This window comes from Bidens hawaiensis, unplaced genomic scaffold (genome assembly GCF_021521415.1).
Source record: "Bidens hawaiensis isolate Kalapana, Puna unplaced genomic scaffold, B.hawaiensis_p1.1 tig00004774_1, whole genome shotgun sequence".
Taxonomy (NCBI): domain Eukaryota; kingdom Viridiplantae; phylum Streptophyta; class Magnoliopsida; order Asterales; family Asteraceae; genus Bidens; species Bidens hawaiensis.
In genome coordinates, this window is record NW_027491298.1 from 693,789 (window position 1) to 765,877 (window position 72,089).

The 72,089-nt window shown below is 35.9% G+C and overlaps 1 pseudogene across 1 annotated transcript; it reads left to right on the forward strand.

Moving 5' to 3' along the window:
- The first annotated feature begins 23,043 nt into the window (after window positions 1–23,043).
- On the forward strand, window positions 23,044–24,239 carry LOC143628032 (uncharacterized; annotated as a pseudogene). Its single transcript, XR_013152690.1, has 3 exons — window positions 23,044–23,247; window positions 23,460–23,686; window positions 23,817–24,239. The product of XR_013152690.1 is annotated as an uncharacterized LOC143628032 (transcript).
- Window positions 24,240–72,089: the final 47,850 nt, after the last annotated feature.

Sequence of the window (72,089 nt, forward strand, 5' to 3'; positions counted from 1 at the left end):
GTAAGAATGAGATCGTCCACGTAAACAAGAAGATACATGATGGAATCGACATGAAGAAAAATAAAGAGGGAAGGGTCGGCTCGACTACATTTGAAACCGTATGATAAAAGGAAGGTGATGAGCCGGTGAAACCAAGCTCAAGGAGCTTGTTTAAGGCCGTAGAGGGCCTTGTTGAGCTTCCATACATGATTGGGAAGTTTCAGGTCCACAAACCCGGGAGGTTGCTCCATATAAATGGTTTCAGAGATGTGGCCGTTGAGAAATGCATTGTCTACATCGAGTTGCTTAAGAGACCAACCGTTGATGACCGCCAATGAGAGAACAATGCGAACAGTAGATGCTTTCACTACCGGACTGAAGGTATCATTGAAATCAAGTCCAGGTATTTGAGTGAAACCTTGAGCGACAAGTCTCGCTTTGTGTCGACCAATTGATCCATCAGGACGATATTTAATTCGAAATACCCATTTTGAACCAACAATATTTGTAGTTGAAGGTCTTGGCACAAGGGTCACGTTCAATTTTTGTGAAGAGCATTATATTATGTTTGCATTGCATGAATCCAATGAGGATTTTTTGAAGCACTTTTATAACCCTTTGGAATTGTGGTGGTGAGTAGTGCAGCATGAAGGCAGGATTTCATGGCACTAGCTAGGTAGGAGGTGTGTTTGGGGTTGGGTTTGAAAGTGCCAACTTTAGAGCGAGTAACCATAGGGTGAGGTGGTGCGGGTGGTGACGAGGCCGATTCCGATATAGGGGATGAGAAAGATGCGGTAGATGACGTAGGAAAGGTGATGGGTGAAGATGGAGGAGTGTTAGGAGATGGAATCAAAGGTGATGGTAGGGAGTTGGCGGTTGGGGAAGGAGATAGGTGTGATTGAGTAGGAGTATGGTGATCACATATGGAACACGATGGAGCAGAAGTTGGTGTTGATGTGGGGTTTGTTGTGTTGGGTGTTGGAGACGATAGTGGAGAAAAGGATGTAGGTTCATTAAATGTGGAAAGAAATAAGTTGGCAATGTTGGTGTGCGAGGAGCTGCTGACATAAGGAAAAAAAATTTTCATCAAATCGAGCATGTCGGGTCACATACGTACGGGAGGATGCGAGGTCAAAGCATTTGTATCCTTTGTATTGAGAGGCATAGCCTAAGAAGATACAAGGAATGCTTCGTGGTGCAAGTTTGTGCGGAGCATAATCACGTAGGTATGGATAGACACAACATCCGAAAACACGAAAGTTGGTGTAAGTGGGTGGTATGGAAAATAGTATCTCAAAAGGTGACTTTTCATTTAAAACTTTTGTGGGCAAGCGATTGATGATGTATGTAGCAGTACTAAACGCATCGACCCAATGGGTGATAGGGGACACGTGCATGAAAGAGCATGGCTAAACCAGTTTCTACAATGTGACGGTGCTTTCTTTTGGCACGACCGTTTTGAGGGGTGGTATATGGGCATGAAAATCGGTGAAAGGTGCCATTTTCATCAAAGATTTTCTGCACAATTTTATTAGTGAATTCCGTACCACCATCACTTTGGAAAACCTTTACTTTGTGAGAGAGTTGGGTTTGAACTAAACGCAAAAAGGTTTGAAGAACCGTATAAAATTCAGTTGTGTTTTTAAGGGGATATAACCATGAAAATCTAGAATAATCATCCACAAACACGACATAATATTTGTAACCATCTTTGCTAATTATTGGTGAGGGTCCCCATAGATCACAATGAATAAGATCTAGGGGATGGGAAGCACATTTTTCGTTTTCTTCAAATGGTAATTTGTGAGCTTTAGCAAGTTGACATGGAGAACATAAATTAGGCTTTGGTAAAATTGATGTAAAAGATAAACAACCAAGTCTTTTTAAAATAGAAATAGTATCAAACGCAACATGACCCAAACGATTGTGCCACAATTCAAATGAGGCTTTACTTGACAAAATGGAAGCAACAAAAGCAAAAGACTTGTCTCGAAGCACATTGTAACAACCGTTAATTTTCGGTTCAAAGATTTGAAGCTTGTAAAGTATGTATAATTCTCGGGATTTAACCGACACTTCTCGGAAACCTTCTCATCATCCCAGTACGTTAAACCATTTAACTTTTCTTTCAATTTGCCATGTCTTTCAACTTGGAGGGGCTAGGATAAAACTTTTTATATTATAACACAAAACCCTAACCCCCTCCCCATTCTTTCAGCCGATCGGACCAGAGAAGCCCCCCCCCCCCTGCGATTTTCTTTTGTGCAGCCAAGGTTAAGGTCCAAAACTTCAATCGAAGGTTAGTTCTATGTTTCCCCAAGTCTTTTACACCTTAATTGATCATTATATCACGCGTATTGATCGTTAAATTCGTGTTGTAGGCTTACCGGGTGGCTGTCAATTCTAACCTTTCCGGGACTGTTTTGATTAAGGTTTTTGCACCAAAATCTTCCTAGGTATGTCTAGTATAATATACTTTAAAACCATGTTCATTGGTGTTCTTTTGATTCGTCAACTAGTTGTAGTTTGAATGTTAGTGTTCGGTTGACTAGAATTGTAAATTGTTGCGTTTAACGCGAGGGTTGAAGTGATTAACTACCAATTCAGCTTGGGTGAACTCGATTTGATGTACGGGCTGTTGAAAAATCATTTTTATAAGTTATTGGGCTGAGTCAGTTACTCAAACGGGTCGGTACGACGCGCATTTGCGTTTATTGTATAGTTGATGCGTTGTACTTGCAAGTTACCGACCCATTTGACTCGTCTAGCGTCGTGTGGAGTTGTTGGCTGTGAATTTATCATATTGGTCCACACGGGACTGAGTTGAATGTTAATCCCCTAAACAACTCTTAAACACGCATGCTAGTGTCACCTAGTGCTTCCGGGGGCAATTTGGGAATTCTTTATTCCCGGGAGTATCTAAGGGTCGTGTTGTTGGATCTAAGGCCTCGGGGGCTGTTATGATTGAGTTTGATGAGGTCGAGGCTTTAGGTAACTCGAACCATGTTAGAACGTCTCGTAGGATAAACGAGTCCTTTCAATGTCATTAGTAATGTTTGTATGTAAACCGACAGGCGTTTGAGTTTTAGGGATACTTAGGGTTCTCTAGCTCGTGGTGAATTCGTGCCTTGTGTCAGGTGAGTTCATGATGCCCCTTTTCACTCTTTCTAGTTTTGGGCTAGCATACACACCTAAGCGATTTTGCTTGATGAACCGTTAAAATTTTTTTTATGGGCTTACTTGTATTGGGTAGGCCTTGGGATGATATTATTGTATGATGTAAGTATGTTTGTACATCTTTTATTTTATGGCCAATAATTGGCGATGTTTAGTAGTCGTTATCGACTACGGATGTTTACGTATGCCTACTTCGTGTTTGCATACGTTGGATGAGATGTTACGTGTTTGGGTTGTACGTGTGCTCGACCCAGATGTTATTATTTGGATGATATATATATATAGGGATGTAATTATAAGGATGCTTATATATATAGGTATATATATATATAATGATGATTACTTGTTGTTGATGATGGCCTAATTGTTATATCCCGTTTTATTTTAAAACCCTTGGAATGACTATTATGATTATTATTATTATTGATGTTATTTATTAAAACTTGAACTCACTCAGCTCAAGCTGACTTTGTGTGCATGTTAGTGTGAGTTTTAGATTAGGAGAGGGATGCGTTACCGCTTGGATGTGCACGAAGCTACTTGGACGGTGAAGGGCATACGTAGATGGAAGTTTTAAATATTAAACATTTCTTTTTAAAGTTTATCAAATACATTTAAATTGGTTTTGGGCATAATTCCCGGGTTTTTGGGAACTTATTTTATAAATTATGGTTTTCTGCTGAATTATACTCTGAATTGGTTATTTTAATGGAACGAACCGTTTTTAAGTTTAAGTATTTTTGTAAGTGTTTTGGATGAATACCAACTGTAGGATTCCCGGGATTCGGGGTCTTACGCACATAGAGACCGTTTTCACACCGACCTTGAGCGAGAGGCTGGCTTGTTTTTCGGTCCTGAATTACAAAGAATGAATTAGAAATTAACACGTCAACAGGATAATCATTTGTCAACTTGCTAATAGAAAGAAGGTTTCGAGTCAAAGATGGAACAACTAAAACATCGTTTAATTTAACGTGTTTATGAAGTGAGACACATCCTTTGTGAGTAATTGGTAATGAATGTCCATTACTAAAGATGACTGATGTAGGTCCTGTATAAGGAGAAAAGGATTGAAGATTACCAGTGTTATCAGTCATGTGGATATCGGCACCGGTGTCGGCGACCCAGTCGGGTTCATCATCATTTGAAACATGGCATTTAGCATGAAAAGCTCTAGCAATTCCTTCACTGTCTGAAGCCAATGCCACAAAGGAGGAGAGTTTCGGGCATTTGTTGGCATAGTGTCTGTTGGTGCGACACAATTAACAGTGGGGTGGCCGAAGGGTACCTTTGGAATGATTCTGTCCACGGTTGTAGGAGCCGGATCCAGTAGGTCCAGATCTGGATCGATTAGCGAGTGAGCCGGAGGATCGATGATGGGTTTGTTGAGCAACAAAGGCCACAGTAGGAGGGGTGGGTGGATGAAGGGTATGAAGAAATTGTTCTTGGCTCTCCGCTTTAGTGAGCAATTCACGGAAGGAAAGAGGTTCACCAGCGGTGCGAATGGCAGTGGACCAACTTTCAAACGTGGGACCAAGACCACATAGGAACCAGTGTGTTTTGTCCGTGTCGCTCACAAGATGACCAATGGCCGATAGTTGATCACAGATGGCTTTGAATTTTTGGCCATATTCAGCAACCGTAGATGATCCTTTGGTTAACTGACAAAGACTATCACAGAGTAGATGCATCCGTTCTAGGGAGGTGTTGCTGTAGGCCGCCTCTAGGGCAGTCCAGATCTGGCGAGCAGTGGAGAGGCCAAGTATCTCAGCAACAGCTTCCTTAGTGAGAGAGGAGTTGAGGATGAGGACAGCCTATTGATCGGAGACAAACCAGGCTGAGTGAGCGGGGTTGGGCTGTTCTTGTGAATCAAGGGTGATAGTTTACGGAGGCGGAAGAATAGAACCATCGACATGACGGACAAGTTCCTGATTAGCAAAGAGGGGAAGGAGTTGATTTTGCCAATAGAGATAGTTGGTGGAGGAGAGTTTGATAGTGAGCATGTGGAGGATGGTTGCCATGGGAAGTTTGGTTTTGGTAGAGGAGGAGAGTAACATGGTTGGCTAGAGAAGAAGAAGAAGATTGATGAGAGGATCGATTAGGCTGATACCATGAAAGTCAGGGAATTCTGTCTTTATTATTAGAGAGATTTTGATATTATATATAGATGATTACAATGCTAATTACATGGAGAAATACAAGGAAAGGTATAACAATAATTTGACTTTATAATAACTACTATATTCACGTGTGATTGAGAGTAATTGTAAGAATAGTTGGTGGTGATGATTGACATTGGCTGTTAGTTACAACACCCTTCACCTGTCAAAATGTATTGTGTATTAGTTTGCATTTTGTTTTAAGTTTTATGCTTGATATCAATTTACCTGCATGTGTCAAAATTCTACATCCTAAACTTCTTTCACCAGTAGTGGCTTTGGTACAGATCATGAAATGCAAATATCTTTTGGTGTCTTGAGGATGTAGCTTATTGTTTTCTCTTTTTGAGCCCGTTTGATGCATTAATCCATATAATTTATTTGATACCTTAAACGAAGCGGCTGCCAATCACCTTGAAAGAAAATGAACAGGTGCAGTAAGCAATTACAACAACCTATTAATGTCAAATTATATTAATTCATTATTTGAAGATTCGAGCATTTTTTTTATTATGCAAACATTCAACTAAATAAAGTAGATCACCAACATTGCATTTCACAAAGGCTACTTAAGGTGACATTTACTAATCCACTGCAGCTTGCACATCTTAAATCACATTTATAAGTTGATTTTTATACGTGCCAAGCATTCCTCCTATAATACGAAATGGACATATGCATAGTAAAACACTATGGTTAGATGAGAACAATTGCACGTGTTGTTATAAACTATGAAGTGTCAAAACATAAATTATGTACGCCAAAATTGATCACACGTATGCTTTTAATATGTTTCAAACATGATGATTTTGACATTTTGATGGCATACTAATCTTTAGCTTCTAACCATTTAAATTATTCAAAGCCATTTAAAAATGATGAAACAAAATATCCTTAGCACACATATACACATAAGATTTGTCATGCAATAAGTCAATTATGTTATCACAGTAATATGAGATTACTATCCTCTAATGCTCATACATCACCACAGAACACACATCAGATGCTTTAAGTTAGGCCCGGTAATCAACTACAACAACCTATTATTAATGTCAAAGCAATATATAATCTAATCTAATCTAATCTAATCTAACTATATATTAAAACAACATGATTTTTCCACATGGTATCATTCTAGAGCTTCCACATAGGATGCTACATAGATGCCATGTGAGCAGTTTTATATTTTATCATCTCTTCTTCCAAACAAAATATGAGCATGAACTCATTTAGTTATGTTATAACCCATGACCCGGTTTCTCTTCAAATATAACCATCTTCATATGAAGATAATATTTTGTAAAATTTTGAAAAATAAATTATTGTGTGATACAAGTCTCAAACCCAAGACCTCATGTTTTAAACTAAAGCTAATTATCAACTTCACTTAAGTAGTTATTGTGCTAAATTTCTTGACTTCTAAATGATATTTTGTTAATTCACCTATAATTAATGTATTACATATAACAATTTTTTATTTTTATTATATTTTTCACCTGTGTGAAACAGGGCCCTAACCTAGTTAATTAATTATTTGAAGATCTAAACAAATTTTATTATTACTTTCACACCCTTTGTTTCATTTTGCCTTTTCATTATGACAGCATACACAACCTTATTGATGTATAAACCATAATCCTAACTAATTTCTGCAGGGAATGTATTAACAACCGAAGTACCGAACCATTAAACTTTTATGAAAATAACCGTTAGTATTTAAATGCTTGGGCGCTTGGTAGTTGTTAAGTGAAACTTGAATAAAAATGAAACCATCTCAATTATCACAAAGAGGAAAAGCAAGCATCTAAAGAAACACCCTTTTAAAATACCTATACTTAAAAACAGAATAATCAGGTAGGTAACATCAAAGGGAGAGGGTGTTCATTAGGTCAATCAAAATTGGGCAAATAACCATAAAATTGAAGATAAATCACATTTAGAGAAACCTTAAATGCATTACCAATAGAAGACAGAAAGCAGATAACCGCTTAATCAGCAACCGAGTCAAAAATTTTACAATCCATCAAGAACTGAAACAAATTGAAGAAACAAATTGAAGAAACAAAATTAGTTGAACTAAAATCCTAAATACACAAACAAAGTCGGGAAATCAAATAACGATTAACGACCAACAAGCACGTACGATAACTAGGTTAAAATAACGAAGTTTACAAGAATAAAATTGGCCTGATCCTATTAGGACTTCCTCAGCAAGAGCTCTTTGCTTGATCACATCCTCTTCTAATTCTCTCCGTCTGAACGGAAACTTGCATTTAGACGCCGACAAAGACGGACGGTGGTGGCGGTGACGAAAGTTACGGAAATGGTGAATGAGCAAGAGGAAGATGAGTTCGCTATGGATGGAGGCGAGGAGAGGAGTAGTCAGTGGAGCTTTCGTGGGTAATCAGGTAAATTTTCTCATTCAGCGTTGATTTATGGCTGAATGGGTAAGAGCCTCATAAGAGCCTCGTTCAGCTATTAAGAGTAGGGCTTTAGATGAAATAAACAGTTCAATATCTGAGCGAATCAGATCCAGTCTTTGAATGAATTCATTCATACCCAAAACAAGCAGGGCCTTAGTTGACTTGGCCCAACTAGTCTCTCCCTCTTAAGTTCTTACTCAAGAACACCAAGTAAACCAAAAAACTCCAAGGCAAGTCTCTTAATCGGCCAATCCTCTTCATGCACACATATTTCCTTCAAATGTAACATGATTGCACCTCCTAGGAACCATATGTGAAGTCTTTACCAAGATTCATCATCAAATCCATAGCCAATTTCAAAAAAGAAAAAAGAGATAATCTCTATCAAACCTGATTCTTGATCTTTATTTTAAATTTCACATACATTGGGAGTTTGAAACCGTGTCTATAACCTAAAACCATCTTTTAATATTAAGCTTATTAGGTTCTAGTATTTATAATATGAATTAAAACCCATCTACGGGTTGTCTATAACAGTGTGTTAATCTCACAACTCGAATCTAAGTCTATAACATACTTTAGAGTATTCACATCTCATCTTTATCATTTTCTATATAAGAGCATTCACAATAGGTTCTCTATATTATGTGAGCGAGTTCTTTATTTTTTAAAGTATGAATGTAAGTGGAGAATAAAGAAAACGTTACTATTCATGAGTAAATTTAGAGAAATATAGTTCAATATTTACAATTTTTAATATTTGTTGAAAGTAGTTGTAAGTATGTGAGAGAGAAAGTGTAATGATAAATGTGTATAAAACTATCATTTAATTAAAAATGAGAGAGAGAGTTTAATTGTATTTATTGTGATTATAGAGATAAAGATATATATCGGCAGGTCCTCTATATGTGTCTCTATAATTACAAAAAAAATCACCATATTTTCTCTTTCTTTTGTAATTAAATAACAACTTTTTATAAATTCATCATTATTTTTTCTCTCTCATTCACTCACAACCATTTACAACTACTACATACAATAGAGAACTCACTCACATAAATATAGAGAACACATGTTGTGAATGCTCCGATTTAACTAAAGTTCATTATTCTCATTTTATATCCTCAAAGCATTCCCATTCATTCACATATCTTTAAATCCAAAATTACACTAAAAACACTATATTTATTTCTTTTTTTTGATTAAATAATATTTTTTTTATACTTTTATCATTATCTTTTCTTTAAACTTACTCACAATCAATTTCAAAAAAAATATTAAAAAATTATAGAAGGTGAACAGTACATTTTCAAATCCACCGAAAAATCACTGCATTTCTCTTTTCCCAACTCACCCAACCCTAAACCACTTTTTACATTATAAAAACACCACTCACATAAAATATGGTTGATAGGATATGAATGCTCTCACACATCTAATTCTCCATCTCTCTATATTTCTTTTTATCTATTTATTTCTTTTTCTTTAATGCTTAAGGTACAAGCCATAATACTTGTGGCCGGTACAAGCCAAAATGCATCTCTATAATTTATAATGGTGAATACTAAATCTCTATATAAAGAGATTCACCATTTCTCATTCTTCAAATTTTGAAGATGTAGAAGAGAGAAGCATATATATACTCTAAATTTCAAAGCTGAAGATAAGGGTAAAGAATTGACTAAGGCCACACAGTGTCCATACCCAACCCTTACATGCCTGTGTGATCTTAATCCTATGTTCTCATTAAATTAGTATACTTTTATGTGGTCTTAAAACTTGTTAAGAACTTGCCAAAACCGTGGGATACCTTGCAACCCGAAAGGAGACCTAGTCTACACTTTTACAACTTGTTACCCTTGTGCACCTACTAAAGCTCTAGGTTATGCATTCCTAATCAATAATTTTAGTAGATTATAATGTCATTATCTGTGGTCCTAAAACTTGTTATGAAATTGCCCAAAGGTCACAATTAAGGTCACTATGCTTTTTCTAAACGAAGTATTATGTAAAGAATATATATATGTGTATATATGGGAGTATAGAATGAAAACTCACTTGAGTTGTAAAACCTATGAAAACTCTATGTAACATCGTTTTTTTTTCTGCACACGTAATATATGTTGTAACATTTAATACAAAACATCAAAAAAATATTGTTTTGCTATTTTTTAGCATTTTTTTACAAATTATTTTATATGTTTTCAGATGAGAGAAAAAGTTATATTTATATTTATATTTTTTATTAACTTTAATTGTGGACCACAAGATTTAAACTTTAATTAAAAATATGTGGTTGAGAATGAGTTTTAGAGCTTTCACAACTAAAGTGAGTTTTTATTTTAACCTAACCCTATATATATATATATATATATATATATATATATATATATATATATGAGGGATATTTTGAGAACCATGGTGAGTTTTAAGAACTTAAGAACTCAATTCTAGGCCACACATTTAATTAAATGGATTGAAATATGTGGTTGAGATTAAATCTGGCAAAAAAGTCAAAGTAGGAGAGAGAATAAAGATGTAAGTGGTTACACTAACTTTTACGTCCGTTACACATGTGTAAAAAGTCAACTCGATGCGTAAAAAGTTCTGTAATTTTTTTATGTGTATGTAACCTACACATATTACGCATGTGTAAAAAAAATCCAAAAAAAAATCGTTACACTGAGTTCTTTCGAGTTCTTAAAACTCAAAAGGGTTCTCATTTGAAATCTCTCATATATATATATATATACTAGATTTATCCCCCCATATTACGAGGGTTGTTTTACATAATTCGTTTTTAATATATATATATATATATTTGGATTTTAATTTTATTTATTGTAATAAAGTTAATAATTAATATACTTGAGGTTTGATGATAAAATGGTTTCACAAATAAATGATATCTTATAATCCGGTTTAAAAACTATCTGGGTTTGGTGATACCCATTACCCGATTATTTTCTTTATTATAAAATTGTTTCTTAATTATAAATAATATCTTTTTTAAATAAAATAGGATATTAATTTTTAGTATATCTCTATTTTATAGGATTTTTGTATCAAATATTTGATGAGATTAATTTTTAATATAATGAGATGTTATAACCCGTTTAAGAGCTATCTGAGTTTGGTAAGACATTTACCCGTGAATTCGGGTCAAATGCGTGAGAAGCCTTCATTTACAAATAAAGCAATCTGATTGTTTGAGAGAATGGATTACATTTTTCGTTTTTTAATATTTATTTTTTAGATTTTAATTTTCTTTATTGTAAGAAAGTTAATAATATACTTATGGTTTGATGATGAAAGGGTTTCATAAATAAATGATATGTTATAACCCATTTAAAAGATATCTGGATTTGGTGACCTATGACCCGGTTATCTTTTTTACGATAAAATTGTTTATTAATTATAAATAATATCTTTTTCTTTTTAAATTGGATATTAAATTTTAGTAATCCCTATTTTATAAGATTTTCATATCAAATAACTGGTAAGATTAATTTTTAATTTAATGAGAAGTTATAACCCGTTTAAGAGCTATCTGGTTTTGGTAAGACACATACCCATGAATTTGGGTTAAATCAATGAGAGACCTCCATTTAAAAATCAAGCAATCTGGTGGCTTCTATAGAAGGGGGGAGCGACCACATCGCAACACGTAGGATTTTAGGGGTTTCATTTATATATATATATATATATACATATATATAGGGGTGAGATCAAGAGAAAACTTAACTTTAGATTTTCCCTGATGCCGACCGGATTTTCCATGATGCATATAACCTGTTGTGCCTTCGGGCGGGGTGAGCGGGGGTTTTACCGGGAATGTCAAATGATCCTTAGGTTCCAGCGTGGGCCCTGATAATGTCAACATAGTCTGGACCGAGGGTGATGGGGCCGCGAATGCGGTCGCGTTATCACTTAACTGAGAAAGTCGCTGTTCAAAAAAAAAGAGAAAACTCAACTTTAAAAAGAAAACTTAAAAACCCCTAAAGAATTATTTTTAATTAAAAATAAAAAAATATTTTCAAAATTTTGTTTTTGCCATTATTCTTATATTTTCTTACCCTTCACTCGAAAAAAATAAAAAAAAAATTTTAAAAAATACCGCTTTAATGCACATATGTATTACTATGCAATACCGTTGTATTACACATGTGTATTACTATGTACTTTTAAGTTCAATAGTGTTTAATTGCATATATTCAATATTTGTGTATTTGTATATGTGTAGTAGTGCTTTATTATATGGAAAAAATAATAATAAAATAAAAGTCGATATAGTGCACATGTGCGTTAATGTTGTATTACACATACGTACTAATGTGTATTTGTTGTGTGTATTAGTCTTATGTTGCATATATACAATAGTGTGTATCAAATATGTGCAATAGTGTTGTATTCTATGCAATACAACACTTTTGCATATATGTAATGCACTATTACACATGTGCATTACATCGGCGAGATTACCAACATTTTTTTTTGAACCAATAACAGCATATAAGAATAATGGTAAAAAAAAGAAACTTCAAAAATTTTTTTTTTTAAGTTAAAAATATATTTTTAGGAGTTTTTAAGTTTTCTATTTAAGTGGAGTTTTTACTTGATCCCGATATATATATATATATATATATATATATATATATCTGTTTTGCTCTATGTATTTTAAATTATTTTATATGCATGGTTTGATTAAATGGGGTTAGGTTCAAATAAGGAGTTTGATTTTCCTAAGAAGGCTAGGAAAAAAGATATTTTAGTCGACTACTTTAATCTTAAAACCCACTTGCTTTAATCTTAAAACCCACTTACATCAATCTCAAAAACCCACTTACATCTTCACTTATCTTCTATAACCACCACCATTCCACCACCCACCGCCACCACAACCGTCACCCACCGCCACAACCTCGCCGGAAAAGTCTTTGGAAATTTCACTAGAAAATTTCGCCATAAAAGTCGTCGGAAAGTCACCGGAAAACAATCTCCGAGAAATTTCGCCGGAAAAATCGCCGAAAAATTCACCAAAAAGTCGCCGAAAACAGTCACCGGAAAATGGTCGTCGAAAAAAACACAATGGAAAACACCATGAAAAACACTATGAAAAAAATACAATGTAAAAAACACAATAAAGAAAATACTATGAGAAAAAAAACGCAATGACAAAAACACAATTGTATGACACAATGTAAAAACACAATGGAAAAAAAATACACAATGAAAAATACAATTGTATAACACAAGTTTGTAAAACACAATTTTGGTAAAAACAATTTGTAAAAAACCCACTATTTTTTTTTAATTTTTATATAACAATATAGTACTCATATAAAAGATAAAAAACACTCGTTATTATGGTGAATTTGTTTTTCAATAAAAATATCGTAAAAAAAGTTATGGACGTTTTAAAATGATGAGAGAATTTGACATGTGTCTTGCATGTGGAGAAATAAAGTCAAGAAATGTTTTATTCCATTTACGTCATTCCTCTTATTTCACACTTGATTTCTCTCTAAACTAATCTCAATTATCCATGTTCAAAAATCAATGAACAAGATTACTTTTTTTGCTTTCTACAAAAACCATACTTTCTATTATAACCTAACCCTGAATAACATTTAAATAAATAAAATCTATTTATATATTTTCTCATTTTCATAAATTTAAAGAATCGGAATAATGTTGACAAAAATATTACAAAGATTGTTAAATCTATTTTAAATAACTAATAATTGTATTATATTAAGCATTATTATTGGGTTCGATTCGAACCGTCCCAAAAAGCCCCCCAATGAGCCTATTAAACATTTTGGACAGCAATCACCTTTTGAAATACTTAAACATGTTTGCTTTTGAGTTATCAATTTTACTTTATGTACTTACCTTATCATTGAAATGTTACATTATTTTGAGCATAATCGTTGTGCTTGGTGTCAAATGGTGACGATTAACTTTTACCCTTTTAAAGATGGATTAAGATGACTAGTTGGTGAAACCTTGAATACAAAAGGGATCGTTAGACAATTTAGTTTTTGTTTGCTATTCAGAAAGGGATTGTGGCGCAACTTGTTATCCGTTTGCCTGCCACTTTATTGTAATCGTTTCAATTTTAATGAGAATGAGATATTGTTAAGAAAAAAATTCCAGTTATTCTATTTTGAATAAAACATAAATTTTATAAAAGTATTTATTTGTTTCTTTAATCATTACGTTTGTTTTAAAAAACAACTTTGTATCCAAACCTATAAAGAGATAAAGCAGCTTCAAAAAATAATCTGAAAAACTTGATATTTATTATGAATAATTATTGATATGGTTATCAACATCTAAAATAGACCAGCTTATTCTTCAAGTTTCCCCATCCCTATATATATATTCCATTGTGTATTATTGTATGAACACCTAATGAATAAAATCTCTCCCTTCTTCCTACATCTTCTTCTTTTATGTTATAGCTATTAGGCTTATTTCACGACACATTATCAACACAAGTTGCTTTTGGAATCAAATCACATCATCAGGAGGTAAGTATTATCTACTAGTTAACTTTAGTTGTTCTTTATTCTCTCAAACATAAGCCATACTGTGATTATAAAATTTTAGGTTAAATTGGTTCATATTTAATATTCCAATAAGTAAAATTATGAATTACGAATTTGATTTGTTCGTATAATAGTGGATCTAAACTTTTAATTGGGAATTTGTGGCTAGTATATATCCTCTTCATTTACAATAATTCATCCCATGCTATTACATCCCTATGTTAATTATTTTATTTTAATTTATGATTTATTAACCATATAGCTAAGTTATACTATATGTGTAGTAAGATGAAGGATTATTTAAAGATTTAGTATTTTATTATAGGATTTTTATTTATTTTTAATTAATGAGAAAATAAACTCAAATAGGATTTCGGTGTTTGATATGCATATGGGTTTTATTTTTTCTCTTGGAGAATACGTTTTTCTTTTAAGAATTAATATCACATATTAATTAATATGGTAATTATATAAATTCCAACATTACGTTTATTTGATTTGATTTCAATAAATAAAATAATTGAACTAACCATACCTCTCAAATTGGCTAAATATTTACACAATTATTAAATTCTTTTTATGATAACTCGTTTTATTGTGTTCAAATAATTACAGGTAATAGATAATCATACTATTTTAGTTATTTATTTTCTTTGATGTGAAAAAAAATGTGGTACTTATTTTAGGAAGTGAATTCTGTATAAACTAAAAGATGTTACACCTCAGTATGTTTTAATTGCATACAATAATTAAATATATTGTTGATATTTTCGTTTTACGCCTCATATATATCTCTTCTATGCAATATCAAGATAAACGTTTTTTTTATGTAACCTTGGTCTAACTATTATGTGGTATTCAATGTGGACTTTTATACTTGATTTTAGAATTAGTTTGTTTTCACTAAACCATAGACGAGATCATTGATGATGAGGTATGCGAAAATTTTAATATGTTAAAGATTAATTTTGACTAGGCCAAGCAATGTGATTGCTTATGATTTTAATTTAATATGAACTTGAATTTGATTGTTCATCGGTTAATTACATGAAAATTTACAATGCATATGTTAATATAGCATGCGATTATTACTTGTTTCTACCTATATGTGCACACATATTAGAAAATGCTTAGATACATAGACTGAATACAAATTGTTAATTTTCAGTTTTGTTCTATCATTTTATTTTATGAAAGTGTGGACCAACTTTTGTATCCACATTATTTGTGTCAAAAAATTAGTCTAAGATTCTAGTATGAATTCAATTCTATATGCATATTCATTAGCTTGAATCATACTTTGTAATTATTTGCATGGATTTGAACTCATGTTATTAAGATGCTTGATTTATTATTGGAATATAGACTATTTTACCATCTTACATTTATGCGCGCGCACACACACATATATATATAGGTTTTGGTTCATTTCAGAAGTATTTTTAGTGTGAGAAGTGACTTTAACCAATCACATATTTTCTTTTTTATTTTTACTTTATTTAATCATATGGGCATGTTAGTAAATTAACTAGTTTTGTTATTATGGTAACTAATTATTATTTTTGCAAGTTACTAATCATTATTATTTATTTGATTATGTTTTATTATAATCCGTAATTCATGATTTTGTTTTTCGTCAAATTAATTCTTTTTCATCAATTTTTTATTTGAGATTATGTTGACAATATCAAATTTTATATGAATCAACAAATTCAATATTTTTGAATTATTCTGTATCCGGCTTCTACCAGCTCATCTTATTTATTTTTGCATACACCCCTACACAGGCAACATTATTCATATTTAATTCATTAAATATTTCAACAATCTGCATACAAAACAAACACAATCGCCCTTACACACAACAAATTACTCATCCATTCATACATCACAACCTACATAGTAAAAAAAACAAGGTTGTAAAAGTCGTTAGGCGGCCCTAGGCGGTCGACTGGTGAGTTGCGAGTACTCGGGAGTAGTCGGGGATTAATCGGAAAATACCTAAGGAGTACTCGGCCGAGGCAGGGAGTACTTGATCTAGGCAGAGAGTAATCGGGAGTACTCGGCCGCCTACTCGGGAGTTTTACAACATTGAAAAAAAATAATAACAAAAAAACACATTGGTGGCAACCAAACCCAACTTACATGTACTTATATTAAGTTAATTTTGAAATTTTACCCAATGCGCTCATTTAGCCATATTTAGGTTGAGACTCGTCATTATAAGAAAGACGCAGAATATACCTACATATTCTCCACTTGTTCATAATACCACCTACACAGATCATCATATATTGTTCAAAATGTACATTGTATAAACTATTAATATTTTTTAATGGTTGTGTAGGGCTGTTCCTTCATATATGTACATACATATCGTTACAGTAACAAGACAATTACATATACTACACATATGAAACCAACATATCCCTACACATATGCAAATTGACTAATAAACAACCTACAGATAACATAATTCAAACTCAAATTAATACCTACACAACTTACATAATTTACAGACAAACCTTACACAACCTACACAAATAAAATGTATACTTAAATTAACACCTACACAATTTGCAGATACACATAAAAAACTTATCAGTTTGTGTAAAACATCACAACAACCAGGTTTTGGAAGTGGTTCCACTAAATGTTTTATCAAAATTAATTACCCCTCCCACTAAACAAAATAATTACAATAAAAATATGTGGTGCATTGAATTATGAATAACTATATCAGAATTAGTTAAACGAGCTTCTATTATTAACTTAATAACCTACATCTACTCAAAAAAAAAAGCCCAACATACCTACCTACCTTGTGTAGGATTCGATCCCTCTAGCATACGAGAACCCCCAATTCAATTTCAAAAACCAATTTCGTTCAATGCATAGATGACTGATTGCTTCTTATACTCATAGAATAGGAATCTATCGACTTTAATTTGGTTGATTGTGTGTATCAGTTGGACATCGGAAGAAGATTTCGTGCCTTGAGTTAATGTGTAGAGGAGTTACAGAGTGAATCTAGGGATACTCCAGCCGTTTCTTTTTTATAGCTACACACTAATGACATTTTAGCCCTTGCAAACAATTAAAATATAGTTCAAAGTTATTGATATTTACTCAATTGCCATGTTGTAACATAAACCATTGATTTTTGTAATCAATGGTTGAGATTTACTTCTCACGTTTCTTGCTATAATATCATTTCTCGCAAGATCCATGCCCTATATATATATATATATATATAGTATCGGATGAAGCAAATAAAATATCAAGTTATATGTTTTATTATCAATCTCATAAAAGAATACAAATACGTTTCAATACGACACCTAAGGTGTCATACTCTCTAAATCTCATTGTCAATTGAAGGTCATAAACTGGTCATACAATTAATCTTTCACTTGACACGCCTCAAACATACTATTAAAAGAGTATAAGAGGTTGAGCTAACTTCATATACGTATGTATGCGAAAGTAATAAAAACCATGAAGCTGCCTGGTTTTATTCCATTCCTTGAAGTGAATGTGACTATGAATAGATCATTGTGATCATGGGCATATTTGATTAAATTGTTATGATGGTCATGTTAATAAGTGAGATCGACCATCAAAATTTTAATAATGTTCATGTTAGTAATGAGATTAACCACCACAAGTGGCAAAGGGATTGATCATATATGAGAACAAAATGTGGAAATATAAAAGTGAAATCACATGATCGCTTGAAAAGATAGTATAATGTTCTCTAATATTTATAGTCTTGCATTAAAGAAGCATAATACATATACGATCATAAACCTAAAGTTTATGGATCATGATTATCTAATGGCACGACCGGTTTGACCACACCGAGTCAAAGATGTAAAATTTATTGAAGAACCAAAAGATTCTTCCTCATAATTATACATGGCATATTGCTCTCAAGAGAAATTATTTATTTACCAACTAAAGAGGGTGTGAATCCCTAACTGTTATGGAATGAGAAATGGATACACATATCCTAACATGATACCATTTAGTATTTTAAACCGATGCATCGTCTAAATAGTTATCAATTTCACAACATGAAGTTTGTGTGATTTGTGGCTTAGCTAATGAGATAGCAAGCACAATATTCTAGATTTTCATATTTATTTTAGTAAATCACTATTAATAGACGAGTTGATTTTGTTGAGACGATCATCCAACGTCTACAATTGGTTGCAACGTCAATGATCATGAGAGCAAAAGTTCATGTTTTATTTGGTATTTGTCATTTTACATGCATTCACATCGAGCCAACAACTTATGATACTTCCTCCCTATTGCAATTGGTTTTGGTCAGTAACCAAGTATTTCTCATCTAATATTTTGTGTGTGTTATATGCTAAAATTAATCCACCACAACGCACAAAGATGAGACTAAAAAGAAAGTTGGGAATTTATGTCGGTATTAAATATTACCTATGATTAAATACTTAGAGCCATTAATGAGATATGTGTTTATGACTCATTGTTTTTCACTTTAGTGAATCAATATTCCCAACATTAGGGGGAGATATAAAGCAGTTAAAAAACGAATTTAGTTGGAATGAATTATCATTAATCCTCAAATTAAATTATATGAACTAAAAGTTCAAAGAATAATTCATGTATAAAGATTAACGAATTAATTACTAGACGATTCACTGATCAAAACAAAGTGTCTAGCTAAGACACCTATAACAACTGCTTATACTCCAATTAATATAAACGTCCTGGAAGGACAACCATACATTGGTAATGATTAGTGAGTCTAAGGCACGCCTGAAGCGTGGTAGACTAGTCGATTCCAAGAATAATGATTCCTCGAAAATTGGAGCAAGTAATAAAGATGGTCAAGTTGAGGTATAGTAAAAAGGTCTCTTGAGAGATGTTAGACATGATGGTTATTGAAAAAACCTCAGGTACCTGAAAACAAAGTGCTCTCAATAAATATATGTTATCATGTCTATGAGATATATGGAATCGAAATAAAATCGACGTCGTTATACTTTTGTATACAATATAGTGCTTAAAATTATGGAATGATGAGGATCAAGATTTAAGATCTGCCTATAAATAAAAACATATTAATGATTGGACAAAGTGGAAAGACGCAAATATGGCAGAGTTGAATTCTCTAAATAATAGAAAGTTTTTCAGACCAGTAATCCGTACAACAGAACTGGTAAAATGCGTTAGATACAAACGGGTCTTTTATGTGAGTTATGAAAATTCAATTAAGTGATATGAGGCAAAATTGATGGCACAAGGATTTTGCAAAGATCCATGATTAATTTTGAGGAGACACGTTCTCCAATTGTGGAAGCAATGACTTTTTGATACCTAAATAGTCTGGTAATACAAAGAGAGAATTAATATGCGTCTAATAAATATTGTGATTCAGTTGATACTGAAAGTTTACATGAAAGTCTATTAAGGATTTGAATTATCAAATCATGTCAATTATGTTCTCGAGAACACTATGACTCATGTTGTATACAGATTCATACTTGAATACGTTATGATTATTTTATATGTTAAATATAGCTAGAACTCCTAAAGAGTTCCTAGCACGTGAATGCGTAAAAGGTTACTTGAAACATCTTAAGGATGTAATTCTTGTGTAACAATAAGCACACATAGAAGAAATTGTACCTGATGATTATCGTATCTTAATAAACAAAGAATGGTACAATATGGGTTTTGATATATGATATATAAATTGATGTGCCAAATAAGCAAGTTCATGTAGCAAAACTCATGAGGAGTGAATGCACATCAATAATTGGTTAAGACGGAAAGAATTTTGTGATGGATTGTAAAAGCCTAAGCATCGGCATGAAAGCACCAATAAATGTTCTACAAGGTTAAGAAATTGCATATGGACTAAATAGTCGGATTTAGCGTGGTACATACAAATCAAGTGATATTTTGATAAAGAGGGGAGATAAGTTCGATGTAATTAGCTATATTTTTATCAAAATTTTACTCTTAAAAGTTCATATAATCAGAGTTTACAGTGATGATGTACACATCATCGAGAGAAACTTCAGAACTTTAAGATGGAGAATTTTTGAAATACCTTGACATGATGTGATTATTGCTCGACCTGTTGTTCGAGTATATCTAATTAAATGTTTAATCAATCCATCAAAGGATATCTAAAAGATGTTGAGACATTTTACCAAAGACAAGATTCATTCTTTGAGTACGTTAAAGATTGTCCAACAATGCACTCTAAAATCATTTCCTATCTGAATATGAACTATTATTAGTTCGAAAATACCACAATTAAATGCATAAGTGCATTATATGGTATTGTTAGCTATATATGATTATTATTTTCTTTATTTATATTTATTGGCCTGTGTCTAGCTAGGAGACATCGGAATGGGTTAAGACATATATTTCAGGTATGAAAGATATGTGTTTATATTTTACTAATCCATTAAAACAAGTTTTGTTAGTCTTGTCATGCAGAAAAACACAACATGGTATAATACAATAGTATATGGTTACGAGATGACACAACAAAAGTTTTCACGTGAAGATCATGCAACATTGTTCAACTTAACAGTTCGCATGTCAAGGGATGAAGACACAAATGATTGAATATAAAAGTTTTGAAGCTTTCACAGAAGATCGATATTTACCATTTTAACGGATTTATAAATCATGGGGAGACAATACGCGTTGCACTCTTTTTCCCTTAGCTATGGTTTTGTCCCACTGGGTTTTCCTAGCAAGGTTTTTAATGAGGCAGCATCTCCAAGCGTATGAAGTTGATAACCAAGGGGGAGTATTATGAATAATTATTGATATGGTTATCAACACCTAAAATAGACCGGCTTATTCTCCAAGTTTCCCCATCCCTATATATATGTTCCATTGTGTATTATTGTTTGAACACCTAATGAATAAAATCTCTCCATTCTTCCTATATCTTCTTCTTTTATGTTATAACTATTAGACTTGTTTCACAACAATATTGGTTTTTTCTACTTTAGCATATTAAAATATCAATATATAATGATACTGTTAATGAGCCATTGGAGCATCCGTACCTACTTATAAATTCGATATTTCAAAAATTCGGTATTAGTATTTTCGGTACCAATTTCACCTCTAACACTGCATTCTTGAGTTTTTTATTTAAGGGTTTGGAAAAGAAAAGATAAGAAAATTTTCCTTTTTTCATTAAAAGAAAAGAAAAAGAATGGAAATAACAGTTAGGGTTTTTTTCCTTCAAAACTTTCCAGTCAAATATGACCTGATTTGGAAGGAAAGTTTATAGTCATGTATAATATTACTAATTTACCTTATTTTTTCATTTATATCTAACTCAATAATAAGAACATGATTGTAAAGTTACAATTTTTTTCCTATCTATCTAACTCAAGAATGTAATTAACACATTTTTTTATTATTTTATTTTAACTCGAGAATGTCTTTTAAATATACAATTTCTTTTCCTTTCTTTCCTTATCCAAACTTATCATTTCTTTTCTTTGTAATTTAAACCCGAGAATGTAGTGTAAGGGTGGAGGGAGTGGTTCATCCCATCCAATCTATATTTCACCATTATCTCCTTTCACATAAGTGCAATATCAACTTTCCAAAATTCCTTTGGTAGGCAAGGTATGGTCAAAATCCATCATTCACTGTTAAATATTTAGATTTAAAATAAAAAAAACATTTATAGTTATTTAAAAAAATTAAAATTCATTCATTTTTTTACGATTGAAATTTCATTATTATCTTTTAAAAAAATAATCTAACCGTTACAAACGGTCATATTGAACATTAGGGGGTAATCGGCTTCTGGTTAACGCTCGTGATGTTTTTTGTTCGGCCCCGATGAAAACGTGCGGTGTTCCCACCACTAGTACCAATAGATGCGGCCCCGTCTATGACCCACTCCTTTCATCTTAAATAATACAATGGTAAAAGGTATCGATATGTAAAAACTAAAAACACATACTAAAGCGTCAAATTTAAAGTCTCAATTTGACACATCAGCTCAGTTTCAAGTTTCAAGTAATCAGATCAAATTTCGCCACAATTAGAGCAAGGTGATCATGATCATCATCATCATCATCATGGTCAAAGCTATTAGAGTTCATGAACTTGGTGGCCCTGAGGTCTTTCCCTTCTTAATACTCCAACAATTATGAAGTTTTTCACTTTTTCAGTACAAATTTCTGCCATGTTGCATCCGTAAATTCCTAGGATTGTTTTAGGTGATTATTAATTAATATTAATTCAATTTCTGATTCAGTTATATGAGCAAATTCCGCCTAAATTTTATGATCTTTATACTGATTTGGGTTCAGAGAGATTATTAAACCGAATTATAAGCGACCACAGTAATAATTTGATTCGTTTGACTTGGTTAAAGACGGTGTGCTTAACACATGTATCACACATAAATACGATTCCTGTAACACAGTTTTAAGTTTCATCTACAGCAAAAGAAAAATGATAGAGCCTAGTGGCCTAGCCTACTCATTTCAATTATTTAAAAAAATAAAAAAAATTACATAGTTTACGTTTTTTTTATTTAACATGTATAAATCATGTCTTAAACATGTGCCCAGTTGACAACCCTTATGCTAACATATTTTGCTAGTTCTCAGAATGTGTAATTTCATTGTTCTATAGGTTTGAAACATTCCCTCAAGTTGATTGATGAATAAATATTAGCAATTAGAATGAACAAAAACTCCACTAGTTATGCCTTCTAATATTAGAGCGAGTTTCGTGATTATGATTATAAATGAAATCAAACATTTACAGGTCCTGAAATGGGAGGATGTTGAAATTGGAGACCCGAACGATGGAGAGATTAAGGTGAGGAACAAAGCCATTGGGATCAACTTTATTGATGTTATTACCGTAAAGGCGTCTACAAGGCAGCTGCCATTCCATTCACTCCAGGTTTGATGTTACATTATTAGTTATTACATAGTGATGTCAAATTCCGAGTATATGCATATGTGCAACTTTGTTATTAAGGTTCGCAAAATGCACACCACTATATTATTATTACAACTATAATCTTAGCTTGTATTAACAAAGAAATTTAGAAGGTTTTAAACTATTAGTACATTTTATATCAAGTATATAAATTTATTATATTCTGGGTGAAGGCATGGAGGCAGTGGGAGTTGTAACAGCTGCGGGCCCAGGAGTAACCGAGCAGCAAGTTGGAGATGTTGTCGCGTATGCAGGGGATCCAATGGGAGCATATGCTGAAGAGCAGATACTTCCTGCAGATAAAGTTGTACCCATCCCGTCTTCTGTTGACCCGACTGTAGCCGCTTCAGTTATGCTCAAGGGAATGACCGCGCAATTCCTCCTCCGCCGTTGCTTTAAGGTCAACTTTTCATTTAGTATTTCACTATTTTGTCTTCAAATATTTATATGTCGGTAACTTTACACAACAGTAACCAAGTTTCCCAAATGCCTACTTTCCACCTGTCAATTAGTTAACATCTTTTGAACAGGTGGAAAGTGGACATACGATTCTTGTGCACGCAGCGGCTGGTGGAGTCGGATCATTATTATGTCAATGGGGAAAGGCACTTGGAGCCACTATTATTGGAACCGTATCAACCGAAGAGAAGGCTGTACAGGCCAAAGAAGACGGGTGACACCATGTAATTATTACCAAACAAGAAAACTTTGTTGACCGTGTTGCTGACATCACATCCGGTCAAGGGGTTGAAGTGGTTTATGATTCTGTTGGGAAAGACACATTTGAGGGATCATTAGCCTGCCTAAAAACACGAGGACACGTGGTGAGTTTTGGGCAGTCATCTGGTACGCCGGACCCCGTACCATTGTCTGCACTTGCAGCAAAATCGTTGTTCTTGACCAGGCCTTCTCTCGTGCACAGACCCGTTCACCAGGAGAATTTTCAGCACTGATCACTCCTTATTGTGCTGAAATAGAAGAAATAAAAGCAGGCTTGAAAACAGACCCGTTCACCAGAAATTGGATTGATAAATTAAGTGAAGCACCCGACAATACTTCGGGATTCACTTTGGTCAATCAATTATTATTTTACCATGGCAGATTGGTGATACCAGCCACCCCCAATCTCTGCATCAAAATGTTACAGGAGGCGCACGATACTCCAAGTGCTGGCCATGGAGGTTTTTTAAAATCCTACAAAAGGTTATCTGTCTGATATTTTTGGCTAAAAATGAAAGCTGATGTGCGACTTTTTGTACAACAATGTTTAGTGTGCCAACAACAAAAGTACCAAGCACTGTCTCCAGCCGGTTTACTCCAACCACTGCCCATTCCCGAACGGATATGGGAAGATGTCTCAATGGATTTTATTGTGGGGTTACCCCCTTCTAATCAAGCAGATACGATCTTGGTTGTTGTGGATCGTTTGAGCAAATATGCACATTTCATGTGCTTATCTCATCCTTACACGGCCAAAACCGTAGCTGCAGTTTTTTGCAAAGAGGTTGTCCGGTTACATGGGTTCCCTAGGTCCATTGTCTCTGATCGGGATGTCATTTTTATCAGCCATTTCTGGCAAGAGCTTTTTCGTTTGAGTCAAACTAAGCTCAAACTAAGTACTAGCTATCATCCTCAAACAGACGGTCAAACGGAAGTCTTAAACCGTTGTTTGGAGGCCTACTTGCGCTGTTTTGCTAGTGAACAACCGAAGAAATGGGGTGATTATTTATCATGGGCTGAGTACTCGTATAATACGGGGTACCATACATCAACCGGCACTACTCCATTCACAGTCGTTTATGGCCGAGAACCTCCCCCTTTGGTTCCTTATGTGGTGGGAGAAACTACAAACGCTGATTTAGCACAACAACTTATCGACCGGGATGACATGCTGAAGATATTGCGGGACAACCTCCAAAAAGCCCAAAGCCGCATGAATAACCAAGCTAATACAAAGCGGCGCGATGTTTCCCTTCAAGTGGGGGACTTTGTTTTTTTAAAAATTCAACCCTACCGACAGAAAACGCTGGCCAAAAAGAAATACGAGAAACTGTCATCAAGGTTTTTTGGACCGTATCGTATCAAAAGGGTTGTTGGCCCTGTTTCCTATGAGTTGGAACTCCCTGCTGATGCAAGAATTCACCCGATATTTCATGTCTCCATGCTCAAAATGGCTCATGGTGATTTATCGTCCACACCAACGCCTCCATTACCCATCACAAACGATTAGGAATTACATGTGCAACCAGCTGCTGTTCACGCTCATCGCTGGGTCAATGAAGATGGAAAACTTGTCTTGGAAGTATTAGTCTCATGGCAATCACGCCCGATAGAAGAATCTACGTGGGAACCATATGATTTATTGGCTGAGCAATTTCCTACTTTCAGCCTTGAGGACAAGGCTAATTTCCAGGGGGGAAGTAATGATACAATCCCGGGCCAATCACCAAGGAAATCAGAGGCATTAAAAACATATTTCAGAAAAAAAGGGAAGAAAAGCAAGACAGTTGTGAGTGAGAAGGAGTTCTACACTATTTTTGGCAACTTATTCAACCCATTCGGTAATAGTAGCAACTGATATCAATCAGCTCAATTCTAGAATAAATCACACCTTAATTCTAGGATCAGTTTATTTTCATATTTTCATTATAAGTAGGCAGACTAGCTATCTGTTTAGTATCTCATTATTATTTACTACTACATTTTGTAATCGGAGACCGAACCCCTCTTGAATCGGGCCTTATCATTTCTGTTTCAATAAAGAAGTTAGTCTGCTGTTGTTTGCTTTATTTTCGTGTTTCTATCACAATGTTAATCCCAACTAACAATGTGACTATTAGCAATCCTAACTTTCAACTTTGTTACTAATAACAGTCCCGTACTAACAAACTGTTAACTCTGTTTATCTTTTATGATGTGGCAAAAATAAAATTATTTTAAAATACAAAACACCTTTTAGCGGACCCCACACATATAAAATTAACCTAATCCCCTCCTCGCTTTCCCGTTGGTCTTCACTCCCAACCCCATTTCATCGACGATCCCCCGTCACCGGTCGGCCACCACCGGAAAACCACCATCCCAAGATCTGAAAATCAATTTTGGATTGAAGCCCCTGGATCGATTCGTGCCAACAAACTATAATCCAAGAACAAAATTTTATGACCTGCAATCCGCATTCAACGGCATACTAGAAATTTGACCTATTAGCTTGATATTCTGCATATCCAATTTTCTATTTTTCCTTTTCTTCACAAAATTTCAGATCACAAATTGAATTGATCGAATCATCGAATCTAAACCCTTGGGTGCAATCTGAATTCTGAAATTAGTATGCTCACAATCACTTATAATACGAGACAGTTTTCAATCCCTGGTAAGTAATCGCAACCAATTAGTATACATAAATGAATTCGCAATCAAGTATATGCAACGCATCTGACCCCAATCCTTATACTCCTCACCCCATCGAAGAAACGCCACATTTTTCAGGTGAGAGAGAGATTTTTCATTAGTTTAATATTGTAATCGTTTATTACTTTGATGAAATTAAAGATCGATTCATTAATAAAATTGAGGAGGGGATTATATATATATATATATATATATATATACATATATATATATATACATATATATATATATACATACGTTTTACCCGGCGCGTTGCGCCGGGCAGGTTGGCTAAACTCGGGTATTGGTAAAATCCAAGCACTGTAGGTCCTAGTTTTGAGGCAGTAAGTCGACGTTATGACATCGGAACTAAACCAAAAATAAAAAAAAAAACAATTAAAAACTGAGGTGGACCGACGGGGTGACGTCGGTCGGTAAAGCTCGGGCTTAGTAACAACTGAGCGTTGTCGATCTTGGTTGTTGAGGCAATGAGCTATAATTTAAACTTCAAAATTTTGGTCGATCTTTGTCACGCTTGTTACGATAACAAAACTAAAAAAACAAAAAGTTAAGTGAAACTAACCGGATTACAAAACTAACTGGTCCACGCCAAAGTTAATGTTGCAAGACAAACCATTCTACCATAAACAAATACATAAATAACACAATTAAAAAAAATAAAACATCATTTGTAGCACCAGGGATTCGAACTTGGGATGAAACCGGTGCAAACATTTTCCCCTACCAACAAAACCATCCAGCCAACAACAATGCTTGTGCAAACTATCAAAATCATTACTACATATACAAAAACAGAAAGTGCCAACTTTGAGGCATCAAAGTTTTCAATTATACTAGATAATAATTTGCAAGTTTCGGTTTACTCATAGAAACACACTATTTATCAAGCAAGTCTATTATGGTCTCACGCGTGTACAATACATCACCAATTTCAACATGACCTTTATAATTAATACATTATATTATACAAACACATTATGTTATTTCATCTCCCTAGCACCACTTTCAAAAACCATGCTTTTTCTCCATGATACTCACCCAAATGTTTCTACTTTCCAATTCAGAAAATAAAAAACAAAAAACCCTAAATCCATCATCTCCGCCAACCCTAGACGCAAATTAGTCTGCCGGTCTCCCCCGTTCGCCCTCCAATTTTGGGTAAACTTATGTCAATCAAAGTTCTCCAATTCCTCCAATGCAAATTCCAAAGATTTTGTGTTGTGAATTCCGACCACACTTTCGTTGCCGCATCGTCAAAACTCACGATTAGGTTTATGAGCAGGCTTTCATTGTTTATTAGCCCTAAAATTTCTTTTAGGATTTTAGAATTTTGTAGTTCCGTAGCCCAAAGTTTTTGTGTGATTGAGGGATATATTTGTTACTTAGGGTTTGATGCAAACTTAATAAGGTGCTTTAATGTGAGTGGAAAGAAAGTTGTCATCCTTACAACGTGGGCTGAATGAAAACCAAATTATGGGTTAATTAAATTATCGAATTTAACAATTAGTGAATTGGAATTAGGATTAACACTTTCTTAATTGAGAGAACTTCAGTTTTGATCTTTGTGGTTTCTTAAAATTATCAATTTTGGTCCAATAGTTTATTTTAGACTTTTATGGTACAACAGTTTCAATTAACTATCAGTTTTAGTCCAACCCACTAACGTCATCCACCAACCGTTAGTTAATACAACTTTGAGGGTCTTTTTTGTATTTTTCACAAACTTTTAACAATAAGAATTTTTGGGTTTTTACCAAAATTAAGTTTTATACTTTTTGTTATTTTCTAACTATTATGGTTTATTATATTTGTTTATTTATAAATATATACTTTTTTATTTTTTTGCAATATTTTTTTAGAACCGGAGCTTTTATGCAACTATGTATTTATTTATTTGTATTTGAATACTTTATTTTTTACTTTTTATAGCTGTAATAATATCTAGGCTTTAAAAAACAGAATATTTGTTTTTTTAAGTTCCATTTTAATTCTACATATCGACTAACTATAAATGATTTAGAAAACTTAGCTTTTCTGCTTTTATTTCTTGGTAGTAAAACGAACACATATTTATTTTATATTGTTTATTAATTTTAATTTTTGGTTTGTATTTTTTTTAACAACTAAATTTTTGTACCCTATAGAGTTTGAAACAATTATTTCACATCTTAATCACTTTGCCAGCCCATCAAAATGGGAATGACATCTTGGTTTGTATTTATTAAAAATATACACTTGCATAAAAGCGTCGGTTTAGAAAAAAATTACATTTATTAAAAATAAAAAGTGTACAAATATTTATATATTAAAAAAATATAAGAAACCATAATACTAAAAAATAACAAAAAGTATAAAACTTAATTTTGGTAAAAACCCAAGAATTCTTATTATTAAAAGTTTGTGAAAAATACAAAAAAGACACTCAAAGTTGTATTAACTAACGATTGGTGGATGACGTTAATGGGTTGGACTAAAATTGATAGTTAATTGAAACTATGGTACTATAAAAGTCTAAAATAAACTATTGTACCAAAACTGATAACTTTAAGAAACCACAAGAACCAAAATCGAAGTTCTCTCTTTAATTCTCTTCTTAATTTTAGGTGTTAAGGTAAGGAGTTTGTGCACAATTGTTTACTCATTTTAACCCTAATCAATTACCAAAAACCACCTAACCCAACTTTGAAGCAGTTCAAAATCGGGTGAACATGAACTGCACCCGATTAACAACACCCGACTTACCCGATTAAATATAAAAAGTTACCAAACCTGACCCGAAACAACTCAAATCTGAACAACTCGACCCTAGAAATAGAAAATGAGTTTCTTTTATTTTTTTCATATTAACCCGATTAAACCATCATATACTGAGTTGGTATGTTGTTATAATTTTAGATTTGTATAATACGTTTAGGCTATCATTTAAATTACTTGATTTGTTTTGTATTAATAGTATTATTGATAAGCATAGTGCACCTTTAGGTTTTCTAACTTCACTCTGAACTTCATGAATCAAAACCGTCTAAAATAAACTATTGGACCAAAACTGATAACTTTAAGAAACCACAAGAACCAAAATCGAAGTTCTCTCTTTAATTCTCTTCTTAATTTTAAGTGTTAAGGTAAGGAGTTTGTGCACAATTGTTTACTCATTTTAACCCTAATCAATTACCAAAAACCACCTAACCCAACTTTGAAGCAGTTCAAAACGGGGTGAACATGAACTGCACCCGATTAACAACACCCAACTTACCCGATTAAACATAAAAAGCTACCAAACGTGACCCGAAACAACTTAAATCTGAACAACCCGACCTTAGAAATCGAAAATGAGTTTCTTTCTTTTTTTTTTCATATTAACCCGATTAAACCATCATATACTGAGTTGTTATTTTGTTATAATTTTAGATTTGTATAATAAATTTAGGCTATCATGTAAATTACTTGATTTGTTTTGTATTAACAGTATTATTGATAAGCATAGTGCATTTCACACCCCAACCAAAGGCGGAAATTACGGGGCGTGAGCATGATTGCTCATAGCTCGAGGTAACTATCATGCAAAAATATGGTGACAATATCTAATAATTGATTTTATTTCAAATAACCAAAATATCCAAAAATTGCAATTCAATCAACAAGAATCCATAAACAATAAAAGACCTAATCCATAATTTAAATTAAAATAAAATAGTTCTTGATAAGTCCTATGGTCTCATCTAGCAATCCAAAACTCCAAGTCTTCAATTCAAACGATAACCTGCATATACGTAGAAAATACAATAGGTTTGTCAACAAATATGTTGAGTGAGCAAGTCATTAAGTTTTGCAATAATATATAATATGAAAATATAGCAAAACATAAATAAGTGGTAAATAAACCAAACCAATGAGCAAGTAAGTGTCAAGCGAACCATTGCCAAGCGAATCGGGTGCCGGTTAAAACTAGACGGTCGTATGATCATACTATAATAAGAACATCGTGGACCTCTCCGAATGCGCAAATTAAACAAGTAATCAAGTAACAATTATGTCTAGCAATTCACACACAATATAACGTTTGCTAATGATTAAGATATATATAATATGAAATACTATAAGTACGTATACGCCCCCAAAACGTTTGAAAATGTGTGAAAACGGGGGAATGACAAAACTCACCTTAAAATAAGCGAGTTAATATGATATTAAGAAATAAACAACGAGTCTTCCGATTAACGCGCCGAATGAAGATAATCAACAGAACCCGAAACTTAACGGTGTGAAAGTATAAGTAAAAGCGAAACTACTGCCGCTAGAACCAATCCAAACGGATAAGTATAACTTGAGTTATGTCGATTTTAATAGTTAAACGAGTCGAGTCTGACCAGAATCCAAACTTCGAGTCGGGAGTTGGGTTTTGGTCAGAACCCTTAAAATTTATGAGAAGAAAAGTCTTATGGACCGATCGTTGAATCCGATCAGAAGTATGAGAAAACGAGAAGTCAAAGTTGTTGACTGTTTTACCCTTTATCGTGTTTTAAAGCAATTAACCAGTCAATACCCTTCAATCTCCCAAATTGATTGAAGGTTATCGACTAGAAGATGATTATGAACAAAAACTCAGTTTACAACTTACCCGTAAAGTGCACGAATGAGGAGTTGTAGCGAGTCAAAGGTCGTTAAGCATGCAAAGTCAACCGTTTAATGAACGGTTCTTCAACGAAACACCAAAAACCGAAGAGAATTGAGATGAACAGCAGGTATGACGACTAGAGGATGATAATTAGGGTTGGTGTAAAGTTTTGTGGCAGGGTTTTATGGTTAGTTTATATAAGAAAAGCTAAAGGGAACCAATTATGGATGTTTTGGCCCGTTTAAGCAATAATCTACGTTTAAAGGAAAGATTCATAGAATATATCATAAAGATCTGATCTTGGTGAATAAGAAACGAGGTATAACATGTAATTCAGTTATATTAAATTGTCTTGGCCCTTAATTCTTGCGATTCATGCTGAATATACCCGATTTTATGCCAAAAACGAGTTTACGAAACAAAATAAACGATCTGACTGAGCTGTAACCTCCCCACACCGCGCGAAGGCGAGCCTAAGGCTGGCCGTGCGGCGCTCCGGCATTCCATGGTGAGCAGTTTCAAAAATGGCATATTTGGTCCTCCTAGTTTGTATTGTTGATAAATATTGAAACTTGTTTTATAAGGATTAAAGAATAATAAGTAGTTAGAACATGGAGGGCTAAAAGTGAACATAAGAAAACTTAATAGCTCATAATGCAATGTATTAATAAAGTTTTAGGATCCGAATAAGGTTCAGATAATGATAAACAAATATGATAAAACCCGAAATGTTATAGTGCACCTTTAGGTTTTCTAACATCACTCTGAACCTCAAGAATCACAACCGTGTGTTATTTTAGATTTGTATAATAAGTTTAGGCTATCATGTAAATTACTTGATTTGTTTTGTATTAACAGTATTATTGATAAGCATAGTGCACCTTTAGGTTTTGTAACTTCACTCTGAACTTCATGAATCACAACCGTCTAAAATAAACAATTGGACCAAAACTGATAACTTTAAGAAACCACAAGAACCAAAATCGAAGTTCTCTTTTTAATTCTCTTCTTAATTTTAAGTGTTAAGGTAAAGAGTTTGTGCACAATTGTTTACTCATTTTAACCCTAATCCATTACCAAAAACCACCTAACCCAACTTTGAAGCAGTTCAAAACCTGGTGAACATGAAGTGCACCCGATTAACAACACCTGACTTACCCGATTAAACATAAAAAGCTACCAAACCTGACCCAAAACAACTCAACTCTGAACAACCAGACCCTAGAAATCGAAAATGAGTTTCTTTTTTTTTTTTTTTTCATATTAACCCGATTAAACCATCATATACTGAGTTGGTATTTTGTTATAATTTTAGATTTGTATAATAAGTTTAGGCCATCATGTAAATTACTTGATTTGTTTTGTATTAAAAGTATTATTGATAAGCATAGTGCACCTTTAGGTTTTCTAACTTCACTCTGAACTTCATGTATCACAACCGTATGTTATTTTTAAATTTATCTTCATACTCAGTAGGTAGGTTAAACAAGCATTTATGTTTAGGGTATAACTTACTTTAGTTGTAGAATGTGATTGTCATTTGCACTTCGTTAATCTTTGTAATAGTTTAGGTTTATTCATGTTAAGGATTATAGTTAAAAGTTCAGGTTTATATAGAGCTTTACTTTTGTACTGACTTTTGAGTATATCAATAATAACTTCTACTCAAGTTCTAGAAAAGCATTCCAACATGGGCATTTTTAACATCCTAGTTAATTCACATTTAACAATATAAACCGGATTGTGAGGCATATACGTCCACATATCCTCAATTAGCAAAAAATGCTTTTAGTTGTAATACTGACCAAACTAGATCGTGCGACAACTTATATCTACACGATCACCCGTCTCATATATGAAAATTTTGTGTTTAGGGAAGAAATTTATTATATTTTCATCATTTAATAAATTTACGGTATTGTTTAGCCAACTTATTTATTTAATTTATTTTTTTTATAATTTTGGATAGACATTATCTTTTTATGTGTTGTGTTGTGATACTCTAAACACCCTGCCGCGTATAGGGCTATACACAGCATATTAGGGTTGGTCAAACCTGTTAAATCGTACAATATACGCCCCGTATAGTACTATACGGGGCTTATTATGCGCATTTGAATTATTGGAGCCCGGCTCCGCTCCCTCTCCCTCCTTTCTCTTTATTATTATATATACATACACGATGGTGATATTTAGATCATACACAGATACACACAACACATATTTTATATCATATACACACAATGTCGTGGTTCAACTATTTATTTCCATACTCGAACGAGGAGGAGCCGGGTTACGCCCTTAACGATCAGCCTAGCACGTCGTGGTTACCGGATTTAAACCAGGTTTTGTTTTATATTTATTTAGTATGAAGTTTTTAGTTGCTTTTTCAACTAAGACATGTTACATTACGTTTTGTTAGGAGTATGCCGGTTATGATATTCAGCCTGAACAGTCTTACGGTTAGGCTAGCTCGCCAGACTTACCAAGTTTGAACCAGGTTTCGTTATTATTATTATTATTGTTGTTGTTGTTATTATTAAAATATTATTTATTATTGTTATTATTATATTATTATTAGTGTTATCATTATCATTATTATTATACTATTATATTATTATTAATAAAATATTATTATTATTATAGTATTAAACTATTATTATTATATTATTATTATTGAATTTTAGTGTTAATAATATTATTATTAAAATCTAATTATAATTATTATTAAAATATTATTATTATTATTACTACTACTACTACTACTGTTGTTTGATTTTTAGCTAATATATGTTAGGAGTATTTCGCTTACGATAGTCAGCTGTTTGTGGGTCGAATTATGGAGGCCAGTCTTCTTCTTCGTACCAGTTACCAATAGTGGAGGCCCCGTTTTACGGAACCCAGTCCTCGTAACGAGCATGATCAGGATAATTATGCTGCTGGGGGAAACTTAAATGATAATGATGAGGATGCTGGGGGAAACTTTACTGACGAAGATAGTTAGGATGATGACTACATACGCGAGCCGACAGTTTCGTATAATACAAATACGGTAAGACACCATATGTTTTGTTTAAGTTATTATTATTTTATTGTACATTATTTAAAAAATAGCTTAAAACTGTTTCAGATTTTTGAGTCCTGCAATGAGTTGGAGGTGTTGGGCTCGGTCTGCCCAAGACGCATATTACAATTGATGTGGCTAGTACGTTATGATCCAAGTGGGGTCATACCCAATAACAAACTAGACAAACACCCATAATATTTGTTTATAGATGATATGATCATAGTAAATAAATATTAACACTTATGATATTTAGAAAAGACTTTCTAAATACATTGTACTTGTGAAATAAATAAATCATATGGATGATTTATATTTTGAGAGAAGACATTTCATAATGTTATTTAAGGTTGGTTAAATAACTATATGAAAGGCTTATTACCCTTGCATGTTACTTATGTTATGTCACATTTTCTAAAAACTACATAACATAAGTTTTATAACATAAAAAGTTTTTTGGATTTTGAATTTTGAAAGGGAGAGCCAAAGTGCCCCCCTCCCCCCACTTTCCCTCCTCTCTCTCTTTCTTGATTATAAACAACATGCAAGTCATTTGGTTAGTCAAGTGGGTGGTGCATTCAAAATTTCTCTCCACACTCTCTCTCTCACACACAAGACACAAATCTTCTCTCCTTTTTCTCTCCATTTTCGGCCAAGGGAAGAGGAACAAGAAGAAGGTTTTTGAAGTGTTAAATCTAAGCATACAAGGTGTTTGTTGCAAGCTTGAGGGTATACAAGCTTGAGGTTTTCTCCTTGAAGACTCGTCATTCAACCATCATATTCTTCAACCTTCTTAACTCCTTGAAAGGTTGACACGCATGAACTTTTCTTGGTTGTTTATGTTTGTAAGTATGTAGTTCATATATGGATCCGGGGTTTTGGGTTTTACATATAAAATCAGTTTTATATTCACCTTAATAACAAGATTTAAAACTATATTATCCGCTGCGTTTTTAACATAAAATAGGTTTTATGACTTTGATAATCTTGTTAAAACCCAACAATGGCATCAAAAGCTGATTATACGAATGCATGCTTCAATAGACTAAAAATTTTCGGGTTTTTGGTTACCTCTTGTTTTTTCAAGATTATACTTTACATGCATGTGGTAATCTTGAAGAATTAAGTCATTTGGTTGATTGATTGTTTTGTTTGGACAAAACCCGAAACTTTCGGTTTTCTATGCCTTGGCCGAAAGTTTGGAGGGTAAAAGGGGAACCATTTTAGACTTGTTATACTTGCATATTTGGATGTGTATTGGATGTTCATAACCTAGCCATGTCCTTGTCTTTGGATGAATGTTTGTGTTGTGGTTGTTTGATTATTCAATATGGTTGTAATACTCTTTTATTAGGGTTTGTAATCTATTTATTTATTTCTTATTGGTTTGTAATAATAAGTAGATTAGTTGTATTTTTTTAGTATAGAAAAATGTATTAGGATATATTTTTTTGTAAAATAAGATGCAAGAAAGGAAGCCCAAATAAAGTGGGGGAGTCACAACACGAAGTGGACACCTGAGGCATTTGGATGCGGGATCAAGTGGGAGTTCACCGACATGAGCCTTCTGTCGTTTTTGTCCCTTAGGAGAGACTTTTTGGCAAACTTGTTTCGGTCAACAAGTGTTGCCAAGATTAGGTGGCTATGGTTATGGACTTGTGGTTGTTTTAATTTATGCTAGTTTGGTTGATTTACATTTTCTTTTATCTTATTGCAATATGGATAGTTAACAACTTAAAATCAACAACTTGCATAAAATCGGTTCCTTAGAAATCGTTAGGTAATAAAATTGGTTTTATTAAAGGTTAATGATTTCACAATAAAATGAGCTTTATTAAAAGGAACTTTGAAAATGGGTTTTCAACTAAGTACTATACATTTGAATGCATGCAAATGCAAGGTACATAAATGGTTATCCAATCTAGAATTTAGAAAACGAAAATCCCTTTTATAAAGCAAGTCAAACACCGTCCTTTTATACAACACTCGAATCACTTGGGAACTCGATGTGGGATAAAGGTCACCTAACCACATTGGAGGAAACTTGTGAGTTTGAGGCGGGTTTACCATATTTGTGGGATAAAGGTCACCTAACCACTTATATGTGTAAACTCACACGTGTGTGTAAGTAGAATGACTTAATTTGGAAACCATATTAATAGAGTCACCGAAGCATGGTGTACAAAAATGCCAACTAAACATAAGATGTTTAACCGATCCAATAAAACTAGAAGTTGCAAAGGGTTGCAATCGTCAAACGTTGACTACCTTGTTAATTTAAATAGTAGGATAATGGTCACCTAACTAATATTTGAATATAACGTTGGGTTCTAGATTTTAATCATTAATTGTCTTGGAGACATAAAGGGTATTAAAGATTAAAATTGATTTATGATATCGAAAATACTAAAATTGAGCTTTGTTATATGTAGATGGCCGCAATCAACAATCCACCTAACGCCATTATCCCACCCGTACATAACCTATCACTAAGAGCCATACTCGACAAGGATCGTCTCAACTATAACAATTTTATGGATTGGTATCGAAACTTGAGAATCGTTCTCAAGAAAGAAAAGAAATCCTAAATATTAGACGATCCCATTCCTGATGAACCAAAAATTGACGATATTGAAGGCTATAACGATTGGATAAAATACACCGAGGATTCAGTGCAAGTTTATTGCCTCATGTTGGGAACTATGATTCCCGAGATTCAAAAGGATTTTTAACATCATGGGGGCATACGACATGATCACCCAACTAAAGGAAATGTTCCTTACTCAAGCTAGGGTGGAACGCTTCAAAACGGTTCGAGTGTTTCATGCATGTCGTATGGAAGAAACCCAATCGGTTTCATCTTACGTGCTTAAGATGAAAAGCCACATTGATCGACTTGAACGGCTAAATTGTCTCGTCTCAAAAGAGTTAGCCACAGATTTGAGCCTAAATGGCCTAACCAAGAAATTTGAGACTTTTGTAATGAATTATAACATGAATGGATGGGACAAGAGAATTGGTGAGCTTCACGCAATGCTCAAACAGCCGAAGTAGGAATGGGTAGAAAGGTTTTACCGGTTCTCACGATCAATGAAGGTGGAAATAGGAAGAGGCATCACCCGGAACCCAAAGCAAAGGTTGCCAAAGGTAAGGTACATGTCAAGGGTAAGTTCAAAGGGAAGGCTAAAGCGGAACCGCCTAAACCAAAGGAAAAGAAGCTAAAGGTTATCATGGAGGACCCGTGCTTTGGTTGTGGTGAGATAGGACATTGGATGAGGAATTATCCAACCTATCTCAAAGAGTTAAAAGCAAAGAGGGATGCAGCAAGGGCATGTTGGAGGCTTGAAGTGGTAAATGAGACACACAACCACGATCCTGTTGTCTATGAGGAGGGGTACGTGGAGCTGAGGAAAATGACAGTGAAGAACTTGATTTGGTTGCGACGTTATACCGGAATGGCGTGAGCCCCTTAAAATTCAAACAGCTATGGCTGACTAGTTTCCTGGTAGCCAACCCAAACTCAAGGACATATACAACTATTTGAGTAAGCTTAGAGATCAGGAGAAAATTGGCGATACCCCCATGAAGGTAGTTGAAAACCTTCCTAGTTTTATTACATAGAGCCTGTGTTTATAATATTTATTAAAGTTTTATTTCATCCAATGCAGGTGCTGGAAAACTTTCTCCTTAACAATGGTTTCGTATACTATACCCGGGAGAATGCTTCCAACGACAGGACAAAAGATATTTTCTTCTGTCATAATAAGTCACATAAAATACGGCATGCGTTCCCTGAGGTATTGTTGATTGGCACAACTAATGTTCGGTTAATTTGTACATATATTAGTTCGTTAACGTAGTTGTTTTATTCGTTTAAAGTAGGAACTTCGGTACTTCATACGTGTTTATTGTGTTTTAGGTCACAGGTACTTAACACGCTTAATTTGGACTTGCACGAGCACGGGATGAAGACCTGGATGTCCAGCACGCGAATCGAGACAGAAAATGGACTTGCTGAGTGAAGCCACCCATCGCTACGTGATGGGTGTTGAAGGCAGGGCATCGCGCTACGCGATACCCTTTAATATATTTTATTCTGTTGACTTTTGGTCCATCGCGCTACGTGATGGACCAGGGAGGGTGACCATCGCGCTACGCGATGGTCTCCACAGTCGCGAAAGTTAGGGACGACCCTAAACGCTATCATTCAATTGCAGGCAGTTTCTAGAGCAGCAAGAGGAGAAAACCTTTATTCCTATTCATCTCAAGGCCATAGATATGATCCAAATCATCAGAATGAAAGATTGAGAGATGCCGAGACGAGACTAGATCCTTTGAATCATACCCAGGATGTATACTTTGTAATCTTTCAGTTTAATTCTCATGTACTAGATAAACTAATTGCAATTGTCTTTGTGTTAATCAATGATTAATGATGTTTAGTATGTCCGTACATCCAGTCGGTTTAGGTTTTTGTCGATTAGAACGATTAGTTTTTCGGTTGCTATAATAATTGCTCGTAGGATTGTTTGACCAGTTAATTGTGAGAAAGCATACATTTGTCCTTAGTTGAGTCACACTGGCATGGACCGTTTGATAACCAGTGCCGTGTGTTAGCGATCATGGATGCCTAAGGTTTATGTCACACCCCGTTAGGCGAATTGCAGAAGCGTAAAACGGAAATGTAACAGACACCTCTGGTATCAACCACATTGTTTTTAAAGAACAATACAAACTAGTTTACAATATTTTATATCGATCTAACTTTGTTTACAACTAGGTGATACAAACTAAATCCATCCTGTTAAGCGACTTTACTTCTTATTAGCACACTTGCATCAATTCACCCAGCATTGATCGCAAGTCAAAACGTAGCACATTGACTTTCTAATCCAATCCAGTACCTGAAAAACATGTTAAAACGGGTCAACTACAAGTAGTTGGTGAGTTTCACAAGTTTCAAGAAATCAGTTGTGCGTACAACAATCACAGTTTGTAAATACGCAAATATGTTTGTATGTATGTTCACAAGTACGTTTGTTTGTATGTTTATGATGTAATTATGCTAAGCTACAGTGAAGCCTTGACTGTTCGTGCTGCGTGCATCCATTTCCCATGCTCAATCAACCACTGTGGCTCCTTTCCGCCCACAACATGCCCCAAGTAGCTATGTCTAACACTACATAGCGTGTCTGTATAATTATGGTCATGTGCAAACGGTTTTATGTCTCGGCAAACCGTGCCTGCTCCGTGAAGCCTTTACAAACGGTTTTACAAACGGTTCTATGTATAATTATGCTAAGCTACAGTGAAGCCTTTACAAACGGTTTTATGTATAATTCAGAATATATGTATATATATATATATATATATATATATATATATATATATATATATATATATATGTATCAACATGTTTTTCACCCCAAAAGTTTGTAAAAATAGTTTAAAAGTGGGGTCATAAAACTCACGATTTAGAAGATAATCCGCACAGCTGTACAGTGTCACTTCGCAGTTGTTTTGACTCCTTCACTAGTCCCTATAATGAATATTATAATAATATTAATATTTTAATATTATTGCAATCATTATACTAAACTGGGTTGTATATCTAATTTGGGTATAGCTGGTACGCCGAGAAAGAGTCAATAGGCTTATATTGTGATGTTGTTTAATGTCTAATACTTAAAACCGAACTTGGCTCAGTTTTTCCGTTTTCCCAGCTGAGCCAAGTTGTTCGTTTATACGTTTAGAAAGTAGTTATGGGGATGTAAACTTGGGTAAATGTGTTGGTCGATAAAATGATTAAGTTATAAAGAAAGATCACACTCGGGGGTTCTGGATTCGCTACGGGGCTCGTTTCCGTTTATTAAGTTTATTTTGGAGAAAAATGCGCACAATCTATCCAAATTGCCAAGATTTCTCATAAAAAGTTTTTTTTTTACTTAATTTACCCAAAAATAGGATTTTTTTATCACTCCTGATGTTCTGATATTCCAACAGGTTCGTTAATCATGCACTCGTCGGTTTTTATTAGAATTGAATTTGATTAATATTTAAATTATCACAATTAATTATCCGTTAATCATTAAATTATGAAAATTTAGTCACTTATCAATTAAAATATGTAGATTTTTATAAAAATATTTCTAGAATTATTTACTGATTTATTAATTTATAAAAATTCATTTTAGCTGCTATATTTACCTCGAAAATCGTCCATTTATACCAAATGATCTCCAAAATTTTGAGTGATCAGAATCTGTTCCAAAACAACCTGAAAAAATCTCAAACTCTAACAACCTTGCCAAATATCATTTCCGAGCCAAAAACTACTATAAAAATTCAAATAAACGCAAATACACAAAACATACTTAGGGTTTTCCAAATGACCCCAAATTTCATATGTGATCATAATATATTAAATCTGAGTTCTCCACAAAATTTCATAATTTTTAAAGCATTTTAACTCTTTTTCCCAAATAAACGTCCCAATTCTATAATAAATTCGCCAAATATTCTCGGATGGCCGAAAAATTACCAAATTTGAACAGGGTCTCAATGATATGGTCCCTGATGTCCCTGCAAAATTTCATGACCTAAAAATATGGACATTAAATTCAATTCCTAAACAGCCCGTAATCGAGTGATTCTATATTACCTTAGCGGTTTTGGTTCGTTTTCGCCTTTCTAATCAAGTTTTTAGGCTCTTGTGCCTATATGAAAGCTAGATACAGGTCCTATATCACAAACCAAGCAAGTTTCATCAACCAAACAGCCCCTTAACTTAGGGTTTCGGTTAGGGTATAAAACCGAACTTTTTAACCGTAAAAATGTTGTTTAAACCCTCTAATCCGTGTTTATGGCCACAAAACTATCAAAACAGGTTTCTAACCATGTGTATGATCAAAACATGTTTTTGAACCATTTTTAGGATTTTTACATGGTTAGGAATGATTTTTGATCATTAAACCATGTTTTAATGATATTTAACATGATTAAACATGTGTAAAAGTTACTTAAATAAGTTACTTACTTAGGGTTTGAAGCTTTTTGGTAATAGAACAGCAGGGAATGGAAAGTTTCTGGAGAAGTTGGACACAAAAATATCTCTAGGTATTATATATATTAAATATACTAAATAATAATAATAATAATAATAATATAAAGTGTTTTTAGTTCACTTTGGTGGGCTTGGGCTTGTTGGGCCCAATTTTGGCCCATTAGTCTCGTTTTGCATGCCCAAACATGAAATCCCGAGTCCAAGTTTAGTTCGGGTTCGGTTTTTGACGCGAAAAATATATCAGGAGCATCAAATAGTGTGAAAACGAGTGTTTTTTGGCTATTTTTGTGTAAATTTATAAAAACATATTACACGTTTGTAAAATTCCAAAATATTTTCACATATCACATAAAACATTTAAAATAAGTGTTTGGAAGTCTTTTTCGGCTTAACGGATGATACAATACTTGGTTTGTAACTATCTTTCGTGTTTAAATCTATAGCGGGTAGTTAAACGAGCATGTTTTCGTTTAACTTGTTTGCTATCGAACTAAGGCCATAAAACTAATATATTAGCTTATATTAATCGTATATCACTTATAGATGCCCCCCGGAATATCTAGGTCATAACTAGACCCGTTCGATTATCCGTTCGTTCGTTACGCAATAAGCGGTTAAACGATTATTTGATTTCTGAATATTGAGGCGTATCCGGTTTTGTCACGAATGTCACATTCTTACCTTGTTAAGAAATTTCGTCCCCGAAATTCAATATACTAGTTAAAGCTTTCTTAGGAATAAACAAGAATATTTGTTTTCGTTTTCAAATGTATATAATTCCCCGTTGTAAGACATTTACCAAACTTTTACCATTGAAATTCTGTTGAGTCGTAACTGTTTGACTTTCCCGCCTATTATTTATACGGGCTCTTTACAGAGTTTAGTTATGTGTGAGTTTTCAAGTGCTACTATCACCGCCTCGTCAATAAGGCACTTGTTTGTTTCGGTATTTAGGAAATTACCAGTAGGACTAAAACTCAACACTAAGTATGGTTTTAGTCAATTTGCTATAAGATTCAATTTCAGGATAACTTCGTACGGTTCCCTATATGTCGCTGTCAACTTATCAGTTTCCTTAATTTGAATAACACTTTTCAAAGGTCAACAACTCATTATAATCTGTTCCCACTTCTACTGGGAGTTTCCAGTTGTTATAACATTACTGAGTGTTTTTAATACTCTACTTTTATTCTAGCCCGAGTCAAACATTTGGCTCACTAATAATATTTATTTGAATGTTTGTGCATCTTATCGGCACCTAGATGAATAGAAACTTTGGACTTATGTGATTCGTCCATGATCAGGTCACATAGTTTAACAAAAGTTGGAACTAGACCCGTACAAAATTTTGTTTTCTAAATGTTATGCTCTTAGGGTTTTCTCTTTGGGCGATATAAATTTGCCCGATATTGTTTGCCTAAACAATTGTTTCAAATACCCATACTTTCCAATGTTTAAGTTTAACCCTTCATCTTAAGGTATCGGTTTTTCTCAATTACAATTGTTCCATGACTCTACTCGTCTTCCTTATCCCATATTTAGTTTTGTCAGATCAATTGCAGGTTATAAGCTTCTGCGATTCCTGTAATTTGTGCGTTTGATGGCATAATAGTAGCATGCCCATGCATTAGATGCAAAAATAATCGTCCCATACTCTGGGTTAATGATTGTATAATTTTCTCATGCGTTTTTTTATTGTCAGGAAGCATATGCTATAACCTTGTTTCTATACGTTAGTACGCATTCCAAATCTTTTTGGGATGTATCATGATAGATTACAAGATCATCAGTTCCTTCTGGGAGACTTCGCATAGGAGTTTGATAAATTCCTGTCTTATCTATTAAGAAGCCATTTCTTGTTCTTCCCCCAGTCATAAACTCAGTTATTTTCAGGTTAGGAGGGTTAAAGGTTGGGTTATACTGGATTATCAATAAGGCGTCGGTAATACCCAACTAATTCCAAAATCTGACAAATTTCTCTTGGTGACTCTAGTGTTTACTAGTTTTGCTCAGATGTATGTGAATTCCATGTCAACTAATAACGTGTTCTAAGAATCGTACTCCTTGTAGCCAAAATTCACACTTGGACATCTTGATATACCATTCCTCCTGCCTCAACATCTCCAAGATTTTTCGTGAATGTTGCTCGTGTTCTTTCTTGGTTTTCATTATATCAGGAGGTCATCAATAACGTTATAATGAATTTGTCGAGGTATGATTTACTAACTTGGTTCTTGAGGTTCATGAAAACTACAAGTGCATTAGTCGGTCCGAAAGGCATAACTAAGGATTCATATTGATCATACTGAGCTCGAAACTCCGTTTTTGGAACATCTTTCTCTTGGATTTTAACCTGACAATAGTCGGTTCAGAGGTCGATTTTTGAGAAGTGATTTGCCCCTTAGAGTTGATTGGACCAGTCGCCTAATTATGGGAGAGGATATTGGTTATTGATGGCAATTGTGTGTTCCCCAGTAATCACACACATCCTAAGCTTTCGTCCTTCTTCTTTACCAACAACACCGGTGCTCCCCATTGATGATAGTTAGGTTCCATAAGGTCCTTATCTAGTAATTCCTGTAGTTGCGTAATGAATTCTTAAATTTCGGAGAATGTCAGGCGATAAGGTGCCTTGGTAAAAGGAGTTTCCCCTATGGTTAGGTCAGTTCGGAGCTCAATTTGTCGGATAGTGGGATTTTGGGTTGTTCATCAGTAAGGATATTGAAGTATTCGAGCATTACGGGGATATTTCCTATATGTTTCATTGGGGTTTTTCATGGTTATGTTTTCCAGAAATGCCATACACCCTTGGCGTAAGAGTTTTAATATTTTAAGATGAGACACGAGAGGTGATATTGAACCAAACTCCTCTCCTTGTACCATAATCGTTTCATCATCTGGGTGAGGAATTTTTAACTATCTAGTTATTACACACGATCTCTGCTTTCTATTTAGCTAACCTGTACATTTCTCGGGGATAAGAAGTTAATGGGAATGAGACTTCTATCGGTACCTATATCAAACGAGGCTGAAGTATATTACTCAGTAATTACAGGTGTATTCTTTCACCACCATTAAGTCTTGTCGTGTATTATCTGACCCAATCACTAAACGCGGCCTCTAGCTGAGTTAGACGTCGATGCTTGTTTTTGGCTTAACCAGGAACAGTTCTTTTGGGAGCGTTTCATACTTCCATACTCATGGTAAACATGAGGGTTTGTCATGGTTTGTGGTCGAATTGGTTACGATTGGGATAACTGTAAGTGATGAGGTTAGCATGGTCGGTTTACAGTGTTCATAATGGTTTCACGGCTACCGGCATAGTATCCAGTCTTCCCTCTTTTATGACACGCCTTTATTCGACATATCCTTTAGCAAAGCTCATTGTATATGTTTAATTATGAACTATAGTTAATTGTCGTATTATTTTAAGTTGTAGGGTACGCACGTTTAAATTGTTGTAGCTCTTGTACTCCTGTTTCATGATTAGCTCGTTTTGTACTAGATGATTTCCCGGTACTCTCAACACACCTTTATTGACCGAATTCAAAGTTACCACCCCGGCTTCCACCCCGGTATTCTCAAAAGTTAAGTGGCTAACTGGATTAACTAAGGTCTCTACTTCCGGATTACTAACCATAGTATTAGTCGAACCAGATTGTTAGAACGGTTTGTGAATTCCAGTTGACCAACCCTTTCATTTTGGATTTCATTCCTTGGACAAATTATTTCAACATAAGGGTTTTAGGTCTTGCCTAGGTCATGCAGATAACTGCCTTTTGTTCTCGAATTCGTACAATCACTTTTTCTCACACAAGGGCGTGGCTAAGTAGTGTAATTGTAACATAATTAACGATACAATTTGATGGGAGCTACCGGTACAGATAACAGACTTTATCGTTTTGATCCAATTTACTAATTCCTTCGCTTCTTTAGTAGCACTAAAATTTACATGGTTGCAGACATAAATCGTTTAAACAAGTATTCCCGTCGTGAAGGATCACGGTTGTTACAACTAGTATTCATCTTCGGTAAAAGATTTTTGTTGCCAATGGCATTTAGTTGGGGGAAATTATCATTATCGGTAGTAGCATTAGTGCTCGGTGGGGGAGTATTATTTGTGACAATGTTCTTAGTTATCATGAAAATAACATTTGTAACCGTATTAGTATTGGGCGGCAAAATAATATTCGCGGCCATATTAGTGTTTGGCTGTGACATTTGAGCCAAAACAAGGTACACCTTAGTACGTATTTATCGATTAAGCAAATAATCGCGTAATCGTAACAATCAAACGATTAACCGAACGGGTCTGGTTATGACCCAGATATCCCGGGGGGCCATCTATAAGTGATATACGTTTAATATGAGCTAAAATATTAGTAATGTGGCCTTAGTTCGATAGCAAACAAGTTAAACGAAAACATGCTCGTTTAACTACCCGCTATAGATTTAAACGCGAAAGATAGTTACAAACCAAGCATCGTATCATCCGTTAAGCCGAAAAAGACGTACCAAACACTTGTTTAAAATGTTTTAACGATCCATGAAAATATTTTCAATTTTTACAAACATATAGTATGTTTTTATAAATTTACACAAAACTAGCCGAAAAACACTCGTTTTCGCACTGTTTGACGCACCCGATAAGTTTTTCGCGCCAAAAACCGAACCCGAAATAAATTTGGGGTCGGGATTTCACATAAGGGCATCAGAAACAAGACAAATGAAAAGAGGGGGGGCCTAAGGACCCCACCTTTGGGGCGACCGCAATAGGGGAAACCCCCCCAAGTTTTCCTTTAAATATATAATAAGTATTATATATTTTTTAACATCACTTTCATAAAAAGTCTAGACACCAGCCTGATCTCCATCAAAAACCAGCAAGAAACTAGGTAAAAATATCATAATTAATCGATTTTCGGTTCGTTTAAACTTGATTAATACCATATAAACATAGTTTGATTGCCAAAAATCATTCCTAACCATGTAAAAATCCTAAAAATGGTCCATAAACATGTTTTGATCATATACATGGTAAGGAACCTGGTTTGATAGTTTTTTTTGGCCATAAACACGGATTAAAGGGTTGAAACGGCATTTTTACGGTTCAAAAGTTCGTTTTTGTGCACTAGCCGAAACCCTAACTCAAGGGCTGTTATGTTGATGAAAAATTGCTTGGTTTGTGATATAGGACTTGTATCTAGCCTAAATAGGAGCACAAGATCTTGAAAAGTTGATTAGAAATGCGTAAACGAACCAAAACCGCTAAGGTAATGCCGAAACACTCGCTTACGGGCAGTTTAGGTTAAGGTTGTTATGTGCATATTTTTAGGTCTTGAAATTTTATAGGGACATCACGGATCATATCATTGAGTCCCTGTTCAAATTTGGTAATATTTCGACAATCCGAGAATATTTGGCGAATTTATTACCGAATTGGGACGTTTAATGGGGAAAAATAGTTAAATTGCTTCAAAAATTATGAAATTTTTTAGTGAACTCATATCTAATGTATTTTGATCACATTTGAATTTTGGGATCATTTTGAGAAGTCTAAGAGTGTTTTGTGCATATGCGTTCGTGTGAATTTTTATAGCCAAATTTGGGCTGAAAAGAATATTGCACGAGCTTTTTACATTCTAGAATTGATACAGGTTGTTTTGGAATATAATTTGAGTATTCAGGAATTTTTGTGGAATTTTTGGAAATTGTTTGGGATAAACGGATGATTTTCAGGCGAAATATAGCTGATAAAATAAATTTTTAAAAATTAATAAATCAATAAATAATTCCAGAAATATTTTTATAAAAATCTACATATTTTAATTGATAAGTGGCTAAATTTTCATAATTTAATGATTAACGGTTAATTAATTATGCTAATTTTAAGATTAAACAAATTCAGTTTTTATAAAAACCGGCAAGTTCGCGATTAACGAACCTGCGAGAATATCAAAACACCAAGAGTGATCAAAAATTATATTTTTGGATTAATTAAGTAAAAACGAACCTTTTTATTAGAAACCTGGACAATCTGGATAGATTGTGCACGTTTCTTCTCAAAACAAACTAAATAAATGAAAACGGGCCCCGTAGTAAATCTGGGACCCCAATATGTGATCTTTCTTTATAACTTAATCATTTTATTAACCAACACATTTACCCAAGCTTATTTTCCCATAACTGTTTTCTGAATGGGTAAACGAACAACTTGGCCCAGCTAGGAAAACGGGAATCTGAGCAAAGTTCGGTTTTAGGTATTAGACATTGAACAACATCACAATCTAAGCCTATTGCCACTTTCTGGGCGTTCCAACTATACCCAGATTAGTTATACAGCCCAGTTTAGTATTGAGATTATAATAATATTAAAATATTAATATTATTATAATATTGATTATAGGAAACCGTGATTACAAGTTACACAAACCTCAAACCGACGTGCTACTGATTATCTACTAAATAGTGAGTTTCATGACCCCACTCTTTAAATAGTTTTACGAACTTTTGGGGTGAAAAACATGTTTGATTATGTATACATATCTAAAATTTGTAATGATGTTAATTATCTAAGTGGTAACACACGAAAGTCCCCAAGATCACAGTGATTAACTTCGAGCCGGTGGCTTGTGAATAGTACTATTGGTTTGACAAACCCAAACGGAATCGGCCTGATTGCCGTGTCACATAGCGCCGTTTGCACATGACCGTATTTATATATACAGGCTATGTAGTGTTAGACATAGCTACCGGGGCATGTTGTGGGCGGAAGGGGAGCCACAGTGGTTGATTGAGCGTGGGAAATGGATGCACGCAGCACATACAGTCAAGGCTTCACTGTAGCTTAGCAGAATTATATCATTTACATACATACATACTTATATCATGATTACAAGTATTAACTTGTGAATATTCATAACTGTTTCCTTGAAACTCGTGAAACTCACCAACTCCAGTAGTTGACCCGTTTTAAACTGCTTTTCAGGATTACCGAAGTTGGAATAAAGGGATGTCGTGCTATCTATTGTGGAACATGCTCGATGCTATGTGAATATATGCAAGGTTATTAGTACGAATAGAATAGTTTAACGAACGTATTTTGTTGTAACACCTAGTTTGAACACAAAGATATATCAATGTAATATAATGTAAATTAGTTTGTAATGTTTCTTTATAAACAATGTTGTTGATACCAGAGGTGTCTGTTACATTCCCGTTTTACGCTTCCGCATTGTGCTAGTCCCGGTATGACAGAAGTTGGTATCAGAGCCATTGGTTATAGAGGATTAGGTTATCCCTTAGGGTACCTAAAAATGTAACCGTAGGCTCGATTAACTCCGGGAAAATATTTAAATAATAATTTAATATTATATACTGACGGATGCCGGGATGAACTTGTAGGGCAAGTGAGTAATTGTGGTCCGGAACATAATAACAGACTTGCTTATACGAGGGAATTCGGGGAAAAGTCGCGGGACGTGCAAATAGGTAAAAATGGCAACATATGCGTATAAAAAGTAATACTGAGTACGTATATATATATGTAAAACACATACGTGCTTATCTGAAACAAGGTGTATGAATATGTGTACGCACGATGTTACCGATAATGGTAATTTTTTTCATAATGAATATTATATTCAATTATATTCAGTATTAATTCTAATTATAACAAAAATTAAAATTTTAGTAAAACTAATATTATATTCTAGTATAATTAATATTAAATTTGGCTTAATTAATTAATCTTCCCGACAATAGTTAGCGCTAGAAATAGATATTATTCTTATATCTAACCTTTGTGTAGAGATATGGCAAGGAATAACGACTGCGTACCGGAGGAAGAACCGGTAATATCTGTTGAAGAGGAGGACCCAGAGGAGGATCCAGAGGAGGACCCAGAGGAGGATCCAGAGGAGGAGGACCCAGAAGAGGAACCGGAGGAGGATGAGGAAGAGGTGGAAGAAGAAGTTGTTTGTAGAGAGCTACCCAGTAATGTGCCAAACCTGTCCGGCTACAGATGCGATAGTTACCCACCCAGGTCACAACGCAGAGGCCAAGACGAAGTTACTAGTCAGTACCATTCACCTACTAGAGTAGCCAGATCACCTACTCCACCTATTTACCTGTCCCCGACGATTTCAGCTACTGTACGAGTCCGACAAACTACTCGTATTCGGGTAACCCCGATTGCCCCTACCTCGATTCCATTCAAATCTACCCACTACCGGGGAGGACCTTCACGTCCTAGGGAAGATACTTCATCTTCCCGTTCGTTGAGTATACCTACCCCTCGCCCTGACTTCCCAAATGTAGGAAACAACTCTTGGATGGCTGTCCTGACTGACCGTGTGATAGACCACTCGATAGCCATAGCTAACATTAACCAGGGAAGGAGAGACGTGACCCAGTGCTTATTGACATTGCAGTAGATAGCACTGAACTTGCAGCAGTCAGATGCCTACCACCGTTGATGTTTGGATAGGGTGACAGTCCGACTGTGGAGCTGTTACTGGGTGATCACTGTGTTGTTGTTTTTATGCTTGTGGTTAATCTATCGTTTGTATGGATAGATGTAGGATGTTTCGGATCGGTATACGCGGTCTTTTGACACTCCATATATGTATATAGTAGTATGTTATACTGACATGGAGTATGATTTTGTGTATTATTACAAGCACTGACCCTTACAGGGTTCAGTTTAGTAGTCATCTAGTGACATATTTTGATGTATACATGCAAGCACTGGCCTTTATCATGCTAAGTCTATGTACCTTTCGTTATCAATGTATAGAACAGTTTGTGAAATACCATTATGTTGTTTTATTTACTTGTACAACATTTATTGTAATTATTGTTACAATGTGCCGTATACTGGAATTATTATTAATTGGCTTATATTTGATTATCATTATAGAATGGCGCCAAAGAAAGCAATCCCTATGACTGAAGCAGAAATAGCCGAGATGATAGCTCGGCAAATGCAGGCAGCAATCCCACTTATTGTAACACAAGTAACAGCCGGTGTAAATGCTAATATGCAAACAAACCAACAACCGATTATAATGCTCCCCCAACCAACACTGAAACTGTTACAAATAATATTCCCCCACCTAATACAAACGCCCCTCCCAATGCAAATAATCCCCCACCTGATACAAATAATGTCAACAACAATAATCCTCCACCGAACCCAAACAATAACAATAACAATAACAATAACAACCCTAATCCCCCTCGAAGAGAATATTCGATTAAAAATTTTATGGCCTGTAAACCGATTGATTTCAAGGGCACTGAAGGGCCAAACGGGTTAATCAAATGGATTGAAAAGACTGAATCTGTCCTCAATATCAGCAATTGTCCACCGGAAAGCATTGTTAAGTATGTTGCCTCTACTTTTACGGATCACGCTTTGATGTGGTGGAACACTACAGTTCAGATAAAAGGGCAAGATACGGTTAACCGCATGACTTGGGCTGAACTCAAAACATTAATGCTAGATCATTTCTGTCCAAAGAACGAAATACAAAGGTTAGAACACGAACTCTGGAGTCTGGAAATGAAAGGAGCGGATCATTTGGGATATACAAACCGCTTCAATGAACTGACTCGCTTAGTACCCTGGCTAGTAACTCCTGAAGACAAACGAGTTGAACGTTATGTTTGGGGTTTAGCCCCAGAAGTGAGGAGTTTGGTAAAATCCGTGGGTCACACATCGTTTGAGAATGTCGTGACTCAAGCCGGTATTATGACTTTTGACCTGGTAAGGAGTAGAGTATTGAGAAAGGCTGGAGAATCAGTGGGTATGAAACGAACCGACTACGGGACGAGATCACAAGGAGGACAATCAAGCAAACGTGCATGTCCGACAATAAGAAATTATGCTATAACTGGTTCAGATACGAAACAAGACAGGTATAAGGGACCCTTGCCAAAGTGCGATAAATGTAATTATCATCATGTGGGAGAATGCAAACTGCCGGTATGTCAGAAATGTGGAAGAACTGGGCATTATGCCCCTAATTGCAGAGCAGGTGCAGAATTGTGAACCGACTAACCCAAGCAGCTCAACCTCGTCGTCCACAACCACCTATACCTCAGCCAATCCGCCAACAACCGATCCAACAAACTTCAGCCGCAACAACATATCGTGCCTGTTATGAATGCGGCAGTACAAATCATATTAGAAGAAATTGCCCCAAGTTGAATCCAAGAGCAGTCGCTAGATCGAACCAAGCATCGACGTCTGGTGCGCCTAGAGGACGCACGTTCGTTATCGGGTCAGGAGAAGCACGACAAGACCCGAACGTTGTAACAGGTACATTCGTAGTTTCTAATCAATATGCTTCTGTATTATTTGATACTGGTGCTGATAGAAGTTTCGTTTCCTCTATCTTTGTATCCCTGGAAAATATGCCAGTTAGTGAACTAGCAAATCCCTATACTATAGAACTCGCTAACGGCAACTCCATAATTGTCAATCAAATAGTCCAAAACTGTTCCATTATTCTAAATGACCACCCATTCTTTATTGACCTGCTCCCGGTAGAGTTAGGAAGTTTTGATGTTATTGTCGGCATGGACTGGTTAACCAAGTATAAGGTAGAGATTGTATGTAACGACAAGACAGTTAAAATTCCCCTTTCGGATGGTGGAATGATTATAGTGCAGGGAGAGAAAACCGGTTCGATATTACCTCTCGTGTCTCATTTCAAAGTGTTGAAATGTTTACGCCAAGGTTTTATGGCATTTTTGGCAAACGTAACTATAAAGAACCCTGATGAGAAACGCATAGAAGAGATCTCCGTTGTACGTGAATACCCCGATGTCTTTCCCGATGATCTACCTGGATTACCACTAAACCGACAGGTTGAATTCCGTATTGAATTAATCCCAGGATCAGCCCCAATTGCTAAGGCACCTTACCGATTGGCACCCTCTGAAATGCAAGAATTATCCAACCATTTGCAGGAGTTGTTAGATAAGGGTTTCATACGTCCTAGTTATTCTCCTTGGGGAGCACCGGTATTGTTTGTAAAGAAGAAAGATGGAAGTTTTAGAATGTGGATTGATTACCAGGAATTAAACAAAGTTACCATCAAAAACCGATACCCTCTTCCACGAATAGACGACTTATTTGACCAAATTCAAGGGGCAAACTATTTCTCAAAAATTGACCTTCGATCCGGTTACCCCCAAGTTAAAATTCAAGAGGAAGATGTGTCTAAAACGGCATTCCGAACTCGTTATGGCCACTACGAATTCTTAGTTATGCCGTTCGGACTGACTAATGCTCCTGCAGTTTCATGGATCTTATGAATCAAGTTTGTAAACCGTACCTCGACAAATTTTTTATCGTGTTTATTGATGACATTTTGATATATTCGAAAACCAAAGAGGACCACAATCAGCACTTACAAACCATTTTGGAGTTGATGAGGCAGGAAAAGTTGTATGCCAAATTATCAAAATGTGAATTTTGGCTACAAGAGGTTCAATTTTTAGGGCACATTGTTAATCGAAACGGAATTCGTGTAGACCCGAGTAAAATTGAGGCCATCAAAAATTGGCAAGCCCCAAAGTCACCGAAAGAAATTCGCCAATTTTTGGGATTAGCTGGGTATTATCGGCGCTTTATTGCTAACTTTTCTAGCATAGCCCAACCTTTAACTCTTTTGACTCAAAAAGATAACGCTTACGTGTGGGGAGAAGATCAAGAAGCGGCCTTTCAATTGCTGAAACAGAAACTATGTCAAGCCCCAATACTGAGTCTTCCAGAGGGAACTGATGATCTGGTAGTTTATTGTGACGCGTCCGGAAAGTTTTGGGATGCGTACTAATGCAAAGAAATAAAGTTATAGCATATGCTTCTCGACAATTAAAGGTGCACGAGAAGAATTACACCACCCATGACTTGGAACTGGGCGCGGTTATTTTCGTACTTAAGATCTGGAGGCACTACTTGTATGGCACCAAATGTACAGTATACACCGACCACAAGAGCCTACAGCACATTTTCGACCAGAAAGAACTAAACATGAGGCAGAGGAGATTTGTAGAGCTGTTGAATGATTATGACTGTGAGATTCGTTACCATCCGAGCAAGACTAATATAGTAGCAGATGCTTTGAGCAGAAAAGACAGGATCAAACCACTACGGGTCCGAGCACTTGGAATGATTGTCCAAACTAGTCTCACCGAGCAAATCCGTATTGCTCAAAACGAAGTTCTGAAAGGAGATCACTTGGAGAATGAAAACTTACATGGGACCGAAAAAAATTTTGAAGAAAGAACCGACGAAATATTATATTACAAAACCGAGTTTGGATTCCCACTTTCAGCAATCTGCGTGACTTGATCTTGGACGAAACCCATAAGTCCATATATTCCATTCACCCAGGAACATATAAGATGTACAAGGACTTGAAGGAGTATTATTGGTGGCCCGGTATGAAGAAGGTGATGTGTTGTAAAACACACGTATTTTCCGCACCTTTTATCTACGTATTATATTATATTTTATGTGTTTTTACTTGATTTATATAGGTTTTATATAGTTTTAATAATTATATAGGTTTTGGGTTACAAGTAAGAGAAACCGGGACTTTTCGAGGAGCTTACGAGCATTATACGCATACGATTCCAAGACAAGGCTCAAAGCCCGACCCATATGCATCATGGAGCCCCATGTCTTACATTATATTATAATATATAAAAAAAAGAAAGAAACCTAGGCTGGTGGCAGTTTGCGATCGGACAAAAGCAGCCAGGGGGAAGAAGGAAAAAAGTTTTTCGGCTTAGGGTTTGAAGGCTGTGGCAGCTAGGGAAGGAAGAAGACACAAGAACCAAGCCTCGAGATCATTCACCACTGTTTTTTACAGTCGAGAGTAGCCCCGGAACATCTCATATCCTTACATGTTTTTCATTGTTCATACACTTTTAGTTTCTTGCTTAATTATTGAATTGTTTTGCAATTACTTGAGAGATTGAATTGTTTATGATTAGAATTGATTGTTGGACGATTGTTAAGATGATTGGTATGAGTTTTATGATGATTTTATGGAGTGTTAGCTGCTGTCCAATTATGATTCTCGGCTAATCTTTTTAGTTCTACCAACGAATGTTGTTAGTTGTTAGTGTTTGATGAGTTTTATGGATTGTTTGATTGATAGACTTGATTTGTTATTGTAAAGTTTGATTTAGACATGAAATAGGTTGTGTTTAAGTTGAATTGTTCCTCTATCCTTGGTTTTGTAGTATTCATTGCCATTAGGGTCGAGTTTTGGTGAGACCGAGAGGTGAGTCAACATTAGAACACGTTAACAATTGTTTCCCGATTTGGTCGTTTTAGCCGATTTTGAGTAGTTAGGGTTTATTGAGTGAGACCGAGAGGTGATCTAGTGAGCCCGAGCTATCCTTAATCGTGCCATCTTTAGGGACCGGTGTCTAGATATCATTCAATCCATTAGCTCGTTAGGCCTACAATTTGATTCAGACCTAGGTAGACGTTTTCCTCCATCCTAAGTTAACACAGTTAGTTCCCCATTAAGTTTTCTATTTTTGGTAAGTTTTGTCAGTCAGTTAGGTTAGTTCAGTTAAGTAAGTAAAAATCAAAAATCAATTAAATATTATTCTAAGATAGGTCTTGTTTAGGGTTAGTAATCGTTAGCGTCTTACGTGTCCACGTGTTCGATACTCGGACTTCCTAGGTCTATACTACTTGCGATCGGTACACTTGCCGGTTGTGTGTGATTTTAGGATTTTCGTTTTATATTTACAGCTTAGTTGTGAGGGTCATTGTTATAGGGTTATCCGACGTACATCAAGTTTTTGGTGCCATTGCCAGGGACACGGTTTTAGGCGTTTTGTGAGCAATCCGAGTTAGGACTTACCTTTTGTGCTACTTGTGATTATTTTTGTTTTATTTTGCTTATTTGTTAGAATAGTTTAGACAAATTTATTTCTAATTATAGTTTTATGCGACAGACTCGATCTCGTGGACCACCCGACACTGAAGCATTCCCCGAGCCAGAGAGAGAGTTTCATGAGAGATGTCGTCCCGTTTCACCTTCATCCACTTCTTCATCCGTTGACTCCGACGATAGGGATAGGATCACGGGCGAAATTCCACCACAGAGGAGGACAGTTGCAGACCGGGCCCGACCGGCCGATACTGGCGCGAGATCCAGCATCGCACCACCCGCCATTGGAGTTAACGCGAACTGGCAGATTCCTTCGAATATTCTGAACACCATTTCTCATTTTGCTCAGTTCCACGGGTTACTTCACGAAAACCCGCATCATCATCTCACTCGCATCGCGCGTATCTGCGACACTTCCATCTTGCCGGCGTATCCGAAGACGCCGTGAAACTCCGCCTTTTTCCGTTCTCGCTCATCGATAAAGCGATTCTGTGGCTCGAGTCCCTCCCCCAGGGCTCCATTGCTACTTGGGCTGCCATGCAGACCCTATTTCTTGAAAAATACGACCCTCCGGCTAAAGCCGCTCGTTTGCGTAACCAGATACATTCTTTTCAGATGGAGGATACCGAGAGTTTCTACGAGGCATGGGAGCGTTTTAAGAATCTGTTAGCGTTGTGCCTGAACCACGGCTTGCAAGATTGGGCGGTTGTCGAGAAGTTCTACAATGGAGTGACGTACGTGACGCAAAATATGCTCGACACAGCTGCGGGAGGAAATTTGCTGACGACGAAGGATTCGGATGACTGTATCGCTTTGTTTAACGGGTTAGCTATGAGTGGATACCAGAGACCGCCCGCCAAGGATGGTAAGACCGTCGATTCCATTTCACGCAGCATTCATTTGGTGGACACGGCCACCGCACTCACGGCACAGGTAGAGACGTTGGCGCAGATTGTGAAGGACCTGCAGACGAAGAGCTGGTTATGCGAGATATGCAGAGGAGGGCATGATACCGTTCAGTGCCCTGTCAGTTCGCAGGAGGAGGTCATAGACTTCATAGGAAATCCGAACCGAAATCCAAATTCTTTCAATTCTTATAATTCGGGGTGGAGAGGCAATCAGAATTCCAACTTGAGGAGCGGCAATCAATCTGGTTTTCAGCAGCGTTAGAGCCTTTTCTAGGATGCCGGTGAGGGAGCGAGCAGTGGGGAGAAGAAGCCCACTTGGGAGGAGATGATGGCGCAACAGACGTAGATGTTGTCGCAGCTTATGACTCGTGAGGATTCCCGAGGAGTGGTGCAGGGGCACGAGATGAGCCCGAGATTCAGCACGAGGTCTAGAGGAGGAGTCGTCGAGGAGCCTGCAGTAGTTGTAGAGCAGCAGGTGGATGAGGAGTTTTAGATGGAGTCTCCACCGGCCCAGGTGCATCAGAGGAGCAGCCCAGGGAGTTCAGCACAGGCCGAGAGATAGCAGCTACCGAGCGAGCCGCCAAGAGTCTACAAACCTAGAGTACCATACCCTAGGAGACTCCGCAGAGACAAAGATGAGGAGCAGAATTCTAAATTTATTGATCTTTTGAAGCAGCTTCACCTTAACATCCCATTCCTTGAGGCACTGATTCAGATGCCTAAACACACGAAGTTCCTCAAGGATATTCTTTCGAATAAGGAGAAGCTTGCTGAGGTCGCTTCCATCCCATTGAGTGCTAGCTGTTCTGCTGTCTTACAGAGGAAATTACCAGAAAAGATGGCCGATATAGGGAGTTTCACGATTCCCTGCATCTTGAGTGATGATACGGTTATTCATGCGCTGGCCGATCTCGGTGCCAGTATTAATCTCATGCCGTATTCCGTGTATCGCAAGCTGGGTTTAGGCGAACCGAGGCCTACCAAGATAAGTATCCAGCTTGCTGATCGTTCTGTGAAATACCCTCGAGGGGTGGTCGAGAACATGCTGGTTCGTGTCGACAAGTTTATCTTCCCGGTGGACTTTGTCATTCTGGACATGAACGATGATGATAGTGTACCGCTTATTCTTAGCCGACCATTCCATGCCACTGCACAGGCGTTGATCGACGTCTGCGAGGGTAAGTTGATTTTGAGAGTTGGGGATGAGAACGTCACCTTTGACGTTCGACAGTCACTGAAACACCCCATGTCTGCTGATGACTCCCTGTACTTTATCGATACCATTATGGAGCATGTTGGGAAGTTTTTCAGCGAGATTTGTAGAGGATCTGCCTCCGACACTCAGATTCTCGATAGGGACATTCCGGAGATTGAGATGGTTGCCATGACCAATCAGTCAACGGAAGATGACGCCGAGTCACATACTCCTGAGTCTGAGGTGTCTGCTGGGATCATACGTGACGATCCGATGGACCGACCTTCTGTCGAGAGCCCCCCTCCTTCCTTAGAGCTTAAGGATTTTCCTGCCCATCTGGAGTACGCATTTTTGGACGAGGAGAGGAGGTTGCCGGTTATTGTCGCATCTGCTTTGACGGAGGTCGAGAGAGAGAGAGTGTTGAGGGTGCTTCGAGAGAACAAGGAGGCCATTGCATGAAAGATTATCGACATCAAGGGTATCAACCCTTCATTTTGCACGCATAAAATCCTCATTAAGGATAATTATAGGACTATCGTTCAGCCGCAGCGGCGGCTTAATCCGAAGATGCAGGAAGTCGTGATGAAGGAGATCATCAAACTCCTTGATTCGGGGATCATTTTCCCCATTTATGATAGTTCGTGGGTTAGTCCAGTCTAGGTGGTTCCTAAAAAGGGTGGCATGACTGTCGTCACCAATGAGAGGAACGAGCTATTCCCACTAGGATTGTGACCGGTTGGAGAGTCTGCATCGATTACCGCAGACTGAATGATGCCATGAGGAAAGACCACTTTCCTTTACCTTTCATTGATCAGATGTTGGAGCGTTTGGCAGGTCAACAGTACTGCTTCTTCTTAGATGGTTTCTCCGGGTACTTTCAGATTCCTATTGCTACCGATGACCAGGAGAAAACCACATTTACCTTCCCATACAGTACGTTTGCCTATCGACGTATGCCGTTCGGATTGTGTAACGCTCCAGCCACATTTCAGAGGTGCATGGTGGCTATATTTCATTACATGATCGAGGACTCCATTGAGGTGTTCATGGACGATTTTTCTGTGTTTGGGAGTTCTTTTGATTAGTCTCTCTAACCTTGAGAGGATGTTGGCCCGATGCGTTGACACCAACCTAGTTCTTAAGTGGGAGAAGTGTCACTTCAAGGTACGCGAGGGCATCATTTTGGGGCATCGTATTTCGAGTGCGGGGATAGGGGTCGACCGAGCGAAGGTCGATACCATTTCTAATCTTCCCCCGCCCACTTCTGTGAGATCCATCCGGAGTTTTCTGGGTCATGCTGGGTTCTATCGCCGGTTCATTAAAGATTTTTCTAATATCGCGAGACCCATGAACAAACTCTTGGAGAAGGATGCCCCGTTTGTGTTTTCTGAGCAGTGTATTGAGGCGTTTGATCTTTTAAAAGACAAACTCGTTAACGCCCCGATCATGATTGTTCTCGACTTGTCGCTTCCTTTTGAGTTGATGTGTGATGCCAGCGACTTCGTAGTCGGAGCGGTTCTTGGACAGCGGAAGGATAAACACTTCCATCCGATTTACTATGCGAGCCGGACCTTGAATGGTGCACAAGAGAGTTACACCACCACCGAGAAAGAGCTTTTAGCTGTGGTGTTTGCATTCGATAAATTCAGGTCCTATCTTGTTCTGTCCAAGACGATTGTGTACACGGATCATTCTGCCATTCGTTATCTCTTTAGCAAACAAGATGCTAAGCCACGTCTTATCCGATGGATCCTGTTGATTCAAGAGTTTGATATTGAAATCCGTGATAAAAAGGGGGCCGAGAATGTGGCGGTCGATCATCTTTCGCGTCTTGAATGAGCTGAGTTAGGAGAGCCAGGGGTCAGGATTAATGACCACTTTCCGATAGAAAGTCTTATGTTTGTTTCAGCTCAGGATGAGGGTTTCCCATGGTTCGCCGACTTCGCGAACTATCATGTGGACGGGTACTACCCGAAGATGTCTTACCAGCAAAAGAAGAAATACTTTGCTGATGTTAAGTTTTACCTGTGAGATGACCCGTATCTCTTTCGTATAGGTGCTGACCAGTTGATCTGGAGGTGTGTTGACGTTAAGGAGGGATGGCAGATTCTGAACCATTGCCATGTTGGACCGACAAGAGGTCATCACGGTGTGAGTTTGACAGCGAAGAAGGTATTTGATTGCGGTTTTTATTGGCCTTCGATTTTTAAGGATGCGCACGCGTTTATGAGGAGTTGTGATCGTTGCCAGCGTGTCGGCAACATCTCGTCGCGAAATCAAATGCCCCAGAATGCTATTCAGGTTTGTGAGGTTTTTGATGTGTGGGGCATTGATTTCATGGGACTGTTTCCACCTTCGCGTGGAAACAAGTACATACTCGTGGCGGTTGATTATGTATCGAAGTGGGTTGAGGCCAAGGCCTTACCCACGAATGATGCCTGAGTTGTACTCCGTTTTCTCAAGAGCCTTTTTGCTCGTTTTGGTGTCCCGAAAGCATTGATCAGTGATAGGGGTACTCACTTCTGCAATGTACAGATGGAGAAAGCGTTGCGATGCTATGGGGTCACCCATCGGCTTGCGACTGCCTACCACCCACAGACTAGTGGGCAGGTGGAAGTGAGTAATCGGGGAATCAAACGTATTCTTGAAAAAAAGGTTGGTTTGAATTGTTGGGATTGGTTTGACAAGTTGGATGATGCGTTGTGGGCCTTCCGTACAGCCTACAAAACTCCGACCGGTTCCACACCGTTTCGGATGATTTATGAGAAGGCTTGCCACGTGCCTGTTGAGTTAGAGCACCGTGTGTCATGGGCCCTACAGAGGGTCAATCTTGATATTTCCGCCGAGGAGGACACTCGGTTCCACCAGTTGCACGAGTTAGAGGAGCTGAGAGATCACGCCTAAGTCCAGTCGTTCAAGTATAAGGAGCGGACGGAGGAACTGCACGATAGGAAGTTGAAGGGTAACAAGTAGTTCAAGTGTGGGGATTTGGGCTTATTGTATAATTCCCGGTTGAGGTTATTCCCGAGAAAGTTGAGATCCCGATGGTCGGGACCGTTCATGGTCACTGAGGTTTTCCCGTATGGCACGATTAAGATAGAAGATAAAGGCGGGAAGTTTAAGGTGAACGGTCATAGACTGAAGCACTACATTGGCAAGCCGGTGACTGATCAGACGGTCGAGGTATTCTCCCTTGACTCGGTCTCCGAGACGTAAACGTGGTGGATGCATCACTCGGGAGACTGCCCGAGTTGAAGAGTTTGTATTTTTGTTATATGTTTGTGTTATCTGTTTCATTTGTTTTTGTCTATTTCAGGATGTTCCAAGATGAAACCGCTCGTACTCAATCTCCATTCGAGTCGGTCGATTTAAAGGGTGTTCCATTATTGAAAAAATAAAAAAAAAAGTTATAAAAACCAAAAACACAAAAATATGTTTATTTATTTATGTTTTTGTTTTCCGTGTTGTACGCCGCTACATGCGAGCGAGTTTGAGTTTTGCAGGTTATATTATGCGCGTGGTAGCTATAGTGGCGTTTTGGAACAGGTTCTCCCGAGGTTGCGACCACGAATGAAATGCTATACGGTCATTTGGTTACTACTCAGCTATTGAAGATTCTGCACACAAATCAGGGGAGTAACCCGTTCTTTGTTTTTATTCTTGTATATTATCTTTTTATTTTCTGTTTTATCTTTATTTTATTTTATTTCTTTTCCTTGTACTCATCGAGAACGATTTCGTTCTAAGTGTGGGGATGGGGTTTATTTTACTTAGTTGTAGGAAAATTTTTGAAAAAAAAAATTAAAAAAATTAAAAATCTTTGAAAAAATAGTCCCTTGAAATTTGTTTTCTCTACGTTAAACAGGAGATGATATTATTACCGAGTAGTGGTTATGTTATAAATTCTTGGTGGTTTCAAATATATATATATATATATATATAATAAATAAGAACAGTGCCCATCAGTCCCGCACGTAATGTATGGCAACTGAACGGTTTAGACTCAGTAATCGATGTGTCGGTAGGCTCAGCGTTTGAGAATGAAAGGGCGGTTTGGTTGTTGACCTAATTGAACCTTTTAAATGGCTTGACTGTAGTGGGAAACATCTTAGGGGTTTTGTTTGTTTAACTAAGCTCGTGACAGGAATGGAATGAAAAGCCGGGTCATACTCAAGCCTCGAGTCACATGATCGTCTGTATATTAGCTGTTTTATTTTGTGTATTTGTTTCTGTTCATACAAAGCTATGTACTATGCAATTTGAAAAAACAAAAAAAAAATGCAAAAAGCCAAAAGGCAGAAAAAGAAAAAGAAAAATAAATAAATAAAAGAGATTGCATTTGTAATTGCGTGCACTTGAAAGAGAGCTAGAGTTTATAGTTTGTATATGAGTCAAAATGTTTTAATCATGTGGCAAAAGGTTTAAGTCAAGTTGGGGTGGCTCGGCCCGGTAAAACCTATAATGGAATTGGTGAAGTGGCAGCAGGGCTTTTAGGTGTGGGTTCCACGTAGTCATACAAATTAATAGAATTGTCATGCCTTATTTTCCTCGGTAAGTATTAGGGGCATGGGTTTAAAGTGGACAGCAATACCGGCAATCGACCTGATCTAGCTTATTAGGTGAAAGTTGGAAGAAATATTTGGGTAACGGGTCACTTGTTCTAATACTTTAAAAAGAAAAAAATATATATTAATAACAATAATAAATAAATAAAACCAAGAGTTTTCGGTTGAACTCGGATATGATCCTGTTTAGTATTCTTTTTCAAGGACGAAAAAGTCTTAAGTGAGGGGTATTTGATGTGTTGTAAAACACACGTATTTTTCGCACCTTTTATCTACGTATTATATTATATTTTATGTGTTTTTACTTGATTTATATAGGTTTTACATAGTTTTAATAATCATGTAGGTTTTGGGTTACAAGTAAGAGAAACCGGGACTTTTCGAGGAGCTTACGAGCATTATACGCATACGATTCCAAGGCAAGGCTCAAAGCCCGACCCATATGCATCATGGAGCCCCAAGTCTTACATTATATTATAAAATATAAAAAAAAGAAAAAAACCCTAGGCTGGTGGCAGTTTGCGATCGGACAGAAGCAGCCAAGGGGAAGAAGGAAAAAAGTTTTTCGGCTTAGGGTTTGAAGGCTGTGGCGGCTAGGTAAGGAAGAAGACACAAGAACCAAGCCTCGGGATTATTCACCACTGTTTTTTACAGCCGAGAGCAGCCCCGGAACATCTCATATCCTTATATCTTTTTCATTGTTCATACACTTTTAGTTTCTTGCTTAATTGTTGAATTGTTTTACAATTACTTGAGAGATTGAAGTGTTTATGATTAGAATTGATTGTTGGACGATTGTTAAGATGATTGGTATGAGTTTTATGATGATTTTATTGAGTGTTAGCTGCTGTCCAATTATGATTCTCGGCTAATCTTGTTAGTTCTACCTAGGAATGATGCTAATTGTTAGTGTTTGATGAGTTTTATGGATTGTTTGATTGATAGACTAGATTTGTTATTGTAAAGTTTGATTTAGACATGAAATAGGTTGTGTTTAAGGGCTGGAAATTTTGGTGATTCATTGCATAAACCCCGTGTGTCGGTTAATTAGTTTTATGTTGATTGATCGGTGCATTGTTTGATTCTAGACTTTGTGTTTAGGGTTTGTTTGTGGTAGGAACAACCGTAGGGTTTTGTTCCATGATTTATTGGATTAAGTACAGCGGTTAGGCACCTTCTTAGAGATCGAGAGGTGATAGGAAGTTAGGGTTGTCTCATTGCCTTTGCATGCTAGAATAAAGGATTGTGCGAGAGCGAGTTCGTTTCTTGTCAGGTTTAGGTGTTTTGAGCGACTAGTTGATCTATTTTGGTTTAAGTTGAATTGTTCCTCTATCCTTGGTTGTGTAATATTCATTGCCATTAGGGTCGAGTGTTGGTGAGACCGAGAGGTGAGTCAACATTAGAACACGTTAACAATTGTTTCCCGGTTTGGTCGTTTTAGCCGATTTTGAGTAGTTAGGGTTTATTGAGTGAGACCGAGAGGTGATCCAGTAAGCCCGAGCTATCCTTAATCATGCCATCTTTAGGGACCGGTGTCTAGATAGCATTCAATCCATTAGCTCGTTAGGCCTACAATTTGATTCAGACCTAGGTAGACGTTTTCCTCTATCCTAAGTTAACAAAGTTAGTTCCCAATTAAGTTTTCTATTTTTGGTAAATTTTGTCAGTCAGTTAGGTTAGTTCAGTTAAGTAAGTAAAAATCAAAAATCAATTAAATATTATTCTAAGATAGGTCTTGTTTAGGGTTAGTAATCGTTAGCGTCTTACGTGTCCACGTGTTCGATACTCGGACTTCCTAGGTCTATACTACTTGCGATCGGTACACTTGCCGGTTGTGTGTGGTTTTAGGATTTTCGTTTTATATTTAAAGCTTAGTTGTGAGGGTCATTGTTATAGGGTTATCAGACGCACATCAGAAGGATATAGTCACGTATGTCAGTAAATGTTTAACTTGTGTTATTGTTAAGGCCGAATACCAAAAACCTTCGGGAATGTTGCACCAACCAGAAATACCACAATGGAATTGGGAACAAATTACCATGGATTTTGTAACACACCTCCCTAAAACTTCCCGAGGAAACGATGCAATATGGGTAATAGTTGACCGACTAACCAAATCCGTACACTTCCTTCCAATTCGTACCACTTACACAACCGAAAAACTTGCTCACATTTACATAAATTTAATCGTATCCCGACACGGCGTACCCGTTTCAATTATTTCTGATCGTGATAGCCATTTCACCTCTCGTTTCTGGCAAGCCATACAAGAAGCCTTGGGAACCCGAATTGACCTAAGCACTGCTTACCATCCCTAAACCGACGGTCAATACGAGCGAACCATTCAAACCTTAGAAGATTTTCTTCGCGCTTGTGTACTAGACATCGGTGGGAATTGGGATCAACATCTTCCACTGGTTGAATTTTCGTATAATAATAGCTATCATAGTAGCATTCAAGCGGCACCATATGAAGCGCTGTACGGGCGGAAATGTAGATCACCCTTGTGCTGGACTGAGGTTGGAGATACCCAAATTACTCGATCTGACTTGATTCAAGAACCACCAATAAAATCCGTAAAATTTCTAATAAATTGAAAATCACCCGAGATCGACAGAAAAGCTACGCTGATGTTCGTAGGAAACCATTATCTTTTGAAATAGGCGATAAAGTATTCCTCAAGGTATCCCCGTGGAAAGGCGTCATTCGATTCGGTAAGACCGGTAAACTAGCTCCGCGATACATTGGACCATATGAAATAATTTCTAAGATCGTCCCTGTAGCCTACCGACTGAAATTACCTTTGGAGTTGAGTTCTATTCACGATGTCTTTCATGTTTCGAACCTGAAAAAGTGTCTGACCGACGAAACCGAAATCGTGCCATTAAAAGACTTAAACATAAACGAAAAACTAAATTTCGTTGAAGAACCGGTGGAAATATTAGAGGGAAAAATAAAACAATTAAGACACAACAAAATCTCTCTGGTCAAAGTTCGGTGGAATTCAGAACGGGGACCCGAATTCATGTGGGAACGAAAGTCCGAATTTAAAAAGAAATACCCGCACTTGTTTCCAAATAAAGACAAAGTTGAATAATCAAATTTCGGGGACGAAATATTCTAACAGGGGGAAAATGTGACATTTGAGCCAAAACAAGGTACACCTCAGTACGTGTATATCGATTAAGCAAATAAACGCGTAATACGTAACCATCAAACGATTAACTGAACGGGTCTGTTTATGACCCAGATATCCCGGGGGGGCATTTATAAGTGATATACGTTTAATATGAGCTAAAATATTAGTAATATGGCCTTAGTTCGATAGCAAACAAGTTAAACAAAAACATGATCGTTTAACTACCCGCTATAGATTTAAACGCGAAAGATAGTTACAAACCAAGCATTGTATCATCCGTTAAGCCGAAAAAGACTTACCAAACACTTTTTTAAAATGTTTTAACGATCCGTGAAAATATTTTCGATTTTTACAAACAAATAGTATGTTTTTATATATTTACATAAAACTAGCCGAAAAACACTCGTTTTTGCACTGTTTGACGCACCCGATAAGTTTTTCGCGCCAAAAACCGAACCTGAAATAAATTTGGGGTCGGGATTTCACGTATGGGCATGAGAAACGAGACAAATGAACAAGAGGGGGGGCCCGAGGACCCCACCTTTGGGGCGGCCGCAATAGGGGAAACCCCCCCCCCCCCCTTAAGTTTTCCTTTAAATATATAATAAGTATAAGATATTTTTTAACATCACTTTCATGAAAAATCTGGACACCAGCCTGCTCTCTATCAAAAGCCAGCAAGAAACTAGGTAAAAATATCATAATTAATCGATTTTAGGTTCGTTTAAGCTTGAATAATACCATTAATCGATTTTCGGTTCGTTTAAACTAGATTAATACCGAGAGTATTTGGCGAATTTATTACCGAATTGGGACGTTTAATGGGGAAAAATAGTTAAAATGCTTCAAAAATTATGAAATTTTTCAGGGAACTCAGATTTAATGGTATTTTGATCACATATGAATTTTGGGATCATTTGGAGAAGTCTAAGGGTGTTTTGTGCATATGCGTTCGTGTGAATTTTTATAGCCGAATTTGGGCTGAAAAGGATATTGCACGAGCTTTTTACATTCTGGAATTGATACAGGTTGTTTCGGAACATAATTTGAGTATTCAAGAATTTTTGTGGAATTTTTGGAAATTGTTTGGGATAAACGGACGATTTTCAAGCGTAATATAGCTGATAAAATGAATTTTTAAAAATTAATAAATCAATAAATAAATCCAGAAATATTTTTATAAAAATCTACATATTTTAATTAATAAGTGGCTAAATTTTCATAATTTAATGATTAACGGTTAATTAATTATGCTAATTTGAAAATTAAACAAATTCAGTTTTTATAAAAACCGGCAAGTTTGCGATTAACGAACCTGTGGGAATATCAAAACACCAAGAGTGATCAAAAAAAATATTTTTTTGGATTAATTAAGTAATAACGAACCTTTTTATAAGAAACCTAGACAATCTGGATAGATTGTGCGCGTTTCTTCTCAAAACAAACTAAATAAACGGAAACGGGCCCCGTAGAAAATCCGGGACCCCAATATGTGATCTTTCTTTATAACTTAATCATTTTATTAACTAACACATTTACCCAAGCTTATTTCCCCATAACTGTTTTCTGAACGCGTAAACGAACAACTTGGCCCAGCTGGGAAGACGGGAATCTGAGCCAAGTTCGGTTTTAAGTATTAGACATTGAACAACATCACAATCTAAGCCTATTGCCACTTTCTGGGCGTTCCAACTATACCCAGATTAGTTATACAACCTAGTTTAGTATTGAGATTATAATAATATTAAAATATTAATATTATTATAATATTGATTATAGGAAACCGTGATTACAAGTTACACAAACCTCGAACCGACGTGCTACTGATTTTCTACTAAACAGTGAGTTTCATGACCCCACTCTTTAAATAGTTTTACAAACTTTTGGGGTGAAAAGTAAGTTTGATTATGTATACATATCTAAAATTTGTAATGATGTGAATTATCTAAGTGGTAACACACGAAAGTCCCCACGATCACAGTAATTAACTTCGAGCCGGTGGCTTGTGAATAGTACTATTGGTTTGACAAACCCAAACGGAATCGGCCTGGTTGCCGTGTCACATAGCGTCGTTTGCACATGACCATATTTATATATACAGGCTATGTAGTGTTAGACATAGCTACCGGGGCATGTTGTGGGCGGAAGGGGAGCCACAGTGGTTGATTGAGCGTGGGAAATGGATGCACGCAGCACATACAGTCAAGGCTTCACTGTAGCTTAGCATAATTACATCATTTACATACATACATACTTATATCTTGATTACAAGTGTTAACTTGTGAATATTCATAACTGTTTTCTTGAAACTCGTGAATCTCACCAACTCCAGTAGTTGACCCGTTTTAAACTGCTTTTTAGGATTACCGAAGTTGGGATGAAGTGAAGTCGTGCTACCTATTGTGGAACATGCTCGATGCTATGTGAATAGATGCAAGGTTATTAGTACGAATAAAATTGTTTAACGAACGTATTTTGTTGTAACACCTAGTTTGAACACAAAGATATATCAATGTAATGTAATGTAAATTTGTTTGTAATGTTTCTTTATAAACAAAGTTGTTGATACCAGAGGTGTCTGTTACATTCCCGTTTTACGCTTCCGCATTGTGCTAGTCGGGGTGTGACAGTGGCTTTTAATTTGTATCCATTGTCGTATTAATGCCGGCAGCGAATCGCGCTGCGATTGTTAGAGTTACTATCTGTAGTTGCCAAACAATCATTTCGGCCATAACTACCTCAAAACACATGTTTGTTTTCTTCGGGGCCATTCTATAATGATAAACAACTAAACTTCACATAACATTAATTTTCCCTATCTCATTGCGTAGGGAATCACATTAGCTAACATTCAGGTAATTCAAATAGCGGATACGTATTACACACACCGAATCATATATCCATATACCCAGGATAGTACATAGATTTAGCCTGATAAGGCCATTGTTTGCATGTATACATAGAAAATTGTCATCCCGTGACAAGAAATTTTAACCCGCTAAGGGTCATTGTTTGTACTAATAGATCTAAATCGTCACCCATATCAGCATAGCACACTACCAAATGCTTGCATGGAGTATCGAAATTATGCACAACATTATCATACTATTTATCCTTGTCTATTCGAGCACACATTATAATAATTACAAATAGTTTACAACTTGTACAACAATTATTTAGATGTAGTCCCACCATTGGTTTACTGTTTTATCCTGCCTCTCCCGTAAATAGACATTTGTTCGTTATGACTTTAAACAGTATGTTGTAGTCGGGGGTATTTGTATACTTCCATTGACCTTTGGATGTTATTAAATATAACTACAGAATATTCTTTCATCAGATTATTCAGTACTCGTAAGCATGCTAGGTCTACCAAAAGTGATGATTTATTAGTTGGGAGTAAGTATGTTCTCAATCAAGACATATCATCGGTTTGCAAGTGTGAGGGTTCCCCTTTATGATAAACTGATCGGAGTGGCAACAATATGGGAGTGGTTGGAGTACTCATACACAGATGATTTGATAAATTTATTAATTGTGGAGGGTTGATCAAAGTCAGCGGTACTGGTGAGATATAAGAGAATTATTATTTTCATAGTTGGTGTATGATATATGTAGGTGGTCACGGATTATTATATTATTAAAATTTTAATAGAATAGCTGTTTTATTTATGATTTGATAAATCATTCTCTTTCCTAAGTATTTCCTTGTGAGTAGTGTTTGTTTTTAAACAATGGAGGTGGAAAGATGACTAGAAAATAGATCAATTTATTTTTAGAAACTGTTATGTGAGATAAAGATTAGGTCCGAATCGAAAAGTGTTGTGTTCCCTTGAGATGAACATATGTAGATCACACTCTTCACAGTTCCTTTCTGGGTCTTAAATTTTCGCACGGTCTATGGTTCGATCGTACAATAAGATTCAATTTGGACTCGATAAAGCTTTATCAACATTCTCGATTATAGGTAACACCAGTTCTTCATCCAATATGAGGCTACCGATCTCGACAACTTTTGGTTCAACATTTGTTATAAAAATAATATTTTTTGACAACAGGAATCAGAGTAGAGAATATTATTACTTATGGCAAATAAAATATTTTATTTGTTATGATCAGATATAATATTAATTACGATAAATATAATATTATTTTTAATAAAATACAATTTTAAATTAATATTGATTATTATCGAATATAATATTCATTACACGGAGACTTAGTATATCGACAGTACAGTATGTACACGTATTCGTACACCTTGTTTCAGTTAAGCACGTATGTGTTATATATATATATATATATATATATACACACACACACACATACTCAGCATTAACTTTTATACACATATGTTGCCATTTTTACCTACCCGTACGTTCCGCGACTTCTCCCCGAATTCCCTCGTACAAGCAAGTCAGTTATTATGTTCTGGACCACAATAACCCACTTGCCCTACAAATTCATCCCAACATCCATCAGTATATAATATTAAATTATTATTTATTTTCCCAGAGTTAATCGAGCCTACGGTTATATTTTAGGTATCCTAAGGGACAACCTAATCCTTTATAACCAATGGCTCTGATACAACTTCTGCCACACCCCGTTAAGCGAATTGCGGAAACGTAAAACAGAAATGTAACAGACACCTCTGGTATCAACCACATTGTTTATAAAGAACAATACAAACTAGTTTACAATATTTTACATCGATCTAACTTTGTTTACAACTAGGTGATACAAACTAAATCCAGCCCGTTAAGCGACTTTACTTCCTATTAGCACACTTGCATCAATTCACCCAGCATTGATCGCAAGTCAAACACGTAGCACATTGACTTTCTAATCCAATCCAGTACCTGAAAAACATGTTAAAACGGGTCAACTACAAGTAGTTGGTGAGTTTCACAAGTTTCAAGAAATCAGTTGTGCGTACAACAATCATAGTTTGTAAATACGCAAATATGTTTGTATGTATGTTCACAAGTATGTTTGTTTGTATGTTTATGATGTAATTATGCTAAGCTACAGTGAAACCTTGACTGTACGTGCTGCGTGCATCCATTTCCCATGCTCAATCAACCACTGTGGCTCCTTTCCGCCCACAACATGCCCCAAGTAGCTATGTCTAACACTACATAGCGTGTATGTATAATTATGGTCATGTGAAAACGGTTTTATGTCTCGGCAAACCGTACCAGCTCCGTTTGGGTTTGTCAAACCAATAGTACTATTAACAAGCCATCAGCTTGAAATTAATCAATGTGTTAGTGGGGACTTTCGTGTGTTAGCACTTAGATAATTCCCATCATCAAACAGTTCAGATTATATATATATATATATATATATATATATATATATATATATGTCTGTATCAACATGTTTTTCACCCCAAAAGTTCGTAAAAGCAGTTTAAAAGTGGGGTCATGAAACTCACGGTTTAGAAGACAATCAGCACAACGGTATAGTGTCACTTCGCAGTTGTTTTGACTCATTCACTAGTCCCTATAATGAATATTATAATAATATTAATATTTTAATATTATTATAATCATTATACTAAACTAGGCTGTATATCTAATCTGTGTATAGCTGGTACGCCCAGAAAGTGTCAATAGGCTTATATTGTGATGTTGTTCAATATCTAATACTTAAAACCGAACTTGGCTCATTTTTCCCATTTTCCCAGATGGGCCAAGTTGTTCGTTTATATGTTTACAAAGCAGTTATGCGGATGTAAGCTTGGGTAAATGTGTTGGTCGATAAAATGATTATGTTATAAAGAAAAATCACACTTGGGGGATTTGGATTCGCTACGGGGCTCGTTTCCGTTTATTCAGATTAATTTGAAGAAAAATGTGCACAATCTATCCAAATTGCCCAGATTTCTCATAAAAGTTCATTTTTACTTAATTTACCCAAAAATAGGATTTTTGATCACTTTTGATGTTCTGATATTCCAATATTTAAATTAGCACAATTAATTATCCGTTAATCATTAAATTATGAAAATTTAGTCACTTATCAATAAAAATATGTATATTTTTATAAAAATATTTCTGGAATTATTTGCTGATTTATTAATTTATAAAAATTCATTTTAGCTGCTATATTTACCCCGAAAATCGTCCGCTTATACCAAACGATCTCCAAAATTTCTGAGTGATCAGAATCTGTTCCAAAACAACCTGGAAAAATCCCAAACTCTAACAACCTTGACAAATATCATTTCCGAGCCAAAAAAGACTATGAAAATTCAAATAAACACAAATACACAAAATATACTTAGGGTTTTCCAAATGACCCCAAATTTCATATGTGATCATAATATATCAAATATGAGTTCTCCACAAAATTTCATAATTTTTCAAGCATTTTAACTCTTTTTCCCAAATAAACGTTCCAATTCGGTAATAAATTCGCCAAATATTCTCGGATTGTCGAAAAATTACCAAATTTTAACAGGGACTCAATGATTTGGTCCCTGATGTCCCTGCAAAATTTCACGACCTAAAAATATGCACATCAAATTCGAATCCTAAACAACCTATAATCGAGTGATTCGGTATTACCTTAGCGGTTTTGGTACGTTTTCGCCTTTTCTAATCAAGTTTTCAGGCTCTTGTGCTCTTATGAAAGCTAGATACAGGTCCTATATCATAAACTAAGCAAGTTTCATCAACCAAACAGTCGCCTAACTTAGGGTTTCGGTTAGGGTATGAAACCAAACTTTTTAACCGTAAAAATGCCGTTTAAACCCTCTAATCTGTGTTTATGGCCACAAAAACTATCAAAACAGGTTTCTAACGATGTGTATGATCAAAAAATGTTTCTGAACCATTTTTAGGATTTTTACATGGTTAGGAATGATTTTTGATCATTAAACCATGTTTTTATGATATTAAACAT